Here is a 72,089-nt window from a genome sequence, read left to right on the forward strand (position 1 = left end):
TTCTAGAAATGGAAAACTGTTCTTCATGAAGGTATGCAAAACCTAATTGATTTACAGTATTTCTTAAATCTGATTGCAGTTTATCTTGAGCAGCAAAGCTATTAGTAGGTAAAACCAATTGCTTGAACAAACCAACCAACACTCACTAATAAATAAACATTAATAGCTCACTGATAAGCTATGTTATGATCTACCTTGGCACATGATGAAAGATATGAAAGGAACTTGATGCATTGTCCATTGAGCAGTCCAGACGTAAGTTCTTTTGGTCAGAAGTAAACAAGGACAAAAATATGCACTCAAGTATCTATGATATTTTAATTGTATTTTGTTTTGTTGGAAGATTACAATGATTTCAGTCAAGAATCTTTTCTTTGTATTTCTTGTCACGAAAAGAATAGGGGGAAACCAAGCTGTATTTCTTTCTGTGATCATTCAGGTCCAGATACTATTGAGATGAAGGAATGTTCATTTCCACCTGTGGCGGCAGTGTGAGCACTATTAAAACTGGAGCTTCCTGATTGTTTGAAAAAGTGATAAGTTACCACTGCTGGCCAAGAGAAAATTTGACCAAGAATGACAGCTTTTAGGGGACAAATTACTTTTATGACATTTTACATTTGAGAGACGTCCTAACTTCTTTGTTGATCATGAATCATGCAGCGATAAGTCAGACCGACTCAGCTCCCACATCCTTAACCAGACTGCTTTATATTAAAACCTGGCTGTTTTCTATTGTTTATTAATTCTTAATGTTACATTTGTTCTGTTCCTGTTTCCATAACTTACCCAAGTTATAATGGTCTTATATATATAAGACGGTAAGCACCTGTCAGAGCAATTTCTTTCATATACTGCCCAGCATTAAAGCACACTGACTACATCATCTGTGTATTGTACTCCCTATCATGAAGAACATTTGTGTTGTAGCTGAATTTATGATACGTCTTTAGTGTTTTACTCATAGCATCCTGGCAACATTCTCAGAATCGTATTTCTTTATCTCTGCCTCAGAAAACTACTGTGTGCTTTTTTAATTACTTCTATGGTAATCCTCATGGTAAAAGGAAACTATTTTTCAACTGTATATAGTTTCCTTATTTATGCAGAATTTTGCTAAGAAGATTCAAGATACAATAGCATACTAAACTCACTCCAAGTATGTATGCTTTCCTTGTTCCTTGCAATGCATTTGGTGATACAGTGACACTTTTGTTTTTTTCTTGGGATTTCTATAGGACATAACTTTTTTTTTTTTTTTTTTTTAGAATAATGCAGATGAATGCAGGGAAAGTTCACGTTTCATTTCAGACATTAATTTGGAAGATTCTTTTATTGTTATTTTCTTATTTATCATTTTTCCACACCTGTCTCACCTGCAACTGTAATGGCAGGGTGCAGCTTGAGATCTGAGTATGCAAATGACATCATCAGGACCAGCACACCACAAAGTATTGGTTTATGACATACTGCTTTTTTTTAAACAGGTTGAATCAAAGTATTTGTTTACCAGCCAAAATTTACTGGAGAAAAAATATTTTCCCTGGTGAAAAGCTTTGGCCATTTGGTATTTCTAACATGTTCGTAGGCAGCTAACCTACCCTGTGGTTTGTGTTACAAAAAAAAAGCTGTTCTTTAGATGTACTTAACCCATAGGAGGAAATGCTACATTACAGATTTTCCATTAGGACTTCCTCTTGTACTATACCAAAAACCAAGATGGTGTAGTACGTAGAGATAAGACTTTGGGGACTGGAATGAGTGATTTATTTTCCTGGCCATGCCTTCAAGTTTTCACTCCTCCCTGCCTCAGCTTCACCATCCGGCAAAACGGTACAAACATCTTCTGTAAAACAAGCAAGCAAACAAAGCATCTCTTTGAGTTCTCCTGGTGAGAACACAGCTACACAGAGGGAGTTTTGTTATTATCAGCATTATCAGGTGGGCTCCACAGTTGTACAAATCCTGCAGTAATCACTTCCTTCCTTGTTTTCATTTCAGAAGAGAAGTCGAGGCTGTTTAAAATGCCAATGATATGCAGAGGACATGCCTGCATTCTTGTTTGTCTAGAAGGCCATGTTTCTCACATTAAAATTTATGAAACAAAATTCCAAATAATCATGTCGTCAGAGTGGATTTTATGGGGCACCAGAATGGAATGCACAGTTCTCCATTATCCAGCCCTTGGATTTGCAATACTCTGCCATGCCCAGCTTCAAAGAAGATGCTTCCTTTTGTTTTGCTCTTTGCAGAAATTATGACAGATAAATCCACTTAGAAAACAACTGCCTCTTGGGCTCCCAAAGGATTTTAAGGTTATTTCAAAACTTAATTTAAATATATTTATTTACTTTTTGGTTGGTATTATTGGCTACACTATTTTTCTTACAAGTAAAACTCCTTCTATTCTCTGGACAAAATATATATGAAATTGATAGGGAACAGCTGCTATTCAGTCTGTTGGAGTTTTATAACATGTTATCAAAGCCTTTGAACACAGCTGGTAAACAGACAGTCATCAGAGCATGCATGCCAGCAGCTTTTTTTGTTGAAAAGGTAAGATAATAATTTGGGGGAAATTCTGTTAAAGCAGTACAGATACTGCATCAGAAGACTTATATGCAGGGTTGGTATGTTCTGTACATATGAGGTTCAAACAGAGGTTGATATTCACATTTCAAAAGGGAGATCTGAAGTAGAAGTAAAGTCAACTTCCGTACAAGGATTTACCTGGAATTACTGAACTTTAGCAATAAATCCTTGAAGATTCTTCAGTGAACTCTCTTTTTAAGATGCATTTGGAAAAAGCCATGGTGTACTGCCAGAATATTACTCTGTAAACATAAAGGTATTATGTGATGACCCTGAAACCCTGAGTACTCAGTGGAGGTGATCAGTTGAGGAAGGTGTTAATCTTGGTTTATATGGTTGCCTATCTCCTGCACTACATACAAGTATGCCTGCAAAGTGGGTAACACTGACATCCCAAGCTGGCTTCTGGAAATACGGGAGCTATTTTCTAAGTGGAGCAGGGATGTGTTAAATACACTGCTGAAACGGGGTGGAAGCTTTCCTCTGCCTAAGGGCTCCCCTGCTTACAGACTGCTGAGAAATTGCAGTTTCGCTGGCAGCTACTGAAAGTGTTTCCAACAGAAACAGTGTGGCTGTCCTTTGTGGCCAAAAAGTAGAAACAGCCTCCTGGCAAGCTCCTGAAGCCAACTGTGCTTTCTCATAGGCACCCCCAAAAAGCTTGAGACTCACAGTGTTGTGAGCGTTGACAAGTCTCTTAACCTGAATCTGTGCAGGTGCTTTAGCTGGGAAGTAAGTATGCTCAAGAGGTCTACTGCATTGTCAGATGAATTTAACACCTGAGGAAAAAAACCCCAGCTGCAGCTGCAAATGTTATGTGACAAGGCTGCTGAATGACTTAAGCAATGATGTTACCCCTCTACCACATTTTCCAAGGTGGTAAACCAGAGAGGAAAGTTTGCATCATTTAAGATGCACTTTTGGGACGTCTGGTTTTCATATAGATAAAAATAGTTGCTATCAGAGGACTATTCAGTAGGCTACATGACTTTATTTTGTTCTCAGTTGATTATCAGCCATATCAAAATGTCTACAGCCATGCTCACATCAGCCTCTCATCTTCAAAAGCAAGAGCTGGAGTGAAAGTCCTGGCATATGGAACCCAGGCAAACTGCCAATAGGACGTACCTTTTGTATATCAGCCTGTTCAGGCTACTGTTCAATGTATTTGGGTGCAGAATTCCAATTGATCAGCCAAGTTCACATTGCATGATGGCAGATGTAATCCATTGTTCTCAGCCCTTGGGAGACAGTGAACCACAACTGCTATAAAGCAGACTGTAAGTTTATTTTTTTAATGATACATAACTACATGTTTTGGGCTACTTTGTATGTGGGTTGATGTGGACTCAATCAAGAGATTTTACTTATTTTCCCAGTAGGAGATTCAAATTCTCTACACAGTTAGCAGATTTCCTGATTTTTTTTTTATTTTTTATTTTTTTTACTTTTCAGAAACTGCAAAGAACTTTTCCAGTTAACTGTTGGAAAAGCTTACTGCTAAGAAGTCTGCAGCATGCAAGCAAAATATAGGGGAAGCTGCAAAATACTTGCAGAAAATCAGTCTTTTGGGTCGTATTTAAGTCATATTGACTTGAGTCAGACTCACTCATGATCCAGATCTAAAATCCAGTTGCTGCTATGCATTTTCAAAGGAAAAGTTATAGAACTTAATAGGAAGTAATGGCCCTGCATATTAAAATACTGGAAAAAGCATTAATGATAGTAAATAGAAATTTTTCAGCTTGTCCCACTACATCAGTCTAATCTTCTAGGAAACAAAAAACAAAGAGGGAAACTTGTTTTGAGTAAGTTCAGAAAAGCAATTACTTACTACTGTAAATTATGGACAAAGAAATCAAAAATCACCAAATGAAATGGTAAAACAGTAGTAAACTGTAACCCCAATAGTAGGCAAGTAGAAGGAAAATTATGAAGCACTTAGCAAATTAAAGAAACCAAATACCATTTAGATACAATATATCGCACTGATTGTGTAACATCTTCCTTTGTCCAGCTGACATTATACCAAATGCAAGGCAAGGAAAGCCTTTCTTTTATCTAAATATGAATTGCTCATTGTTCTTATAAATGAACAATAGCTATGACCAGATTGAGGAGGACTATCGATACAGTGTCAGATCAAAATCACATTTACTGAAGGATGAATAAGAATTGCCTCCACCCCCTCAGAAGACTTATATACGTTTAGTAACAATGACAACACTATAACAGAATAAATCGCTTACAGAAATCTACAAAGCCCATAAGGGCTATTTTTTTGTCAGTTTGTATGTCAGAACAACCAGTTAGGATCTGCAGTCAGGTAGGGATATTTTTCTTTGGTTTAAAAAGCAACTAAAAGAAAACAACTCATTACATTTGCATATGGAGAAGGCTTAGATATGTTACAGGGTTCTTGTAAGGCTGAAATATGTCTTGTCAAATTAATTCAACTATAAGCATACTGCAAGTAATATGCAAACATTTTCTTCCTTATTCACTGAGTTACTTAGTCTGTTTTTTTTTCCTTAAAACTTATACTTGATCTGATTTTCTGCACTTCTTTCACCAACAGAGAAAGACAATTATTTGTTTGCCATCTAAAGCTTTTCAGCTAGCAAAACAATTACTTAAACTCTACTTTCTTCTGACATAGCTGTTGACGCAATATGTAGAAAGATACAGCTGCTGTCAAGAGTCACAGGGTTCACAGAAAGTGCATTTTTAGAGAATATGCTTATCAGAATGAGTGGGAGGCAAAACCAGTAGAATATGTAGATACTGAAAAACATCTTGTCTATTAAAGGGGAAGAAAATCCCATGTTTCAATGAGAAGCTAAAAGTTCTACCTTCCACAAAGGCTTGAGAAGCATTTTGCAAAATACTTAGCAGTGGATAATCATAATTTCCAGTGAAGTCAGCGATAAGCCTCTCTGGATCATCTCTGTGACAGCACAGATGTAAGGCAAAGGAAAAGTGAGGGAAGATTGAGATGTACAAATGAAGTTGAACAGTAGCGGACAACTCACCCATGTTGGTAAGGGAGGGTGCTGAGACAGAATTTCAGATCGATGGCTGGCATCTGGAGTAACTTCACTGAGGCTCCCCAGAAAAGGGAACACTTGGATTTCCTCTGTCTTTGACCAAATCCCTTATCTCCTCACGTCAAAGCTCGTACAGGCCCTTTTACTACCTCTTTTTTGCATTGGTTTGCTTGGGTATCTTTAAGCCATCTTGGCAAAAACACTCTGCCAGGAAAACATACACAACTTAAAAGTATATAAAAAAATATTTATTGGCTAACACACAAAAAAGAAAAAAAAAGCGTAACTGAGATTTACTGAGCAATTAGGCTAAGCAATAGTGTTCTCATGTTCCTTGATAAAGCAGCTTTCATTAAGTAAGTGTTAACTACACCCCTAATTGTTATCTTATCAGCACTGAAGTAAAGCATGTTATATCCTGATGACTTGTTTGGTCATGACCCTCTTTTGACAATGACTGAATGCATAAATCACTCCTAGAAGGCTGGGAGATCAGATCTAAAATGCTTATGAAAATGCCTAGGCATTTGAACTGAATAGGCTTTGTTCACGCATACACTTTGAACTGAAACTGTCGTTTACTCTGTACATGCCTTTTCCTATCCTTGCAGCATATTGCTATATTTCTTACTGTAAAAAACAAGCTTCAAGACGGTGTTCATCTAGGTGATGTTACCATTTTAGTGGTCTGCTTGGTAATTTCTGTCCTTTCTTAACTACATTTGATTCTGAGGGGAAACAATAACTATTGTGACTTCATTAATTTCATATGCTTTTCTAGGTATATATCTTCTTAATTACTTAGAATCATTGAATTCTTTAAGTTTGAAAAGACTTTTAAGATCTCTGAGTCCAAACATTAACCTAACACTGCCAACTCCACCATTAAGCCATGTCCCTAAAAGCAACATCTGCATGTCTTTTAAATACCGCCAGGGATGGTGACTCTACCACTACGCTCGGCAACCTGTTCCGATGTTTAACAACCCTTCCAGTGAAGATCATTTTTGACTGAGGCAAAGAAGGCATTAAATACCTCAGCCTTTTCCTTATCCTTTGTCATTATGTTCTCCCCCACATCCAATAAAGGTCAGAGATTCTACTTAGACAATCTTTTGTTGCTAATATATTTATAGAAACATTTTTTATTGTATTTTATGTCAGTAGATAGATTAAGTTCTAACTGGGCTTTGGCCCTTCTAATTTTCATCCTGCATAACCACACAACATCTTTGTACTTCTCTTGAGTTGCCTGTCCCTTCTTCCAAGGGTCATGAACTCTTTTTTTTCCTGAGTTCCAGCCAAAGCTCTCTTTTCAGCCAGGCTGGTCTTCCCTTCCCACTAATCTTTCAGTACATGGAGACAGCCTGCTCCTGCACATTTAAGATGTCCTTCTTGAAGAATGTCCAACCTTTCCAGACTCCTTTGCCCTTCAGGACTGCCTCCCAGGGGACTCTGTCAACCAGGCTCCTAAACAGGCCAAAGTCTACCCCCCTGAAGTCCAAGGTAGCAGTTCTACTGACCCCCCTCCTTACTTCTCTGAGATTCTAAAACTCTTTCATTTCATGATTGCTGTGCCCTAGACCGACTCCAACCACCACATTACCCACAAGTCCTTCTCTGTTCACCCAGGTCCAGTGGAGCACCTTCCCTAGTTGGTCACTCACCAGCTGTGTTAGGAACTTATCTTCCACACACTCCAGGAACCTCCTGGGCTGTTTTCTCTCTGCTGTATTGTATTTCCCGCTGACATCTGGTAAGTTGAAGCCCCTTATGAGAACAAGGGCTAGCAATTTTGATACTTCTCCCGTACGTAGCCTATGTTTCGTCAGGACTTGGAAATCTTTGAAAAATGCAGTTCTCCAGTAACATCCATAGAGGAAAAATCCTTTCCTGATTTGTCCTGCACAAGAACAGACTTTGTGTACTGTCAGAATTAGAAAGCTCCATGTTGCTGAATGCAGAGTTCAAACTGCAGCAACACTGTGATTTGGAAAACACTTTGTAAGGTGCATCAGGAAACCTGTGGTTTTATATGTTGTATTTTGTGCGTGTGTGAGAAGCACCCACTAGGAAGTCATTGCTTGCCTTTCTTTTATCTCTCAGTGTTGGTTGACAGGTCTGTAGTCTTAGTACCTTTGACAAACTGCAGAGAATTCTAATTTTCTTGATGACATTTGGAGGGGAGATAGATAGGCTGGAGTTATCAGTTTGGTATGTCATTCAGTATATCAAAATCGTTAAGTAATCTGCCTGTGGAACCCATGCTTATAAAAGGGTGAATTATTTAAATATTTACCGTGTTGCTGTGCTCTGCAATCAGAACTGGCATAATTAAGAATGGTGGATGTCTAATGGGAAAAGCAGATTTTAATCAGATTGTTTATTGCCAGGGCATCTGGAGAGTTTTCACTTGCCTGGTTTTTAGTTTCAAGGAGAATAAATACAAAGACATGTTTGCCAGGAAACTGTTTTCATGAACATATTATGACTTTGAGAATTTTAGCTTATGCAGAGGGGGTAATGAAGGAAACAGGTTTTAAAATCAGTTGTCCATCATGGAGATGAGTTTTTTAGTTTGTGGGCCCATTAAATGCAGGTATTTGCCAAAGACTTTTGAAATAATTCTGGGAGGCATCTCACCAAGGACTGCTTCAAATAGAGGAAAAGCAGAGACCTGGCACAGTACTGTAATTTGAAACACCCTACTGGCTAGTGGAAAAAGGAAAGGGTTCTCAATGTTTTTTCATCAAAATCTGCAATGCTTAGGCTCTATGGGCAACATGAAGAAGCAGTAATTTTTAACTAAACACTTGGAGTTCAAAATACTCAGACAAGTAAGGGACATCTGCACTACCTAGTTCAGGCTGCAATACAGCCCGTCAAAGGGAGAGCATCTCAGATTAATGAGCCGCTAAAATTGTGAATGTTTGTTTGCATCTTTTCCTCTGAGACATTTAATAAGCAAATAACATCTGCACTCCAGTTCTTTAGTCCTGCCCAATTATCAGATCTGTCATCAGCTTGCTAGAGAACACAGGTTAGGGGACTGTTCTTATGGCCGATAAAGCTCTTTGTCAGAGAAAGGAGACAATACAGGGTTAGGCTGGGCATGTTTTTATTGCTAATCGTGTTTTAATTGCTCTGATGGTTCCCTGGTTGCTGTGTATAGAGTACTTGTGTGAACTGTGTTGCTTTACAGGTCAGTGAAAAGAGGACAGCCCCTGTTTTCAGGTCACTTGTAAATTTTGATGCAGGCTAGGGTATTAGTCCTTAAAACCATATTGTTTAGAGGGTGTACCAACATGCCCAATGTCCACCTTTTACTTGGCAGCAGCCTGGAACACGATTGATAGCATCCATCTCCTGCCTGAAACTGAGGATAAATAGCACAATGAAGGTAAGCCTAAGCAAGTAGTCAGAATGATTCACCAACGGGATTAGCTAATCAGAAAAATCCATGAGGCCTTTTGTGACCTACCACAGGCTTTTGTTTTCCAAGCAGCTGAGCGTGCATTATTTCCAACAGACAGCAATGCAAACTAGCATCATGGAATGAGGGGCCGTCTGAGGCATAGCCCCACTGTTGCCCACAGTCAGTAGTGACCATCCCTGAGTCACATCCCACTTTCAATGTTTTCTTCAGCTTTGAGGTTGAAGGGAGGATTTAGCTACTATAGGAAGGAGGAGATTGAATTGTGTTCTGGCTGCAAATGAAACACCCCTGTCAGCGATAAGAGTTTTAATTTCTAGCTTGATTTGAATGTGCATGTGTGGTTTTCTTCCCTGTGAATTTTACGTCCCTGGGCTGAGTTCAACCAAGTCTGGAAAGAAGAATAGCAGTCTTGACAGTAACTAGGTTTCATGAAGACAGTTGTGAAGTGAAGGGAAACACTTTAAATTCCTTCGCTAATCAAAATGCTGTAGCATGAGCCAAACATCTCTGGGCATTACCAGCAGAAAATCCAGTAAATGGATCCCGGTTCATAAAAAAAGTGGCTGGAGTTGCTCTTCACACTTTGCATTGCCCCTTGCATTCAGTTGCTGAATGGTGGTCAGACAAGTGAGACCCACAGCAGAGAAGAGGGCATGGAGAGGAAGTAGAAGAAAAAGGGAAAGGCAATACACAGAAACTGGCCAGCTGGAAAGCTGGATTACAAGACAAACCTTGCAGGCAGGGAAACAATGGGAACAAGAACTGTATCTGTATTTAGAGCTCACAGATCTTAGCAGAGTTACAGATTAAAAAAGAAAAAGATTATTTCCACTGTTTCATGAGGTAGATGATAGGTGAGAAGTGAATGAAGCATGATTGCCAGAAATAATATCAAAGGTCTTGGAACAGCTGATAAGGTAATTTTGTGTAAACTGTGACCCAAGACAAACTAAAACTTGAAACGAGACTGTTTTTCTTTACCTGTGGCCAAGAATCAGAGAGGAAACCAAAGTACATTTCAGAGAAAAGGTCTCTGATACTCACATGTACTTTAGAAGGATTTTTACATTCCCTAGCAGAAGGACAGGATCATTTGTTGTGATTTCAGCATTCAAGAATTATTCTTGAAAAAAATAGACTTCAGAAATTTGAAAAGTGGGGACAGATGAACTATCTGGGGAAAGGATTAAATTCATGCAAACACCTGAGCAGTTCACTAGCACTACAAGAAATCTAGGCATTAGGCTGGAGGCAGTCTTACTCTTCCCCTGCAGGAAACACTGCTCAGAGCAAACTGCAGAGAAAAAGAACACTTATGGTACGAGGAGCCCAGAAGTGAGAGGCATCTGAAGTGCTTTCTTCTGACAACAAGCAAAGAATAAAAAATCAGAAGACAACAAATGCAGGATGCAGAGATATCTGACTAATGTAAAGGTGCAAGAAGTGCAACTTGAAGTGGACTGGAGACACTCTCTGTGCCTCCCCTGGAGCAGGTGACTCAGTTTTAAAGGTGGTGGGTGTCATCCAGTATCCTCTCTCCCTTTTCTTTTGCCGTTTACTGTGGCTCTTTTGTTACTGAAGCAACAAAGAAGGGAAGATGTGGTTTTTAACCCAATACTCTCAATGTACAAAAGTATTTTCCTCTTTTAAGCCACTTATCCTAAACTGTAATGGTCTGTGCATCTTCCTTTTTTTTGAGGTATTGCTGCATACCTTGTTAAAATTAATAGACAGATCTTGGCCACAGTATATTTTGGGTTAACGTGGCATGTCCACAGTGCCAAGCAAGTACAGGTGTGAACTCATTCTCAAATTCATAGTCATATCTAGTGCATACGGAAGACAGACACAAAAATACTCACTGAAGCATGTATACATCTCTGGACATAGGGTTTAGATTTTTCCCAATGACTTCAACATTGCCAGAGCTGAGGCCTCAGAATGGTGATGTAATTGTTTGTAAGTTTAATTTTTGCATTGTCTTCAGTATAGATTTTCTGTAGGTAGCATTCTCAAAGTTTCCAGCTTTCTCAGACTGTTCCCTAAATACAGTATTGATGTTGCCACCCTGTTGGTAAGAAGATCTGTGTAACCTATGCATGGTTTATACAGTATATTGCTGGATTATACCAGCTGGCCTCCGGAGCAGACAATAAGGCTTGCCACAGCTTGGCTTCCTAGTGGAGATATAGCCAGACTGACCAATCACAGTGGCATTTCATGTTAGCATCTGACCCTGCAGATCAGCCTCAGATGAACTGGCTCACTAAACCTCTTTCCAGCTGGAGATACTCCCACATCAGCTACTTCTGTACACTGTGTGGAAGAGCAGCAGTCAGGTGCACAAGCTCCTGAATGGACTGGGCATGCATAGAGTCATGGTGGTCAGCTCTTCACAGTGTGAAACTGTATGGATAAAAAAGAGAATTAATAACCATACTATACGTATTAAAAAGTACACTGAGCTTGACTGTAAAAAGAAAAAAAGAAAGTTTTTGTCTCTCCACTTTTTCTCAAAGAATGATCGCTGCCACTGAATTTGCCTGAGTGTGGTGGTGATGCATGGGCTGGGAAGCCCCAGGCAGTATTTGTGCTGCTCAGGGGCCTTGGTGCAAGCTATGGCTCAGTCAAAGGGTGATATTTCACTAATGGAAACCAAACCATGTGTCTGAAACAAGATGTTTCTTCTGAGTACTGGAGAGGAGAGTAGGCATTTGTGAACTTAGAAAACACAGCAACTGGTCATGAAACCTATGAAAAATGATCTTTGCTTTCTTGAAAACAGTCTCTTGACTCCTGTCTGTTAGATGAAATGCATTTGCCAATGTTTTGAAGTTAACTTCTGGTTTGTTTTCAAAGATAAAATGTGTTTTAAAATTACTATAAACAGAGTGCTAAAGCTATTTTTTAAAAATTGAGTTATCTTGAAATTGCTTATAAACCTGCTCCAAACCATCACAGAACTGAAATAAGGATAAAAATGAGCTCAGTGGATTTCGGATTACTAAGCCCAGCTCACCCAAGACTGCAGTGCTCTGCAGAGCTTCTTTCTCTTCACTTTACTCCCTTAGTGATCCTCTTGCCAAAAATGGTTCCAACGTTTTCCAGATAGGAATGTTATGCATTTTGAAAGAATTATTTGTACTGTTTGCTCAGTTTATTCCAATGTTTATTAAATCTTTAGAATCACAGAATGAAGATTTGTAAGCAATAGCTGTTCCCACAATAAAACCTATTAAATGTACACCTGGCTGCTGTTTCCATGGGCTTTAGAAGCTGCTGTTTGCAAAGGGCATGCTTTTTGGTGCTGGGAAAGTTTGATGCAATTTGCCACATATGAGAAAGCCTTTTAAATTCATTGTCTTCAGTGATAAGTGCAATTGTAAAGAAAGGTGCTTTAGTATGGAAATTTATCCAGTTAGTGTTTGCAAAGACTCTTTATTCATGTACTTTTATATCTCTGCTGAATATGCTCTGAGTCAAAGGAGTCTTTGAAAAATTGAGGTGGTACCTTAGAAGCAGATTTTCAAACTACAAAAGCACAAAGCCTTTTGGTGAATGATGATATTTGATTGATCCTTCTATCTGTAGGGTTTATGCTACCGATAAAGACAATATGAGTTAGTTTCTCCAAGTCCATACTTCAGAGCATGAGCAGAGTTCCTGAGAAAACTCATAACATCATTCTCATGCTATTTTAACAGCTATCTTCCATTCCTCATATTGGAAGTAGTCTTATATATGGGAAGAAGCAACAATACTTTCACAAAAGGAACCAAGGCATCTTAGTTCTGAGTTTATTTGCCTCTTCCATCAGAAATTAAATAACATCCTTCCACCTCTGCTGTGCTTCCTATAAATGTGGACTGAGGACTCCAGCCCAGAACCACAATGCAAAATATCATAATTGTCAACATTTGTGTGGTGTTATAACCATGGAGGACTTCATTCTTCCATATCCTTCCATTGAAAGGTCTTGAGTTTACCCTGCAGCCTGGAATATTTTGTCTTGTATATGGGCAATGGAACTGGAGCTAGAACTTTACTGGTTACTCAGGTAAGTGTCAGCTTGGAGGTTTAAAAACTTAAGCCTATTTGGACTTCAAGGCTACACCATACTGCAGCACTATCATAACAAAATCAATTGGAGTAAATTGATATGAAGTTGGGTAACATCCTAAAACTTTCAGCATTGTTTTCAGTTTCTGGAGAAACTGGAATGAACGATGGGAATAAAAGCAGTTAGAAGAAAAAAAAAAAAAAAAAGTCTTTTAGTAGTTTGTTCTATTATTTATTCAGTATACAATGGAAAGTGTTGGGAAATTATAATTATAACTTTTGTAAATAGTGATATTATAATAGTGACAATATGCTATTAGATAATCCCCCTATAATAGCTTTTTCTATAGAGACATGCTAATGACTTCTTCATTTTCAGTTCTAGAAATAAGGCATAGTTTGTTTCACTGAAAAGGCTCTTTTAATGAAAAAATCCATTTCTTACATCTCAATTACCAGGTAAACACACATATTATTTCAGCTGACAGCTGAAAAACTACGGTGCACTGTAATGAAGCTTAGCGTGTTCAATAAAGTTCCTAAATTCCTGGCAGATAACCAAACTGTTCAGGATTTTCAGGAAGCATTTATGGAGATCTGGTAGTGCTCTTTCAAAATTTTATTTTCTTTTAATGTCATTATAAAACTATTTCATAGACTGCAGAAGTGTTTCTTATTGTTTTACTTTGTTGTCAGTGTTTAAGTAATAGTCCCACTTTTAACAAACACTATACATTTGAGCATCTGTGTGCCAGCATGCTCCTTCATTTTTCTCATGAAAAAATGTATTTCATATGAAGTAGGTCAAGGAAATATTCAGCTGTTAATATTGAGTGGCTGCTCATAGACGATAAGAAAAGGAAATCCTGTATTAACTGTCATCTTACTTTTAACTTTTCACTTACATTCACAAAAACCTGACAAAGAGCTATAGAAGGGAAAACCCACTTAAGTGCAGAAGAGAAAACCACTTAAACTCAACACCTCTCCTCCCCACCCCATCCCCCTTATTTTTATTTTACCTTAAAAAAAATAAAAAGGAGTTGCAGGTAGATGCAACACACAACAGCAGGTTTAAAAGGAGGAAATCATAATGAAGTTTTAGGTTTTTTTGTTTCTGTTTAAGAGACCTCCTTGTCTAGTTTAGGTGTCTCTCAGGCTTTGGTCACTGGCCACTGCTTCCTCATGTCTGACATCTTCCTTGGGCAGATGAATTCATCTGGACTATCACTCTCACAATCAGATGTGGCAGGATTCAATATTATCCTTCTTTTTTACTTGGCATTTAAATCCAAATGAAGCTACAATCCAGTATGGAATTGTATTGGTTTGAATCAGCAGTATTAAATGTTGGATTGATAAAGGAGGAAGGGCTCTGCTCAGCAGACAGTAGTTCTGGTTTGGGCATTGCAGGGCCAAAACAGCATGAAAGACAGCTCCAGGGTACAATCCTTGCTCTGAGATATTTAATTCCCTTTGTCTTCATTATGGTCATGTGTTTACTCTCTTCTTCATCTTGCAGATTTAAGGAAGGAATTCCAGAAAAATACTGGATTTGTTTTTTCTCAAAAATAATTCTAAACATACTTCTAGAAAACACTTCTACAAAAGTTTGGTGAATGAGTCAGGCTGTGAAATAAAGACTACTGTGATTTTTATTGTGTAGATAAATTTCTGAGTAATTCAAATCTTCACAGAAAAAACCAGCATAATTGAGTGTATAATTGAAACCTTGTCAGAAGTTTAAGAAAAGTGAAATAAGTTAACCTGAAATTAAAAGTTACTGAACCTTGTAAGAAGCACAGATATGTGCAATAAGGTTATTTTTTCTTTTGAGTCAAAATACAGATTTGATAATCTGAAGTTGCAGGGTTTGATTTATCCATAGCATTTAATACCTGTGCAACTCTATCCCCATTGAAATAGAAGGTAAACACTGCAGAACAGACTTAGGTTAACACTGAGCACTTCGAGTGTTTTTTACTTTGGCTCTGCAGTTTGTTCATTGATTTTCTACAGTGTCCTTTTGATTTCTCTAGGAAAAGAAAAAGAAAAAAGATAAATATTCCTACCCAAGAACCATGAAAAATACCTTTTTTACTTGCCTTCTTAACAGATTACTTTTTGCAGAAGCTAAGTTTTAACTTTAGCATCTAAGTGATTGTGTAAGATTAAGATGAAATTGTGTTAACATAAGTATAAAGCTACATTATGGTTTCATCAGGAAGCTTTCTACCTAAATGTTTATTATTTTGCAGATTTCTTCCAATAAATATTCATTCTTTGATATTTTTTCCTCAGTTAGCTCTTTCATATTTAATTTTGTGTATGTGATTATTTGATAAGTCATTTTGATGGAACACAAAGGCCAAAAAGACAATCAGTAAGAGAATACTGCCAAAGACATGATATTCTTTTTTGTTCATGTCACTGTAGGCAGATACCTTGGTTCAGCCTTTCTTGCCATAGAAGAAGTTACTCAAGTGTGAGAATCTCAGAATTGCTTATGGCAAGGCCTTTTAGTTGTGCATTTATTATCACTCTCCTTAAACAGCTTAATGAGTAAAGGCAGCCAGGAAAAAGAATAGCAAGGGGTGCTACTGCTATTGCTGGCATTTAAAGTGAGCAAAACCACATTCTTTGCTCACAGTGGAGAAATATTTTATGGTCATGAGGAAAAGATGCATCCCAAAGGACAGACTTTGTCACAGCAATTTAAAGCTTGCTGCCCTGCTCAGGCACTATGTAAGAAATAGTTTTGCCGTCTCTGACCTACAGTTGCTCAATGTCCTTCTGCTTTTCTGTTATTGGAAAACTGGCTGCCAGACTTTTCTCCCCAAAGTATCAATTAGCTTGGAATTGATTTTTACACTTCAGCAATAGGTGTAACAACATGGACAAAAATGAAGATGGCATTCTAACTTGTTTTAATGAAGAGGGATTTAGCAAAATTCATGTAATCACAGAGCCTGTTATTTTAGTTGCCTCACCTAATTGTCCGGCATTCTTAATACTGTATCATTCTCAATCTGTACCCTTTTGTTTTGTAAATTGACAGTTCATTCAACTTGTAAATGCAGGTTGAATTCAGGCTGAATCTAAATTGCTGCTTCTAACTAGTTTTTAATCTCACCAGTTTAATGAGAGGCCCACTGTGATAAGAGGCTGTCTTGACAGATTTATTTCAGTTTGAGACTTACTAGTATGAAGCCAGTATCTGACAATTTGTCATTGTTTATCTTCAAATCTCACTCTTCATGTACTTGCTATTAGCACTATTTTTTTGTATCATGCTTAGTAGCAGCAGTGGTTCTAGACCTTTAAATATGGAATATGTGAGCACTTTGATCAGCAAAACATTACTAAAATATTTTTCCTCTCCATATTTCCCATTGGTGAGTTGGTCTTTTTCTTGACAGTCATTGTTAACAGTGTAAGAAGTATACTATTTGAGAAAAGGTGTAGATTTTGTCTCTGAAGGAGAAAGATCAATTCAATTTATGCTGCATGAGGCCCAAGGGAGCTATTTGCAAAGCTGAGCTGGCATTATTAGTACAGCTGTAATTCTTACCATATATGAGATCTCTCTGCTGATTTTGTTTGAAGTCCACATGCTTAGTACCACATGAGTGAAATTGTCACAACAACATAGGGTGTGTGCTACCAGTGCTATGTACTAGCTTCTAGCACATCTTTGTCTCTCAAAAGGTAAAAGATTTTATGTGGACCCCACATAAAACTGGTGAGACAATCTGCATTTATAAACCTGTTGTTTCAGTTTAAGATGGCTGTGGAAAACATCTGAGAACATCCCAAAATAAGCTGTGGCAGCTTGAGCAAAGAAAAAGCAAAAGTAAACCAGTCTGAGCAATTAGCAAGCCATGTCTATTCAGCTGTTTTGTATTTTGACATACGCAAGATGATAATGTGAGACATAAATGTGTGACATAAACACAATGATAATGTGAGAGCAGTAGATGTATAGAGTAAATATCATGATAGACATGCAGGAAGCTTTCATCTCAGAATTTCGCACAACACTGTATAAATTGCACTGAATGCAACAGCTCACACAAACAGAGCAGTATTTGTTCTTTTGGTTTTTACAAGCTTTTTCTTCATCTTTGTAATGTATAATCTTTTTTTGGGTGGAATCCCAAGCTTAATTCTCCCTTACTCTTACAGGACCAGCACTTTGATAAATATTGAAACCAGCATGGAACATTGCACCTACAACTAAATCACTGAATGTAAAACCCAGACACTTCCACACAAACCAGGGATATTTTTATATTCTGAAATATGTTTTTTCTCTTCCCACATTACTAATCCTCTGAGGAATGTTACATGTCCCAGACTGCTGAAGTTTCTCTTTTCATTTATTGGTTGTTTGCGGCTCATAACTCTATTCATTATTTTGTTTTGATGTAGTAGTTCTTCTGCAATAAGCTGCTTCAATTTTCAGGCAGTGATAATAGAAATCCAATGAGCATCATGGTCAGGATGTTTTATTTCTAAGTGTACTTTTTAATCGCGGAATATTTCTGTGCCTTTTACTGAATACATTCAGCATGGGCACACCCTCTTGCTGGGTTACTACCAATTCCATCATCTCTAGAAAAGAAAGCAGCATTTGTTTGCCTGTCGGAGCAGACTGAGCTGAGCATGACCATAACTAAAAAGAAAGATGTTTCAAAGGGTGGTTCCCACTAGAAAATAAAAAGAAGAAAAAGATACTGGAGAAGACAGGATCCCTCCTGCTTATAACCATGGCTAAAAATAATATCCAGAACAATAAACAAATTACTTCTCAGCTTCCCTACAGAAGAATGAAAGCTGTTCAGGTTTTAAGACTTCAGAGAATGTTATTTCCTGCATAATGTGATTTTTCTCAAGTTATGGAAAATTCCATAATTGTAAACTAAATTGAATATTTATCTACCGAATATATAATATGTTTGCACCATTTCCAGTATGTATATTAACTGTGTCTAGAGTGGAAGGCTGAATAGGCTCAGTTCCTCTCTTGCTGTAGTCCAAACTGTTGACACAGTTTTGGCCTATGTCAATGACCACGCTTTCAAGTAATACCTTGGCCTGATTTTGTGGGATAAAACAGGACAGTGACTCCTCCTTTTGGAGGTTTGAATAAGGCTACTGGGAGGATAAAAAAATTATCTACATGAGCAGAAGGCAGACTGTGCTGCTCTCAGAGCTACAGAACAGGACTAGGCCATATCTACTAAAGTAGACTTACTCTAGACTTGAGCCATGCTGTGTGAATAGGGAACACACCAGTATCTTCTGGAAGATGGAAGTAAAGCTGGGCAGGCTTACTGATAGAAAATGTTGAAGAGGCCCTCTAACCTCAGTTAGTCTCTCTTCTGTGATTTCTGCGTGTAGACTACTACTCTTTTTCATGGGTCAGTGACACCCAAAGGAAAATTCATCCCAATATACAAGCCAAAAGCTCAATGAAGCGCAGAAGTCTGGATGCTATATCAGATTGCAGAAATCTTTTAAAATGTTTTTATGAATTTAAGAGCGAAGAAGGTAACATTATAAGCAGACTTAAAGTAAACCACTGAGAGGAAGCTTCACAAATCTGGGCCTAGAGTTGTAAAGTTTGACAAGCTAAAGCAGCAGTAAATAATGAGTTTACCCTTTTAAGTCTGTGTACATGTATGAAAATTCTCAAAGGTTCAAAATAACACTCTCGCTTATGTTTGATACATGACATTGAGTGCTTGGAAGCTTACTTGCCTACTGTCTAGATAGGAATCAAATCTTTTGAAAATTTGGCAACTTGAAGGTACAATCCAGTGAGTTATGGCATGGAATCACTAAATGGTCATGGAAGAGAAAAACTAAACAGAAGATCTGTGTGGAGACCTCATAGCAGCCTTCCAGTATCTGAAGGGGGCCTACAAGGATGCTGGGGATGGACTCTTCATTAGGGACTGTAGTGACAGGACAAGGGGTAATGGGTTAAAACTTAAACAGAGGAAGTTTAGATTGGATATAAGGAAGAAATTCTTTACTGTTAGGGTGGTGAGGCACTGGAATGGGTTGCCCACGGAGGTTGTGAATGCTTCATCCTTGGCGGTGTTCAAGGCCAGGTTGGATGAGGCCTCGGGTGGCATGGTTTAGCGTGAGGTGTCCCTGCCCATGGCAGGGGGTTTGGAACTAGATGATCTCAAGGTCCTTTCCAACCCTAACTATTCTATGATTCTATGATCAGCATAATCATTTTCCAAGAAAACAGGTTGGTTAGTCTATGCAGGAGAGTCCAGTATTTGTTTCATTTAGTTCATGAATTGTGTAAATTGTGATGTTGCGCTGGTTTTTTTTTTTTTTTTTCAGTTTGTTTTATTTTCTGGTAGTGGTGTGAAGGAGATCTGATCATCCATCGGTTTTCACTGTGCTATACAGATGGAGGTATCAGGTGGTATTGTTGACACTGGGGATGTTCATAGACTTACTGGCCTTAAAGTCACAGATGATTACTGGCCTAAAATGGCAACATTATCTGTTAAATATGTCATTTGCTTTCTGGTGAATTCTTTAATTTACAATGAAACATAAAAATGTTTGGCACTGACTGCTGAGACTCGAGTCAGTGGTTGGCCATTATTCCTGGCAAAGAGGTAATTCCCCATTTTCAACAAGCTAGGTTGCCAAAAATTTGTTCAAGAGGAAATGTAGAAAGTGTAGATGTTACAGGATCTTGCCAAGATTTTGTAAGCTTTGGGGTACCTTTCAAGGGTTATACCTTGCAAGTGAAATCATCAAATGTTTCTGTAAATAGACTTATCTGTAAATAGACTTCTGAAATCAGCACCCTTACTGACAAATCCTTTGGTTGGAAAGCAGCAAATACACTTTGCTCAGCTTTCACTTTTGTACCTGCACTGAGTTATAGTCTTAACATGTTTCCCCTATTGTTAAGTGTCTTTGTTATGAATCACTTCCATGTATGCCTGAGAAATGTCACTTGAAAGGGCTGCAAGATACTGGTTTTCTCCCTTGCATCTGTTAGATTACACAGTGAGCAATGAGGTGCTTCACAAACACCACCCCATCCCACAAAATATTTAAGATGGATAATTATTTCAATTGATAAAGGAAAAGCAAATTAAAATTTACAGCATTCTGGTCTTCTCTGAAAATACATATACATTTTGTAAAGGTGTAAACAACTTCTTCGGATATAAGCCAATAAAGAATCAGGAAGGAGAACATTATCTGCTGCACTCCTCTTGTTCTACAGACCTCTTCAGTGAAAGTTTGGGGAAAAAAATTAAGATCCTGTCAATGTCATTTGTTATTTCAAACAACAACATATGGAAATCTGAGGGAGCAGCAAATTCTGTTTTATATAAAAAAAAAAAAAAAGATAAAAATGCTTGAATTATTTAAATTCTGTATGTTAGGTAAACAGAAGGGAGCAGTATGATGGTTGGGAATGAGCACCTGTTGGGAATGAAGTGTTGTCCACAAACAACTCATTGTACAAGCTATAGCTATGCGCTGACACTTGCATGTAGGATCCACATCAGCATTTGCTGCTTCTACATGAAAACATGTAAACAAACTAGAAACAAAGACTCCAATTGGACCAAGCAGGAGCTCTTCCTTTAGATACAGGATTCATGTAAATCTAAGAAAATATATTGTCATCTCCTTCCCCATCCCAGACTCTCCTTATGGCTAGCTGGCACTCTGTGTAACTACTTGTTTAGAAATGTCAGACTGTTGACAGTTTTTCCTCATTTGTGGCTGGAATGTGAAGTGCTCTTCTAATTGCTTTCTCTTATGGAAGGTATGCAAAAAGGCTTTTGTCTGCTGCCCTGAGTGGAAAAATATGAAATTTAGCTCTTTGAAACATGTTTATACTTGTTTTCATGTTGGTAAAGAAGATTGCCAGAAGACTTAAACAATAAATCTTAAGCTTTATTTTGGGCTCTTCTTCTCTTAACAGATTGAATCCCATTAAAATAATGTTAATTACAATAAATGGTGAATTAATGATCTGAGAATTTTCTACACTGAATATATAACATAGAAGATCTGGTGAAAGGCTTTGGATGTACCTACTGGACGGTATAGAGTGCTATTGATCTCAGATAAAGAAATACCTTCACTGAAGGGAAAAGTATACATTTTGAGGACGAAATGAGAAACAGAAGGGTTTCTGGTTTGTTGATCACAAATTCTACCATATCAAGTCTGTTTTTCATAACTCAGAAAATTTGTAAAGTTGACTATCATGGGAAGAATACTGGGTTTAATATGCTGTCTTTAAAATGGTATTTGGGAAAGAGAAATGTTCTTCCTGCTTGAATTAAAACACTGGATGGTTTTTTTTCTTTGATTAAACAAGTGAAGAAGCAAACCAGATTCACAGTAGCTTCCTCTGAAGATGCTTCTTTTTATATCCTCTGTACTTGCAGTCTATCTTTAGCATACTGCTTTTTCTTTTGCTTTCAACCCATATTTTGCTTAGTGAAAAGTAAGGACATCTTTCCCTGTATGAGTGACTATGCAGAGCTGTGCCACATGAAAGTTATATTTCACATACAGTCTTATCTGGAGAATGACAGTGTAGAGCCAAGAGTAGGATTAGAGCAGAGAATTAGGAGGTGGCCAGCAAGGACCGACAGCTGTTTCAAATGGCAGGGTACATTAGATCACATTCTTTCATACACACTGATCTTTCTTCCTCTATTTTATAATGCTAACCAGAGATTTCAGCGTCAATTTGCATAAGATCCAGTCTAATAGACAGAAGAGATACTGTTCATATCTGGTCATATTGGAGCAAAAAAAAAAAAAAAAAATAGAATGCTAAGGAAATGGTTCAGCAGAAAACTTTTATGCTAATAAATGGATCTGTTTCCTGAAATGAGAATTCTTGGGTGGTTGGCAGCATGCTAAGAATTCAAAACACACCACCTTTAAAAATACAACACACAGGCATGCCATTGTTTATCACACAAAAAATAAACTCTGTAAACTCCAAAAGTGATAGCTAGAACAGCAAACTGTTATGCATACAGGTAATATAATGAGCATTGTGTAACAGGTTATGTGAACTGGAAATGTGCTAGGCAGCAAATGAATGAATGCCAGCCTTTATGAGTTTGTCAGTTCAGTTTATAAATGGGATACATTTTATTTAGTAGTGGTGTTATTGCACAGACTGCAATATCAAGTACTTTGTTCTTTTCTTGTATTCTCGTGAGCAAGATTTCTTACTGCATACTTATCTTCCCTTCTCATGCAACATTACCTGTTGCCACAAGCATAGCAATTCTTCTGACTGCACAATAATGTTTTAACTGGAAAATCATCGGTCCTTTTAACACAAATCTTTTCTCCTTTTCCAATGCACTCATCACTGCTGCTTTTACTGCTGCTACCATGAGTGAGGTGGCCAAAGAGCTTGTTTTGCTCCTACCACAACCTCCTCATCTGGAGCACTGTGGTACTGGGACTTCTGAGCTGGCGAGGTGCAACAGGTGAGGGGAGGCAGGTATCAGTGTGGCAGATCTGGTTAGTCTGGTTGTAACACTGCCTTGTCATAGGACTATACTTCATATTGCTGTATTGATAAGGCCTTAAAACCCTGATGTGTCTTTTTGGGCTTTCTATAGAGTGTTGACAAAAAGAACAGAATAATTTACTTTGGAAATATCAGACAAATATCACATAACTTGAGTTTATTTTGATACTTAAGTCTTCTTCATGAATCTGAAATAAACAGATTTCAAAAAAAAAAAAAATAGTGGAGGTGGGAGGGAGAAGGGTGAAAGGAGGATTTGAGATTGGAGTACTAACATGTTCTGAAATTACCAATGCGCTACCTCCAGTGAATTAGCCATCTGTGAGCACTGTTACTCTACTGTACAGTAACAGTATTTAGTGTTATTTTTCACTTTCCTCAACAGCTTACTTAAGGAAATATTACTTTTGAAAACTACTAATGCAACCAAATAGCAACAAGACTTGTTTGAAAGTACAACATTTATGAAGTGCCTCATCGTTTTATTAGAAAGCTGGCCTGTATTCATACATCCCTTTAGGATTATATGAGGGTTATGTGCATGCATTTGTGACAGAAATGGCCCTACTAAAAATTTTTAAATGACCATTTCAATGACAAGCTTCTATACTGCTATCAATTAAATCAGCTTTACTTTCTACAGACTGACCTCTGCCTGGGAACACAATCAGAGCTTTAATGAGAGCTGACAAACTGTTTGACAAAATCTGTAAAGAAACTCAGAATAGCAAACCAACCCTTCCATGCAAGTGTAAGGTACAAAATATAGAATGGCAGAGACAGAATAATCACAAGGACAAAAAGGGAAAGAACAAATTTGATCTGTTGAAGAAATGAGAAAAAAACTGCCAGTCTGAACTTAGAGACAAACACAAGCCAAAATCAGAGGAAACTGGCAACATATGAATAATTCAGATACAGAAAATCTCCCCAGTAAACTTTAATATTTAAACAGCCTATATAATTTGATCTTCCATTAAAAAGAAAATATAAAATCATTATTTTTTTTGTCTTTCTCTGTGTTTCTGAAGCACTAAGCTTTTTGAAGTGTTACTTAGAACTTTCTTTGTCTACAAGTGGGATTGCATTACTCCTACCCCATTGAAAATGCAATATTTAGTTCTACCAAAACACAGAAGCAATCATCTAAGTCCTAACTGATCTATCTATCTGCATGAGAACTGGAATATGGATCTGTTTCTTCACCATCTCTTGGCAGTGACTAATTTCTCCCAGTATGCAATGCCATCCAGTATAAGTGTTCTCCCAGCTTTATGTTCCTGTTTCAAAGAATATTTGCCCACTATTACACAGATTTATTCTGTAAAGCTGGTTCTACTGATTAGAAATGTGTAACAGATGATGTACCTTGATTTCACTGTTTTTCTGAAAGCTGAAAAAGTTATTGGTCATGTGTCTGACATTTGGAAGGATACTAGCATACTTTTTTGGGGTCAGTTTTCATTTTTGCATTATTTTCATACATCACTTTTATATATTTATTATTGGCAATGCACTTTGAATTAGCTTGTTAAAATGTGTGTTACACTTGGGAGGTCTTGGGATCTAGTCTGGAAAAAAGTATGATCCTCAGAGTCTGATGTAGAGTTGACTCAAACCAGTGGATGTCTTTCAGAGGACTGGTTCAGTTAAGAAGTCAGGTATTTTTTCCATATGTCATCACTTACCAGATTAAAAGCTATAACAGCATCCAAAATCGAAAACAATTTTTTGTCTTCAGGAAAAATAAATAATGTTAAAACTTAAGAGGCTGACTGTGTGAATAGCAAGAATAAACTGAGTTTCAAACCAATATAAATTGAATTATGTTGGAGATAAAGGCCAGCACAAGTTTAAAATCTAAAATGTGATTTCAACCATAGTAGTTTTGTTAAATGCATCCTGCTGAAATTGGAAACCCACAGAGAAAAGTAATTCCAACAGACCTTTATTCTTCAAAATCTAGAAGCGAGGGTGTTCTGCATCTCAGTTCTCAAGCAAGACAAATTCCCTTTCTTAAAATTTGGCTGAAATTAAAATTGACATATAAAATCCATGATTTACATTAAATAAATTAGGCCTTATAAACATCTGATAGTTGTTTTCATTTAGACATAGAAAAACAGGTAAACAAGAGTTATTACTCAGCATAGTGTATGCTCTAAGTATAATTAACTTGGTATTTGTTTTGCTCAAGATTTCTACTTTCTATCATTTGTATACAGACTAATGGGAAAAATGTGGGTCATATGAACTGGAATTCTCTGGTTTTGTTTCTGGAGCTTATTGAATTTTTCTGTTTACTGTGTTTGATTTGTATTCTTCTCTGTCATGGAGTAAAGCTTCAATCTTAAAACTTCCTTCCAAAATGAAGCCTAAAAATTTCTGGATTGAACCCAGAAATATTTTGAGCTACTGTGATATTTTCATAACGGCCCTAAAAGCCAGATGATTAAGAATCTACTCAGGACTCATGTGCCTTAGTTGCATATATAAAAGTATATAGTCAGAAGGCATATCAAAGTCTCATGCAGCATGTTACAGAGATTGGTTGAGATTGTCCAACAATTAATGCAAAGTTGGTTTTTTTTGCAAGGTTTTTTTGTTATAAGAGCCCTAACCTCTGGAAATATAGGGGTTGTATAGCTTTAGTAAGGATTTGACTATTTCTAAAGAAAAGAAATAATTTATGTGCTTATATAAACCCTTTGAGCACTTATATACACATATATATTGAACACATATAATGGAATTAAAGAATATATAATGAAAAGTATATATTCAATTACATCTGATTGATAGAATATGCAGAATTCACATGTATTCAATACGGAAAGATTGACTGGCATGAAAAGAAACTCCTTCCTAACTCATAGATACATGGAAGGAAAAGAACCAAGTTGTAACTAAAGAGACAATTTGGAAAAAAAACCCCAAAACAATAGAAATAAACTGGAAAGATTCTTGATATGTGTCAATGTCCCAGCTTATGTTTATTGGATCAGAATCTGTAAGAAATCTGAATCTCCTGGGGTTCAATGTAATTTGTTTAAGGGGAAAAAAATAGGAAGGTAACCTTCTTCAGAAACTTAAAACAAGCCAGCAATAGCTCTGTTATTTTCTTGGTCCCTATCGGGCTTCCAGTTGTTAGAAGTTGTTAGAAGTTTAGCAGTGAAGAAATTATGTAAGAAAATACAATGTAGTGCAGGACCTGCTGTACATGAACTTCAAAGACAGAGTGAACTGAGATAATCAGCTACATCAAGGTCTGCTACCTGGGAGGCATTCATATTTTTTCCAAGTTTAAGTTCTTTTCTTGTAGGCTCATGCTTCTCAAAAATCCCAAAAAAGAAGTAGGGTCTTTCACACTAAAAGACACTTTTTTTTTTTTCTATTTTGTTGTATATCAAGTTTTTTAATTTTTTTTTTTCTTTTTTTTTTAAACTTTCAAACTTTCAACAAATTCGTGTTGTTCAAAGACTCAAGCTAATGATCAGGCTTTTTTTGTATGAATTTCCATCAGTATCCCTAATGCAACTCTCATGGCCAAAAACTTGTAAGTTAGAAAGAAATAAAAATTGGTCTTTCAAGCTTTTATCAGCTTATTTTAGCAATAGCATTTACACTGTAAACATCTGGGGAACACTAATATACCTAGCAATTTTTTTTTTCTTTTTGTTTTCAATTCTTGATCTTACTGACTTATAATTCATAGAATCATAGAATCATAGAATAGTTAAGGTTGGAAAGGACGTTAAGATCATCTAGTTCCAAACCCCCCCCCTGCCATGGGCAGGGACACCTCACACTAAACCATGTCACCCAAGGCCTCATCCAACCTGGCCTTGAACACCGCCAAGGATGGAGCATTCACAACCTCCGTGGGCAACCCATTCCAGTGCCTCACCACCTTCACAGTAAAGAATTTCTTCCTTATATCCAATCTAAACTTCCCCTGTTTAAGTTTGAACCCGTTACCCCTTGTTCTGTCACTACAGTCCCTAATGAAGAGTCCATCCCCAGCATCCTTATAGGCCCCCTTCAGATACTGGAAGGCTACACCAACACTGATATTTTTCAATCCATGACACTATATATCATCTGCATAATTTGTCTGTTAGGATCATTAGGGTTTCACTTTTTCTTAGGTAATAATTTCTAAGTACTGTTTTAGTAATTAATTAAGTGTGATGTTAAAAGAAATGAATCCTAGGGATGTTGACTATCCATATGTGACTCATATTGTGTTTATGCACTGTTGATTTTAAAATATCATTTATATTAACATGTAATCAGGATGATGTTATGATGCTTTTTATACTTAAGTAGTTCATTTGATTTATTTATCTAAAACTATCTAAAATTTTATAGTTCTTTCCGGTGTTTATATATAATTTGCATGATCACTATTCAGACTTTAGCAGAATTAGAAATCTAGTGGCAACAATGCAAAAGGAAGTTTAATGGAGCTTAGATATCCGCAAAACCAACAATAATATAAAAGCCTATTTATTCCAGTTTTACAGACTCATGAAGCTACAGTTCCTCACTGAATTTTATGTAATGTTCAATCTAAAATACTGCATATACCATTACCATGATGTGGTCTATAGGTGTCTGTGTCTTCAGCCTCATAAAACTGTGGGCAAGACTTCAGGGGAAGAAGGAGTTTCTATTTCTATGCAGATATTCAGTATCCAGATAAATACCAAAAACAGAAGTATCATGTTCTGAAAAATACAGTGTTTTTACTATTAAATTTTCACATGCTAACGAACTGTGTATCAGCAAGGATATCTTTTCAAACATTTGGGCAATCAGCTATCTGTTTGTGACATTGTTGCTAGCATTAAACTAGGAAAAATCTCTGTTTTTCACTAAAAACTCTCAGCAACTGAAACTCACAATAAGCTGTGCTATATGCTACATGTATTGCAAGAGACAACATGTAACTTTATTAGAACTAAAGGCATTTACTTCTTACTTCAAATTCAATGTCTTTTAGTTCCGACCCTTATAGGCTGTTGTAGAGAATGTTAACTGCAGCAAGGATAAAATCCTGTGTACTGAGAGGTTCTGCAGGTATCACAAAATTAACTTTTGTAAAAAAAAAAGTTTGCAAGAATTTCAAGCATTCACCTGATTTCTTTACTGACCTTTCTAATAGGCTGATGAGGTTTATGAATGTAGAATAAGGCAAATACCAAAGGCCTTCAGAAGGGAAAATAATTACTGACATCAGTTTTGCCTGGAGGATGCCTTCACCTTATCAGTAAGAAATATTCAGGAACCAACAAGCCTCACTGCTTGCATTAGCCATCAAACTGGGCTTAAAACTGCCAGACCAAATCCTTAGAATGATGCCCAAAGAAAGGAACAGATCTGCCATCATTTAATTGGTTTAGACAAGAAGCTAGAAAACAGTCTTTACTGTCCCTTCCTCCTTTTGCAAAGTGGATTTTAACTCAGGAGGTCTGACTACCAGAAGGTTTTCCTTGGAGAGCCCTCAATGCAAGAAAGACTTGGAGTGCTGGCAAAATCTCCCTGAGCCAAGCAGATTGTGTGGGTTACAGGAGTCTGCAACACTGTGGCTTTCCAATGGGTAAGGAGTGGAATTAGCAAATATTGGGAAACAGGGATTGCTAGTCTCCATTTTGTCAGAACTGGAGGACAAAGGAAGAGAAAGAAACCAGTAAAAGAGGAACAATATTTCTTCTTAAAGAAAGCAAGGGCATGTATATGGTCATTGTTGCTCAGAGATATAATATTCTGTGGTTAGATACATTTCCAGTATTTTATAAATACCAGTACATCCTTGGAGTTATAGCAAGCAACAAAATAACAATAAAGAATAAATCTATTCACTAAAAATGTCCTATAGAAGTGGCCTGTTGTCGTGAGTTGACCATGAATGGATGCCAAGTGCCCACGAAAGCCACTCTATCACTCCCTTCCTCAGCTGGACAGGGGAGAGAAAATATAACAAAAGGCTCATGGGTCGAGATAAGAACAGGGAGAGATCATTCACCAATTACTGTCATGGAAAAGCAGACTCGACTCAGAGAAATTAATTTAATTTATTAGTAATCAAATCAGAGTAGAATAATGAGAACTAAAACCAAATCTTTAAAATATCTCCCCAATTGCCCTCTGCCTTCTTCCCAGGCTCAATTTCATAATTTCATTAATTCATACTGTGTTTCTCTGTGATAACTGCTACATTACTCGTACTACATGAATTAAAGGTGAGTTAGGACCCACATAACATGAGTTAGCAATGTTTGTTAGGCCACTAATCTGGGTCCATTTTCAGCGTGGATTTCAGCATTTCGTTTTTTCCAGATAAAGCTATGTCACATTTCCAGTGTAGGATGTGATAATTGTACCCCAAAGGAATCATGTATGTCCAGAAAATGTACACCTGAATCACAGGTTGGAGGATTTGTGGTGTATGCATAACCTACATAATCTGGCCACTTGAGGCACATCTGGCAACTTCTAGTTCTCCATCTTTCTAATACAGAACTAAACAAATCAATTAATCTTCCTGTGTCTTGTCCTGTTTTAGATACCTTCAGCATCTAGCTTTTCATCAGTTCCTTAGCAGGCTGTTGGACAGTCTTGCTATCAAAATGACTTTCCTAACAAATATTTTAAGTTAAATTTTCTTGATGTCTTCTCATTTTATCTCATGATAAACTTTTATACCAATCTTTATAACTTCATATGTTCTTCCTTTCCCACATTTGGTGCATTCAAGAATACTTATACATCAAATCAGTCTTCCCTGTACTTTTTTGATGTTCTCTTACTCTTGAATTATGCAACCATTACCTTTTGTTTCTCTCTGGACTGATTGTGAACAACTCACTGAAAGATTTGAGGTACAAACCCTGAGGAATTCAAAATTAAGATCTTTTGTTTATTAGTATGATATGCGTCAGATAATATTAACTTGTACTCCTTGAATTATTAAAACCAGAACAATTCTGATGCAAGCACTTGTGTGAATAAAATTAGAATGAACGCCTATGCATCCTTTAAATTCATACTCAGTCAATATCAAATGAGTCAACCTAGTAGAAAATAAATATGAAAGGCATTTAAGCACAATAGTTGTAGCATTTCTCTTTATGTTTTTTAGAAACTATTTGTGGAAACTGATACTCTATATTTCCTTTGAATATTTCTTATATTTGACTGTGTTTCAGGCATTGCTTAACAGAGTTATAACCATATTCAGTCCTTTCATTAATCCATAAAATGATATGGTATCTAACAATCTTCTATTCATATCCTTTAGTCTACCTTAGCTGTGATCTTTATTCTGGAATGACTATAGGGAAGCTGTGTAGTTAAGTAGATCTGCTTTCACACTTGTTTAAGATTTTCTTAGAGGAGCTTTCTAGAGTCTCAACAAGCCTGTCTTAACTAATTGTATTATTTAAATGGCTAGATAAACTGGATTAAACTTCTGTATGGATGTTTTCCCAATTAGTTCGATTTTGTTTACTCCAGGTTGGAAAGTAATTATGGGAAACTTAACAGTGGTAAGATTTTCTAATTCTGAAAATTATTTTATACAAGGAATTAATGGAGTTTTATTTTTAATTTTAATTTTAATTTCCCTCTCTAATTTGCAATAACTTTCCTGAGAATCTTTGAAGTAGAAATCCCAGTCTTTGACTTCATTAGTTGTGGAATAGAAACTCAGTTACAAAATCATGAAGAAAGTTGTAGCTGTCATCCTAAATAACTGAACCCTTGCTTCCACCCAACAACACCATGGCTGCCCTGACCTGACATATATGATCAGACAAGAGTACTGTGTGCTGTAACTTTCATTTCTAGCCCACCAGCAAGTTCAAATTGTGTTCCTGTGCTACTGATGTTAAGATAAAACTGCTGGAGTGAGCTCAGGGGCAGTACTGCTCTTTAGTAATTCCCCTAGATGACTCTTCCTGGGAGTCCACTTTACAGTTCAGACACAGCTATTAGAAATCTTTTGAAAACAGAAAAATAGTCCAAAGATATGTGAGGTAGAAATGCCATTACAAAAAATGAAACATCAATTTGTGTAAATACCTAATACTTTCTTTTATCAACAGTTGCCACTAGTGGTGCCAAAAGAGCATCAAAATAAGATCATAACTTTGACAAATTAATTGTGAAAGGATTCTTTGTCCATGGGTCCATCATCTAGAGAGTCAAGTTTATAGCTTAAGTCATAAACAAGTAGTTCTAAATTCCACACAGTGGGACTCTTTTTAAGAAAAATAGTAGGGCTTTTGGCTAAAAAAGCAAAACAAACAAAAAACCCCCAAAGAAACAAAATCCTGAAGACAGTAAATATTATTAATTATTCTCTACAAAATATTCCACACCATTTGGCTATGCCACTCAGGTCTAGTTTTGACCATCAGAGCAGAGAAATGGTGTGAATGGGATTCACAGAATCAGAGCTGGGATCCCAAGAAGCCCTGAGTGGGTGGGCAGTGCTGTTAACTTTCTAGGACACCCAGGAAGCTGAGCTATTTTGATTGCACATTATTTGATCATCTAGCTTTCAATCTGGTGCTCCGCTCCTTCAAACAGGGCCAGCTGGTGATGATGAACCATTTCAGTGGCATAAGATCTGCAACAAATGTGGAAGCATTGTCCACAAATCAAATATGGAATGAGGAAAATGATGTCAAAATGGCACAGGCTGGGGGAGTTGGCTACTGAATGGCCTCAGGAAAAAAAGGCACAGCAGGAAGTACGTGACTTCATGATACCAATATGTAGAAAATTAACACAAGTAGAATGATTGCAGAATAGGAAAAAGAAAGGGGCAATTTAAAATTTTGGATTGGTCTTCTGAGGGTGAAAAGGCTTTTGTTCCTGTGTGTTGACAGCACTCATTAGCTTTCATTTAATTAGGGAGATCTTAGGACTGTCCTGACTCTGCAGGACACTAAAAGACTTTCAATCATTTTAAACCTGGAAAAAGGGACCATGGGGTCTAGATCACCTAGTGTTTGATGACATTCCAGGCTAAGGTGATGATTCTCTGTAGCAGAACACAATAGTCTGTGATATCTCACTCTAAGAAGATGATTTAAACATAACATCAGTGAAAGTGGAGGAAAATTCCTTAAAATTGTTGTTACTAAAGAGGATGCTGACATTGGCACATTGTAGGTTTCTGCAATCTGAACTAAACAGTTAGACAGCTTTGGTATATAATACAGTCAGCTGAATCCCATCCATGGATTTCAGATTAATTTTTCTGCTCCACTATTGTTAGGGGTGACAATATAATGACTCCGGACTGTCATTTCCTGTTTTCAAAAGCCATCCGTAGGTGTAACAAGAGATAGGAAAACCCGAAAATAAACTTCACTGTGAAAGACACAGAGTACAAAAGGGAACATTGCTGTTCTCACTATAGTAAAACACATGCTATTCACAGTAACTACAATTTTCAGAACGCTGCTGGGCTCTTTGACAACTAAATGACATATGAAAGAGGTGCATTCACTCACACCTACACCCACATAGACACAGGAGAAAACCATTTGTGACAGTAACTACAATGAATGAAGATAAATTTGGGGGAAAGGGAGGAACCCACAAATTAATTCTTCAAATCATAAGTCTGAGTGGGATAGATAGCAACATGCTGCATTTACTAGTGTTATGTCACAGACAGAAAAGTTTCCAAAACCTCTTGGACAGACTGATTGCAACAATGCAATCACTTATGTGAAAAAAGGCTAAGTAGAAGTGGCTGCATCCTTCAAATGATTTAAGGGCTCTCACAGCGGATTTGCTTATGACATTTGGCTACTGGTAGTACTATATTTCAGATTTTAAAATGACACTGCTGGTGGTATCAAGCCTTGTCTGAATGTGTAGAGATAGAAAAACAAGCACATAGCTAGTATTGAGATGGAAGCCCTTACGGTCAACATGTTTATTTCTGCATTACAGTGTACTGTTTCACTTCTTCATTCAAGGGTTTGACTAAACATCAAAGGTGGAAGATGGTTGTTTGGCCAGAATATGTTTGAAAGGTGTCTGTGCCAGTCCTGTGGATGCTCTCAGGAGGAGGAGATGCCCAGTCACAAGTGAAGGCTGGAGGATTCTAGCAAGGACCAAAGCACCTTCTTCAGAAATAACAGTGCATGTGGTGTTTGCAGTCTGGGAAAGCATAGAAAACGCTGAGATAGATAGGCAATAATTGTGGAAGAAGATGTCCTCAGTGCAAGAAGACAGCAGAAAGGAGTGAGGAAGATTCATTTTTAAACCTTGTATTGCCACCTGTCTTAGCTAGAAGAGTAGGTCTATTTTCTATTCAACATCTTACTTGTCGTTTTTATTTTTTCCCCAAGTTCAGTATTTTATATTCCACTAAAACCTAAGTTTGGAGATTAAGTGACTTCTGATAAGCTCCTTAAACAAATCTGTGGTATACCCACCGAAGGACACTGACTTCCATAGAATCTTGTGCCAGCATCCTTTATATGTTGACTAAATATGTCACCAGAATTTGGCACTTCTTCCTGTTGACACTGCTATGGCTTTCATTTCTGCACATCGCTTAATGCTTTGCATTGTTGCTCAGACAGAGCCCCAACTGGAATTGCAAAACTTGTTTTCTGTGGGTAACTCACAGCTTCTTATGTCAGTTTTGCTTTGCTGGAAATCTTGCTGCAGCATGTCTTTCTCCCATACAGCACTCCCATCTCCAGGTTACTGTGTAACTCTTATAACCTCAGTAGTCCACGTCTTCCATTTCAGATGCATAACTGACTCAGCACAGCTTTTGTGTTATTATCTTGGCATCAGTTCCTGGATGACAGTCCCAGCTCAGTATCTTATCATGCAGATTTTTATCCTGCCATTTAATGTGCGCTCTGCTATGTGAATATCACAAACAGCTTTTGCCCGGAATCTCAATTGTAATCCGTGGCTTGCAGGAAAATTTTGCCTCACATCACTGTTTAGAAAAAAAAAAAAAAAAAAATCACTTGTTTGGAATTTGATATTTCTTTTCTTTCCAGTTCTGATAAATTATAAAAATGCAGTTTGCCCATTTCTTTCCTAAAAGAGAAATTGATGTGTGAATTCACTATTAAGACAATAGTTATATATAGCTAATTCTAATTTTTTGGCCTATATTTATCCTATGTGCTGCAGACTAGGTCTAAATTATATTTTCTTATTTCATTTTTTATCATAAGCCAATATGAGCTAGCCCAGTAAGCCATCTCATAAGGATTGAATGTCTTTCTGTGTTTGAATGTGTACACTGCTGTGTACAGTTGTCTCACAGTTTCTAGGAGCTGCCTAAAATTAAATAGCTGTCAAAGATCAAAACTCTGTTGAGGTTAGTACTGATATCACTTGTGTTAGTTAGCACTGTTGTGTATAAAAAAATACTCTCTAGGCAACCCTGCTATTCATCCTCTGGCATGACAAAAAGGGCAAAAGGTATTGATCATACTAAGCATTTTATCACGGAATAGTATCATGACTTCAGAAAGTTTCCTTTGCCCATCAGTCTTGATAGTGTTTTGTATACTTTATTTGCAACTAATGAGATGCAAATGTCTGATCAGCTGCATCCCATTTAAGTCTGAAGCTTCACTGCAGGTAACTGAACCCAGGACAGTAGCTCACAGTCTGAGGTTTTCTTTAATGGATACTGTCACATACTATGCTAGTTATGAGTTTGTCAAAGCCCAGGAGCGGTATTATGCCACTGTAATTAAGACTGCTTGGATTCTTTTATTTTCACTTAAGGATAGCAATGATAGTGGCATTACTTCAGTTTTCCAACTACTCAGGAAAAGTCTGTCCACTTGGATCTGCCAGTTTGTGTTTAATTTTAAAATACTTGGGAAATGTTTGCTTCTTCATTACTTTAATTCATTTTTGATTTTGCTAAGGGATAGGACTCTACCACCACTGCAAACTCACTATTTTTCTACTGTGTTCTTCACAACTTTTCAATATTTGATGTTAGGATTAGAAGATCAAAATTCCCTGTGAAGAATCTCCCCTTTTGTAAGTAGTCAGTGTGAAGCCATCTGTACTTTTCAGAGGCATTAAACTAAAGAGTTTATAATGACATTCCAGAAAAGCATAGAATTCTTTGATCATATGGTCAATATTACTCTGCAGTTGTTTTTCCAGTCTCCTTATTCAGAGGTGATAAAAAAAGTGATAAGGACAAGCTGATGCTCAGTGTCCCGAGTCCAGCCCTCCACCATTTGCTTTTCTGGCATTGTAGTGACTGATCAGTGACACCAGGTTGCCAAGCTGTAGGATTTCTGCTGTCTTGTTCTGCTGTCTGCTGTTCGGTATTGATAAAGTGATGCTTCATTCAAGATAACGCTAGCATTGGCCTAGAGAATTTAGACAACTAAAGATGCTGAGATCCCTTGCACCCACAACCTCTTTATGTGGTTCTTTTGCAATAAAGGACCATTAAAGTATAAAGAACTGATGATAGTCTGAAGATGACAGCTACTTTTAGCTTCAAATTCTATTTTATTTTATTGTAAATACTATCATCTTAGATACTCCAGAGTGTGTTCTTGTTTGAGAAGGTTTCATACTTCATGCACACATGATTAAGTCCTTCCACTTCCTGGGGCTTTTGTCTGCACAGGAAAAGATATGCCTTATGTGATGCTTCTAAATGAGAGTTTCCTGACAAAGAGGCTGTGCCGGGGATCTGACTGTTCCTTTCAGAAGTATGCAGGAGCATAAGTACACATGCTCCATCTGTATGAATGGGAGAGAAGAAAAATACATTCAGCATCTGTTGCAGACAGTTATAAATACTACAGTAGACTAATTTTACTAGGAATTATGCCTAAAGCAGGGCCTGTGGCTCAGAAATTAAAAAGGAGAAAACTAGCCTACTACAATTCCTCTAGTTCTCTCATTTCCTATGATCTTACTTTTAGTTTTTACCACATGTTCCTTGAGAAAATCAAGGTCAAGTTTCTTCATCATGACTTGTGATTTTACATTGTCATATTTGTATGTCCGGATGATTCCCCACACCATTTTTGAAATGAATCTGTGTGAATAATTGTCTTGGTTGGCACAGGCAAGAAACTGTGGGATAAAAAGGTATTTCTTACTTTGACTTTTCAGTGAAATTAAAAAAAGAATCAAAATACATATATGAATGAAATGCATAGTTTTCTGTAGGATTTTATTATTATTATTCAGGTTATATCTTTGTTTGCAATACCTAGGGGATAAAAATCCTGAAGATGATTTCCTGAGCCCAGTTTCACATCACATAGGGCAAATTTCGTACATGCTGGAGTATGTTAGCATGTTCTTTGAAGCATTGTTCAAGAGCTATTTCTGTTTACTTTCCTAAGAGCATAAAGGTGCAAAGTACTCTTTAAAATTCCTAATAGTGCAATGGTGAAGTATTTCTAAATGGAAATAAATCAAAATATATAAACTTTGATCATGAGATGGTTGAATTTGATCATGAGGTGATTGAATTTGAGATCCTCAGGACAGTGAGAAGAGCGTGCAGCAAGCTCACTGCCCTGGACTTCAAGAGAGCAGACTTTGGCCTCTTCAGGAAACTGCTTAGTAAGGTTCCATGGGATATAGCCCTAGACCGCAGGGGGGCCCAAGACTGCTGGTTGATATTCAAGGATCACCTACGGCAAGCTCAGGAGTGTTGCATCCCAACTGAAAGGAAGTGCAGCAGGAGGGCCAGGAGACCTCCTTGGATGGATAAGGAGCTGCTCAGGAAAATTAAAAGGAAAAACGAGAATTACAAAATGTGGAAGCAAGGACAGGAGGCCTGGGAAGAATACAAGGATGTTGGCCGGGAAGCTAGGAACCAGGCTAGGAAAACTAAGGCCCAGTTAGAATTGAACTTGGCTAGGGATGTTAAGGATAGCAGGAAGGGATTCTATAGGTACGTAGCAACTAAAGACAGACTAGGGACAACGTAGGCCCCCTCCGGAAGCTATCAAGAGAACTGGCTACCCAGGATTTGGAGAAGGCTGAGGTTTTTAATCACTTCTTTGCATCAGTCTTCACTGGCAAAGGCTCTGACCACGCCACCTAAGTCTTGGAAAGTAAATGCAGGGACTGTGAGAATGAAGACCCTAGGCCCACTGCAGGAGAGGATCTGGTTCAAGACCATCTTAAGAACCTGAAAATGCATAAGTCCATGAGACCTGATGAAATTCATCCGTGCTTCGCTAAGCCACGGCCCATCATATTTGAAAAATCATGGCAGTCAGGTGAAGTTCCCAATGATGGAAAAAAGGGAAATATAACCCCCATTTTCAAGAAGGGGAAAATGGATGACCCGGGGAATTACAGAGCAGTCAGTCTCACCTCTGTGCCTGGCAAAATCTTGGAGCAGATTCAGCTGGAAAGCATGCTAAGGCACATGGAAAACAAGGAGGTGGTTGGTGACAGCCAGCATGGCTTCACTAAGGGGAAATCCTGCCTGACCAATTTGGTGGCCTTCTAGGATGGGGCTACAAAACTGATGGACAGGGGCAGAGCAGTTGACGTCATCTACCTGGACTTGTGCAAAACGTTTGACACTGTCTCACACGACATCCTTGTCTCTAAATTGGAGAGACATCAATTTGATGGGTGGACCACTCGGTGGATAAAGAACTGGCTGGATGGCCGCATGCAAAGAGTTGTGGTCAATGGCTCGATGTCCGGCTGGAGACCAGAAACAAGTGGTGTCCCTCAGGGATCGGTGTTGGGACCGGTCTTGCTCAACATCTTTGTCGGTGACATGGACAGTGGGATTGAGTGTGCCCTCAGCAAGTTTGTTGATGACACCAAGCTGTGTGGTTCGGTTGATACGCCGGAGGGAAGGGATGCCATCCAGAGGGACCTCGACACGCTTGTGAGGTGGGCTGATGCCAACCTTATGAAGTTTAACCATGCCAAGTGCAAGGTCCTACACCTGGGTTGGAGCAATCCCAGGCACGGCTACAGGTTGGGCAGAGAAGAGATTCAGAGCAGCCCTGCAGAGAAGGACTTGGGGGTGTTGGTCGATGCGAAAATGAACATGAGCCGGCTTCACTGTGCACTCTCAGCCCAGAAAGCCAACCGTATCCTGGGCTGCATCAAGAGAAGCGTGACCAGCAGGTCGAAGGAGGTGATCCTGCCCCTCTACTCTGCTCTAGTGAGACCTCACTTGGAGTATTGTGTGCAGTTCTGGTGTCCTCAACATAAAAAGGACATGGAACTGTTGGAACAAGTCCAGAGGAGGGCCACGAGGATGATCAGGGGACTGGAGCACCTCCCGTATGAAGAGAGGCTGAGAAAGTTGGGGCTGTTCAGCCTGGAGAAGAGAAGGCTGCGTGGAGACCTCATAGAAGGGAGCCTATAGGGATGCTGGGGAAGGACTCTTCATTAGGGACTGTAGAGATAGGACAAGGGGTAACAGGTTAAAACTTCAACAGGGGAAGTTTAGATTGGATATAAGGAAGAAGTTCTTTACTGTGAGGGTGGTGAGGCACTGGAATGGGCTGCCCAGGGAGGTTGTGAATGCTCCATCCTTGGCGGTGTTCAAGGCCAGGTTGGATGAGGCCTTGAGTGACAGGTCTAGGTTGAGGTGTTACTGCCCATGGCAGTGGGGTTGGAACTAGATGATCTTAAAGTCCTTTCCAACCCTAACTATTCTATGATTCTATAAAACTCATTTCTTTTCTTTCATAGATCTTCAAGACAAAAAAGGTAATAATAGTAATGGTAAAATATTTTTGAAAGTTCACTCAATTTTACATTTTTTCAAGGACATTTGATTAGATCTGACATCCAAAAAGCACCAGTTTGTATTCATTTATAGCAAAAGTGTCAATATTAATGTATGAATTCCCTCACTTTACTGACTCCAAATAAAAAATAAACCTCAGAATCTTACTGTAGTGTGAGGCAGAACAATATCTGTTCTGAAAATCACTGTATTAAGGCAAAGATAAATTAAAAATTGTCCTCTTAAGACAATAGAGAACTCACCTTTTTAGAATTTCAATTCAGATAGAAATATATGTAAAAAATGATATGCAGTAAGTTATTACCTGTTTGAAACATGTGTTTATGTTAATAATAGAACAGCACTCTAATTTTTTAAATTATGTTTTCAGCATTAATTATATGGTTTCCATCACACCACACATTTATGAGAAAGAAAAATGCAGGGAAATTAAAAGATGAAAGAGAAATGTTGACAAATATTATTCTACAACAGTTTTACTTCCACATATATTGTGAGCTATTGAGTATGCCAGCAGTGGTATTTCAATGATTGGTATGTAATTATCCAGGGAGGAAGGATTTTGAGAATTCATAACAACTCCTTAGCATGTCTTACTGGATTCATGCCAGCATGAAGGATTTAGTAATGAACTGCTAATCCAACTTTGCTCACTACCTGCCCAAGGTTTAAAATATAGCTCTGTCCAAATGTCAGCTGCAATTAAGTGTTAGGGTCAAAAGCTCAGAAAATTAAAAAGTAGCAGGATACATTTTGTTGTCTATTATTGGTATTTATGGGTCTTATGTTTAATCACATGCAGCCACTGCACACTAAATACTTCCTTGCAAATGTAGCTGGAAATTGGGTTTAATAAGAGAAATGGGATGAAATGAAGACAGAGAGTTCAGACTGGTAAAACATCCTGATAATGAGATTTGTTAGACAGTAGAAGACTCTCCTAAGGACAAAGGGGGAATCTCCTTTAACTTATTCTAAGATAAGAACAACTGTAAAAACATATCTACAACAAAATATTCCTCATAATATGTATTCACACTAGCAGCCATGATGCTCTTTTCTGATTATCATTGAGGGAAGAGGAGCTTTCTTGGAGTCACTCCCAATTTTATCAGGCAAAACCAGTGATATTTCAAAGAAGTGGAATTCTGCTAATGTAATCCCAATATTCTAAGAGTATGAAAGGAATGACTCAGTAATGAGGAGCAACGATTTTCTTAGTCCCAAGATAAAAGGTAGCCATTAAGGAGTGATCCGTCAGATTAGATCAAAGATGACTCCACTGAATCTTAAAAGTGAATCACTTCTACTTAATTTTGTACCCAGGATGAGATACAATTGGGACTGTTACTCATTTAGGCTGGACTGATTTTTCTTTATCCTGATTCTGACTCTATATGCAAACTTAAAATTGGAAAGTACACCATAGAAACTATTGTCCTATACACATATATGCAAACATACACATATTCATAAAAATACATATAAATTTTCAGATATAGTAAAAAAATAAGAGTAAGAAATAAAAATTCCAATAACTTTATTAAATATTATTTATATTTTTCTAATCCAAAATATAAAAATTAGAAAAAAAACATTTGCCTCTCATTTTGAATTAAAATCATCAGTTTCCCAAAATTTCACAAAAATATTGCCATTATTTTAAATTTTTTTCTTTATAATGGAGTTGGATATTTTACCTTAAAGATTTGTTCTTCTTCACTTCTTTCATCACTGAAAGCGTAGTATGTGTAAGGAAGGGCAAACCCAAAACCTAAAAATGACAGTAATATGCAGTATTTCAAAGCAGTTTTTCTTAATTCCGTTATTTTTATAGTGGGAAATCACAGAGAAACAATTCTTGTTTCTTCCATGGCATCTTACTTTCTTTCTTCCTCTGATGAAAAAACCAAGTAAGAAGAGTGTTTTTCTCCATTAATAATGAAAATACTACTTTATAACAATTTTTGATGAACAAAATAACCTTCATATATTAAGAAATAAAAATTCATCTTTTTTTTTTTTTTAAGTCATTGGAAATTACATTTTGAATAGTTTCACTATCTCACCACCTTTCTTATAATATTCTGAAATAAAATTTGCAAAGCCAAGCCATCTAACAAGCAGTTCTCAGAGTATTTGCATGATTTGCAATAGTAAACATACTATTAATGAAATTTTCCGAAGATTTAATCTTTGCAGTGCTTCCAAAGAAGCAGGCAGCACTTTTCTGCTTCCCCTCTAATTCCTGCCAGTGCTGACTCTGTGCTTGTAGAGCTTAGGAGTGAACCTGATTCAGAATTCTTCTCAATTTCAAAAACCAGTGAGTGATCCACTGACAGCATTCAAAGCACCCTTGGTTCTTCATGAGCATTTTATCAGACCCTGAGAGCAGCTTTTCCAGCTGACAGATTTCTTTCATGAGGCTTAACTAGGTCGGCATTCACATTGTAATGCATGTCTGGATTTGAACTCTGTGGCCCTGCCCTATCTCTGCTTGCTGTAAAGATTCACAATTTCAGAAATACCTTCCCTCTGAAAAATCTGCTGTCCTGGGTTCAGCAGTAGCAGTCATTTTTCCTTCTTCTTAGTAGCTGTTGCAGCACTGTGTTTTTGACTTTCAGCCTGTGAACAAAGCTCATAACACCGATGTTTAGACTGACCAAGGACTTTGTGAGTCTCATGCTCTGCCAGGGAGGAGGAGAAGCCGGGAGAAACCAGGGACAGGACACCTGACCCAAACTAGCCAAAGAGGTATTCCATACCACAGCACGTCATGCCTAGGATTTAGAACTGAGAGTTCCCGGAAGGGCTGGATCACTGCGGGGTGGGGGTGAGGTACCGGTCGGTGAGGTGTTGTATTCTCTTCCCTTGTTATTTCCTTTATCATTATTACTATTAGTCTTAGCAGTAGTGATTTGTGTTATACCTTAGTTATTAAACTGTTCTTATCTCAACCCGTGGGAGTTGCATTCTTTTGATTCTCCTCCCCGTCCCTCCAGGAGAGGAGGGAAGAAAGGTGGGGGGGGAAGTGGACTTCGTGTTTCTGATTTACGGCCTGGGCTTAAACCACGACATCTGCCCAGCATGAAGTACAATCTGAAGTCACATTGCATTGAGTAATTAACACTATCTTTTCAGTTTACTGCATTAGCTGGTTGGAAGGGAAAGAAGTTGATGCGTTCAAGCAAGAACAACTACCAGAAATGTATCTGTATCATTCTTTAACTATTTTTCTTTCTGGGGGGGTGGGGTGGGGTGGTGGTGGTGGTGGAGTGGTTTTTGTTTGGGTCTTGTTGGATTTTTTTGTTTTGGTTGGTTGGTTGTTTTTTTCTTCAACAGTGAGGGAAAGAAAAACTAAACAAAACCCAACACCCTCAAAAAAAACCCTCAAAACCACTCACAAATACAAGGAAAAAAGCAAAAAACCAAAACCAAAAACCAACAAACAACCCAGAGATGTTAAGAATAAGTCATTTTATTCATAAAATTCAATTAAGTCTTTTTTTCAGTTCAGGCTGGTATTCCCAATTATAAAGCCAGGACAAAAGACCAGCCCCCCTGCACACTGGTGTAGAAATAACAATAAGACTCTTTTCTAAAAACTGAGAAAACTCAGGGAAAACTAGACTTTAAATTTGTTAAAAGACAATTTAGCCACAAGCCAGGAAAACTAGGAAAGGCAATGTAAAGATGAGAAAGCCCACGTGAAGTACTTTTTCAGTGTCTCCACATTCTGTATATACGCCTTGCATATAGAATGGCATACTGGAGTAGTGACTTGTATTTTACAAGTTAGGTAGCTTTCACGTCTCTGTTAAAGTTACCCGTGGCTCAGATAGCCAAATATAAATGAAAAAAAGTCCCTTAAAAAAAAAAAACCAAAGCAAACAGGCAAACAAACAAAACAAAACAAAAAACAACCCACAAGTGAAAGATTTAAACCAAAAAAGTAAGTTCCATGAGTGGTAGATTATTAATTACTGAATATGTCTTATTAACCAAGATTTTAAATTATAATGACAGTTTTTTTAAGATCACTTTTCTGCTCAAGAATGCAGCACCTTACCCTACCAAACTATACCCTACCAGAACCTCATACCTGAGGTAAGGCAAGAGGGGAAATGAAAGGCAAATGACTTTGCTTGTATCATTCAGACAGCTGGAGACAAACATAAAATGAGGAGACACCTTTAATTAATGTTGATAGTTTTCATGAAGACCACTGGTCTTTCTTTTTGCATAAGCTTTAGCAGATTTACTCTCTGCTAAAAGAGGCCATCAGACAATTCATTCGTACTTGTTTAACATTTGCATACTTCGTGAAAACTACAGACCCAGGAAATTGGAAAATATGTTTCAAAGCTTAAAATAATCTCTTCCCTTAGCAACTGCTTGGGAACATGAGACCTTTGACTTTGATTCAGATATTGTTTATGCTCCTAATGGTAATTACATCAGCATTTGATGAAGGCTCCTCATTATGTAAAGGGTAACTGAAAAACATGTGAAGTTTAAGAACAAGCACAGAAAAGCCACAGGAGGTTCAATTCACAAACGAGATTTACAATGGTTGGGGCACATTCTGTGATTACATCTAGATTGAAGGTAAACCAGAACTGTATTTTGATACTATGGTGATATGTCACCTGCAAACAGCCTCAACAGCATACACCCAACTACAGACTGAATTCAGCCCATAGGAACAATCACCTACCTCATACACCTCTCATACTTGCCTTTTTCACAAGACATCCTCACACATGCACAAGTCTGATCCCTGATATTGTTTCATAAAGGCCTAGTGTGCCCCTTTCTCATGTATAGTACAAAATTTTGTGTACTCATTGAGGATGCATTCTGTACAATTCTTCTAAATCCCATCTTCTTTTCCTGTCTTGCAATCATTGTCAGTTAGTAAAGCTATTCTACTTAATGTAACCTGACTTTGCATAAAGATATAGTCATTACGACTAAGAAGGTAGCTTAGCATCAAAGAATAATGTAGATTGAAATGGACCTCTGAAGGTTATCTGGCTCAATCCCTTCTTCAAAGCAGGAACAACTTCAAAATTGTACTAGTGTCCAGTTGAATTCTGACTGCCTTAAAGACATCCCTGCAGGGACGGAGATGCCTCACATCCCTTTAGTCAACCTGTTAGAGTGTTTGACCAGCTTCATGGTCAACATTTTTTTTCCTTTATATAAAAGTCAACATTTGGTTGCTTATACTTGGATCAGCTGTGCCTTTTTCCTCTTGCTTTGCACCCCCAAAAGCAGCCTGTCTCTGACTTCTCCCGTTCAGGCTGTGGAAGACTGCAATGAAATCTCCCCTGATTCTTCTCATGAACCCTTTTTTCCAGGCTGAACAAACCAACTTTCTTCAGTGTCTTCTCAGGCATCATGTGCTCCAGTGTCCAAACTTCTGGATGGCCCTCCACTGAACTATCTCCAGTATTCCCACCTGTCTCTTGTGCTGGGGAGCCCAGACCTCGACCCAGCACTGCAGATGCATATAATCAGTCCTGATCAGAGGCAAAGCATCCCCTACCTCAACTGGCAGGCATTGGTCTCCCCCATGCAGCCTGATATGCAGTTGACTTTCAGCCACATTGCTGGCTTATGGTCAACTGGTTGTCCACCAGGATTCACAGGTCCTTTTCTGACAAGCTGTTTGGCCTGAGCCTGTACTGGTGCTTATGGTTATTCCTCCTCAGGGGCAGGATTTTGCATTTCCCTTTGTTGATCTCTATGAGGTTTCTGTCAACCCATTTATCCAGCTTGAAGGATAAAGATTCCTATGAGTTGCAGCTCTGCCATCTATTTACCTACAGTTCCATTCATCTGGATTTTGTTTGTGAATTAACTTACTGAGGCTGCACTTAAACATTTAATGATCCCAGATCACTTCCTGAGGAGCACCACGAGTACTCACCTACCTACCACTGGGGCTTTGTGCCAGCGACATCTACCTTTTGAGCTCAGTGGTTCATCTTGTCTGTTTCCAAGTGTCATCACTGTAACCACTGTAACTTTTCCTATCTCTTGATGTTATTTTTTATTAAAAAAAAAAAAAAAAAGCAGACTAAAGAAGAAATACAAGCATTCCATTCATTTCTTAGGTCTGAAAATCCCAACTCCCCATGCCATTCCTTCTCACACATGCCCTCATCCAAAGAGAGGACAGATACCTTTTCTTTTAAAGTTAGTTCTTAAAAATGGATCTTCCAAAAGGTTGTCTGAGTTCATGACACCTGGATGGAAACTGCAGAAATTTTCTGAGCATTTCTACTTTCTTTTTTTTAAGGAAATTGGCAAATCAAAAATGCTTAGAGCTGTTCTTCCTTTCTTCACGGGCTACTACTGAAAAAGCCCTCTTGAACTAATATGTAAATGTGTATTGCTGCATAATTAAGGATAAGAAAAATGAGGCCAAAGTTGTCCAGTTTACTTTTTCCAGCCAGCCTTGTATAAATGAGGTGGCAATCTAGAAGAAGTTAGTCTTTTCATTTAAACTGGGACTGTTCCAGAAGACCACGTACGAACAGAAATATTTATTGAAGGTGAAACGTTCCAGACTTAAACAGTGGGTAGGAACAGCAAATTCCTGAATAGAAATTAGTATTTAATTTTATAATATTTGAGGCTTTTTCATACTACTTTCCTTAAATCATAAATATTATTTTTCTATTTCAAAAAACAGAAGCTATGTTTCTTTGGTATTTCTGGAAAATTTATTTTAGACATTTATTAATCATCAATTAGATGGCTTAGAATATTTTTTTCTAATTTATTTTTCTACCATTCTGCATTAAAAATTTGCACATCTCTTTTTCTGTGAATAGTTTGGTGCATGGGTGCATGTAGAGTGACATTCAGAACTGACCTAAATATTGAATGTATGTCCTTGTTTGGCTTCCAGTGACTATCAGAGTTCATCTTAACCCCAGTCTGAAAGCTAATAGCAGACTTTCCTTAACACAGGTCTGCCTTATGTCAAAATTTGACACTAAAACCTGTAACGAGGAATAGTAGTGGTAAGGACAAGATGTGCAAAGAGGCTTAGAGACATATGCAAAAAAACATGGCTTCCCTAGGGCCCTTTTCACAACTCACCCAAGGGCACACTCAGGCTAAACCATACCAGGCAGTGCAGAGTGTTGATCCCAAGGAATGGACTTGTCCCAGGACACTTTCCATGACAACCAAGAGAACAGGATTTATGGACCCTGAAATACAATACTTTCATTGCCATAAAAAGCAAACCCCAACTTTGTCTTTCTGTAGGACACTGTATTACAGTTCTGCTATAATGATACCCTCAGCTCACTTTTCCAGCCAAGGTGGCTACCTGAAACGCATGGTAGCAAATCCTCACACAGGGATTCCTGCACTCCCGTTGCTCAGGGACCACCACAGATGTCTGTAAATGCACTCCCTAGTGGTGGCAGTCTCTGGCTTTGGGCTGGGCTGTTTTTACATGCAGGGAATCGAGTGAATTTATCCTTTCTGCCTTCACACACCTCCTCCTCAGGAAAAGATCCCAAACCTAACCTCCATCACCTTTCCCCTGTTCTTGTACACTAGCACCTCCCTTGCTGTCTGTACTGTAACCTAAAACAGCTTTCTTCCTCTTTGAGAAGTGGAGATTTTAGATGAAATATAGATTGTGCCTGGGGATCCACTACACAATCACATATTATTAATTTATGGCATTGCTTTGTACTGCTAGCCAGCTACATGTTCCACCCCAAACTATAGTCAAATTCTATTAGATTCTTTTCCTGAGATAGCTGTTAATTCTGGAATATATTTACAAGGTTTGAAACTCCCCTTGCAATTTCACAAGGCAAAACAGTACAAAACGCACACCAAATATCTCCCCTGGCAGCAGACATGAACACTAGTCTTTGGAATTTCTATGAATTCCAGTTTAAAGACATAATGAATTCAAATGTACAGACCCACAGACATTAACAGGATTTACTAGATATAGAGCAATTATAGTGATGTGCATAAACAGTATTTTATGGTTTTATAAACTAAAAATTGGCAGACTCTGCTAGCTAGCCCTAAGTAATTGTGATCCTGACTTATGCGTAGAGCTTCTCATTATGCTTAGCAAACCACACACTTGCCTTTTAATTAGCCCTGTGAAAGCTGCTTGGATTGTGGGTCACCATGGGAAGGGTACTTAAGGAGTGATAACAAATTAAGAAAGAAAAAAAATTCTCTGAAATTTGTGACTGTGAAATTAATAGTAATAGAGAGGGGAATGGGAAAAAGCCTTCTCCATGTTTAGTATTGTCTTGAAGCTGCAGAAAAAAAAAGTCCATCAACTTATGTACTGCAGTAATTAGGAATTTCCAGTTTCCACACAGTGATTATCTTCAGACTCAGGCTTAGAGCTCCCCTGTTCCTGCATGTGAAAGCACAAGCTCTTGCCAAGTCTGCAGACAGTTCTCTCACTGTAAAAGTGGAGGAACTCCAGATTTTCTACAGTACAACTGGCAGCTTTTTCTGAATCACTTTATAATTTCCATAGCTGAGTGTATCAGGTTGACCTTATACTTCTAAAACTCACTATGCGTACTCCTTTTCTTCTCCAGCATGTCATACAGTGGCATATCTGTGTTCAGTCAGTGATGTGTGTAGCAGGGGGGGTTTCTCCAAGTTATGGCTAACTGGATGTGTGCTGTCATTCTCTTTTTTCAGATGAAAAGCAGATTCAAATGCTTTGAATCTCTGTACTGACAAGGGATGCACAAAAGAATGAAGTCAAATAAACGGGTGGAGGAGCATACGTCCTTTCCAACCTAGGTCAGCTTAACCTTGCAAGTAGTTTCAAAACAAACTGTGCAAACCCCATTTATTTCTTACATAACAGCTTACTAGCATTACTAGATACTTTATGGATATATAATTAATTGCTGCAGGCAAAGATCCAACTCCACTCTGCTTAAATTTAAAACCGGAGTATCTTTGTACCTCTCTCAGTTGCCAAACAACTGTTCAGTATTTTGAAGTTAGGAGAGCTCCTCTTCTGTTTATGATGGTTTTGAAAGTAAAAGTACAGTAAGGCTACTTTTTGAATAGGAGAAAATGTAACTTTTTTTCTGTATAGGATTAACAGGGCTACCCAGTGAGTAACCAGTAATGTGCTATTGTCTGCCAGTTGCTTTTCATCCCTGCTGAAGAGTTTTGCTGTTATTTTTGTATTTGCCCTTAGTTTTGATAGATAAGCTACTAATACACATTCTTGCATTTTTCTTGCAGTCTCTGAGTGGCTTGCATGGCAGCTTCTCCCTTCAGGGACCACTCCTTATCAATTTCTTGTTAGATACAGTTTCAATAAGTTTCAGCTTCTAGGCTTTGACCAAGGGTAGCTCTTGGGCAATAAGCACGTCCTTCACAAGAAGCTTTTTCTCACTGTTTTACTTTATTTTATCTGAAGCCTGCTATAGTTATCATAAGACCTCAGTCTTAGCTTAGATGAAATAAAGATTTTCTGAGGAAGAGCAGGAACTGGGTGAATAAACCAAAAATTACTACTTTCCTGGTTTGAATTCTTAAAAATCAGGAGTCTTGTCATGCTGTAGCATAGGTAGATGAAGACAGTGGAGCAGAGACAAGAAAAGAGGTGGAAGAATCTGCTCCAAGAAGTTTATCCATCAAAGCCCCAGGAACACATGCACCAGGCCAACACTTCGTCTGTTTCTGCCCCCTCCTTTCAGCCCCCCTCCCAGTCTGGTGATTTAGGGAAAATGAGAGTCATGGGTACCAGCAGCAAGGCAAAGAGAAAGCAGCAGATTTCATGTTGTTCCAGCACTGAGAAAGTTGCTCAGGTTGCTGACATATGCTATGGAGAGAGATTTCCACAGCATGCAGACTGAAATGCATAATCTGAGCAAGGTCATGAGCCAAACATCTACAGTATTTATTGAAAACATCCTTGATGTTTAAAATTCTGTGGTCTTCTGAAACCCAGAAATCCAGCCCTGCAGCTATTTCTTCTGTTCACAGAGAAGGAGACACATACACGCTTTAGGAACACGTGGGTCACTTTTTTCCCCTCCCTCCTAGCAGGAGAGACAGTTTAGCCTGCTTTTCCTGGTTCACATCCTCAGATGAATCATTACAGACAAACAGCTCCAGCAGAGACCCAGCTCAGAGGCCTGTACAGGAGAAGAGGAGCTGTCTGTCATTCTGGGCAGGGATCACCACGCAGATGCAGGGAAAAGGGAGGAGAGTGATTTATATGGGTCCCTTTATGAGAGTGTCTGGCTTTCAGATGCTGTGTGGGATTTTTCTTTGAAAAACAAACAAACACTGGTTATATTTCTCTGTCTGGAAAAACTCACTCCTTCAGCCAGTCACTCTCCTCTTTGCTCATTCTTTTAACTCTCACTCATGCTAAGCTGCTTTAGAGGTATTTTTGGAGATATTCAGGCTTGGAACACTGTTTCTCCTAGCTGTTTTCAAAATTTCTTGCATGATGTTCCTTTCCACAGCACTGATCTTTAGGCCAGCCAGAAATAAGGATATTGCTGAGCACAAAAAAAGCCTTGTGAATCTTCCCCAATAACTGCTTTAAAGGCTGTAACATATCTGAAGAGGGATTTTAGCATATTTTAAAATGCCAAAGGACATTAAAGACAGCGTCTGGTAGCATTATGCATGACACCTTTTCCCTGCAAAGGTGGGAAGTGAGAAGAAATAAAGACTAGACAGGATTATTTGTTCAAATGTTCCCAGACGCGGCTCTGTGTAAAGAGGTACTGTAACCTCTTAGCTCTTGTAAAACTGACCCTTGCGCCTGTGAGTGTATGCATAGGAGAAGAAGAGGGAGCAAGTGAGAATATTCTTGTGGCAGCATGCAGAGCTGTTCCCACCCATGAGGTGCTGGTTTTCTGTAATTAATATCTTGAGAAGTCCTGCAAATATAAGAGAGAAAGGCTTTTGCATAGGAGGAGAGAACTGCTACAGTTCACATCTCCAGAAAGAACTTGCCTGAGACTGTTTCATGTATTGCAGGCTAGATAAGAACTAGAACATATTTCATCCTTGTGTGAATAAAACATATGAGATATCATTTAAGGCAGGGTTTTTTTAGAACATCACAGCAAATGTAGGCTGGATTCCTGCCATGTGCACCAAAAGGACATGTTAGCACTTCTTCCAAAATTATTCTGCAGTTCATGTTCTGACAAGCACATTTTCTAGCTGCTGCCCTGGATGTTGCCATGAGTGATGGGTGTCACTGCTGCTGGTGGTAACACTTGGAGAGAGAAAAGTCTGGGGTCTCCTGGACTAAAGCATATTGTTACTTTCTCAAGTAAAATTTTATTATGATTTCTCTTTTCACTGTTGCCAGGTACCATACTGGTAAAATACTGGTAAAATATCTATCATACTGGTACCATACTGGTAATAACGGTAAAATATCTATCAACACACTTCATTTATGTGAAACACATCAGATTTTTTTATTGTAGAGATTGGAGAACTTAGACTTTGAGACACTTGCACTTGCACATCATTATTTTTGGTGCACATATAATATGTGGAATATCTATTACACATATACACACAGATAAATGTACAAAATCTCATCATCATTTATTTTATTGACAGATGCTTGATTATATTGAGAGCAACGATATGCACTAGACTTCATGTGATTTCAACTCAGTTTAAAATTGAGTGCTGCAAGCAATTGTTCTATAGTTAAAATATATTTGACCCATACTGTTCCTGGAGTCTTCTGTGCTTTAAATGCCCACACAGATTTCACATTTAGCAACCAGTGAGGAGAGCACAGGTTTTTCTATTTAAACAGAGTATATGTATTATCATGAAGATCAAACAATTTGGTGGCAATTCTCAAATTTTGCTTGTATCGATCGTGCTATTATTGCACTGGGTGAGGCCTGTCTTCAGAGAACTTAGCCTCCTGACTCAGATGAAACTGCACGTGAACAGTAGCAGCCGCCTTGGAAATGCCTTTATTATTCATCAGAGACCGTTTGAACATATGCCAGTTTCTCTGATGGGGCCTCATTCAGAAGCTATCAGGATAAATAGAAAAAATTCAGTTAATAAGGCCTTGATGCCAGTTCAGATCTTATTTCAATGTTCTTCCAAGAAGGATCTGCTTATGTTAATGCAGAGTATGTTACTTGATAATTTTTGTGCACGGGAACATTTTTCATGTGAAAGAAAGTGTATTTGCTCCCATTCCACTACAGAAAAGCTTGCATGTGTCCTTGGGTTTTTTGGCAGATGTTGAAAACAGACCAGGAGCAGATGATAGGAGAGCAACAATATGTCCCTAAGCAACAACAAAGCAGCAGGTGCAAGAGGAGCATATGCCAGATTCCCATCAGGAGAAGCAGTCGCATGGAGGGTTCTCTGGGACTGCATGTGAGTTGCATGCTCCACTTTACTTCTATCCCTGGGGAATATTAATAAGTCTGAATCAGGCCAAGCAAATAATTTACAAACTTAACTTCCATTTATGCAATAATTCATAAAGTAAACACACAGATCCTGTAGTGCAAGAGAATTTCTCAGGCAAAACAACCTAGGTCTTTAAAAAGTATCATATTTTACTCTTAAAAATTGACTGTCGGGAAACACTAATGAAGAAAGAAAATCTTAGCTCTGACCCTGTCCCAACACCTTTCCCACACATCCAGGAACATGACAAGTTTCCACTCCTTTGTTTTTTAATGAAAGACACTAGTTTAAAAAAATATGGTATAAAGTTAATATAAAATGTTTTGATTATACCACTTCTAAGACATTCTTAAAAAAAAAAAAAAAGGAAAAAAGAAAGAAAAGAAAAGAAAAAAAGAAAAACAACACTTCACTGACTGAAAGTTTTTTGTCTACTGTTCAGCCCTGGCATGCTACCTGTTTTGAATGGACTAAATAAAATTATAACCATTATGATCAAGACTGAAGAATTCTGGATAAAAGTTGACCATTTTTCTCCAGTGTCACTTATGGCTTTCTGAGTGCAGCTGGACTAAAGTCTGGTTTATAAAATATGTATGCATTTGTACACATTTTAGCTCAAGACAAAGCCAAGACTTTTCTGAATCAAAAAGTAACACACCCTTCACATAAGAGCCATCAAAAAGCAGCCAGTGAACCAGACTATAAATTTTCTTGCACTGTGCTGTATCAGTTTCTAAACTCCTGCCGTGCCATGCTTTTCCATGCTAGTGACTTAAAACTCAGTTTGGGGAGTAGGGGTCCTTTCTTTCAGTTTAGGTGGAAACTTTCCTATTAAAACCTATAGGAAGATTGAGTTTTAATGTTTTTCTCTTAAGTTTCCTCAGAAATCTTCAGTTCTTCTCTTGACCCATACGATTACATTTAATGAACCAATTAGAAATGTAAATAAATTGATTTTTTTAAAGAATCCTACTTCATGCTTGTTCAGGTAGTATTGAAAGGCCACAAGGCAATATCTAAAAGGGAGAAACAAAGCATCCCCACTGGCCTAAGTTTTTATCACTTAATCATCTCTAAAGTACTCATAGCAGGACAATGATTTTATGAATTATGAGGTTTAGGATAATTTGAATTGTCATTAATGACATCTAATGCAAAATGCCTGGAGCATGCATTAAAAGACTAGGAATTCACTTTGAGATGACCAGGAAAATAATTCAGTTCTAAGTAATTCACAGCACTATACTGATAGATTTCCCATTTACAGCTGATGCTAAGAATCAAGTAATAGCTAACCTTGAATTTTAATCAGAAATTATTGAAAAGGTTGGAATGGGAATTCATGGACTGTCTGACACCCTTAGTTATATCGACCCATTTCATAAATGACCGTGTAGATTGCACAAATATTTGAAGTGGTGATTTAAATTAATCTACCTGATTTTGCACTGAATTTTTAAACCGCTCATGTGAGGTCCCCAAAAAAAACATCTGTCTATGCCCTGTGCTCCTAAATACCACAGAGGTACAAAGCTATAAGCCTAATACTCATGCAGGTATTAGGAGACTGAGCCTTGTACAACTGGCAGCGCTGCCACTGACATTTCTTTTTGATCTTGGTAGAAAGCACAGCAAGAACACTGCAGTTACCTTTAAGAGAATTGCCTGTGCAGTAAGAAATGAACAAATCAGTCATTCCAGACAAACTACAGGAATTTCCTGGAGCCAAAGGGGAATTAGAAGGCTTATGAGGAGCTGAAATATCTCAGTATTTGTTAGGAAATTCTAGAATGCCTGTCCAGAAATGTGTGCTGGTTACATACCCATGAAAGACACATATGGCAGCCTCTCTTCTGACAGATAAATAAGACAAACTTCAGTTTGGAAATCTGAATTTCTTCAAGGAACTTTTTAAACTCTTCTGCTTTATATTGGCAGTGTTCCTTCTAGAGCATTAGCAGGAAGGACAGTATAGGACATAATGAATAAATGGCTGGAAAATCTTCAGAAAGATAAAATGTTGTAGGTTTGAAAGAGTAGATTATGAACCCATGTTCTAAAAAATGTTCTTCATGTTCTCTTCTTTTTCCGTGTTTGAATCCAGAAGGTGCACAGGTTGATGTAATTCTGTAATCGTGTCTATAATTCAGAAATTATTCACAATTATAGTAATTAATTTTACGTGTATGTTCACTGAGTTCTCCTAAATAAATTTTGCTTTTCCAAAATGAATACATATTTATTTGTCCAAATTAAAGTGAAACATACTTAAAGTTAACTTTGTGACAGCTGGCAGTGGGTCCAGATGCCAGCTGGGTGTAGGCAGAAAGCATTGTTTTCCAGCCACTCTTCAACCTCCTGGTTATACTCCTGCATCAGAGACTGCGCAAACAGAAATAAAAGCCAGTTATGCTAATCTTAATCACACAATATACCTCCAGGGAAAATCCTCATAGAGGATTTGCAAGAAGTTATTGCTTCCACTTATAGAGAGTAGAACAGAGCAATGAATCTGTCTCGAAATTCTGGGCTTTGTTCCTTTGGGAAAGGGGAGATGAGGATAAAAAGCTTGACATGAGTGAAATAAAGTATTTTGGGGCTTTTGCACATATCAGTTGAAGACAAGCATCTTGGCTGATGTTTAAGTCGCCGATACAGCTAGCTTTGTTGAAAGACTTCTGCCTGCAGAATCTCAGCCTCTGGCCAATTTGAATCCTCTCAGTCTCAGGAAAGAGCTTTTTGTAGCTTCCTCTGGTTTGTGGAATAGCTACTCTGCTCAGCTAGTGTCATAGGTGAGCGAAATGCACCTCACTCAAAAGAAAGAAGCAGCAATATGTTTTATTGAGGTAAAATAATTTGAGAGAGTTCAATAAATTTGATGGAATTTAAAAGGTTTAACAGTAGTTTATCAAGGTTCAATAAGTCTAATGGCAGGGTTTGCCTTACTAATTACTGCATGGAAGAAACATACAAAAGAAAGTTGAATTAGAATTGAGTTAAAATGATTCACACAGAGAACAAGGCTGCAAAAGATAAGGTTAAGGAAGACTCTTCCATTAAGTCACTAGGTTCATAGCGGACCACTTTGCTTTCTAAAGTGCTTATGGAGCCTAGGTGTGGTTAGGTCCAATCTTAGTCTCAGACTTGGACAATGAATGGTTTATTCCTAATGGAAGTATCTATACAGTGCTTATAATGCTAATATTGAATAGGTACATGGATTAGTAATGTTTCATTAGTATCAATTCAGCATGCTATTAGTCACTTACTGAGGATCTCTTGTGAGTAAGAGATCTCCACCTTGGCTAAAGAATCATGTTTTAGTCTCAGTTAACCTTGAGAGGCACCCCTGCTCAAGGAAGAGTAACCTGGTGTTCCTTTCAGCTGCAGTTCAGGGAGAGCTCAAATTGAGCCCATCCTGAAGGTGATACAGAGTGAAGTAGTTGTCTGCCAGTCAGTAGTATAGATGAGGTAGATATCTTCATTTTAGCTTCAGTATCTTGTTCTGTTCTTTGGTTATCTTACATTATTGAACAACATTTCTAAGTATTTTTCTGAGGCATCTTCAATCCCCTATACATGAGCCAGGACCTTTACAGCTTGCAGGCTAACCACAGGGCATGAGACTGGTTGCTCCTTAGATAGACTTAGGTAGAGCATTGCTACAGTCCAGTGTACCAATTATAGCTAGTCTTCTGGCTAACTGAAATAATTTTGTAGATTCCGAGATACTGAGAGATTTTCCACAACACAGATGTGGGCGAAGCACCTTGCTGTCAGCTCTGCCATTGAAAATGTCCCTGCAGATGTACGAAATGATTCTACTGTCCTGCCCTCATCACCTGCCTTTCAGCTGGAGTGCTGCTAAAGCCTATAAAACGGATAAAGACATTAAAAGAATACAAAATCGTTTAGAAATTTTTATTAATTTCTTGTTCTTTTCAGTTTGGTTTTGTCTTCTTTTTTCTCTCTCTTTTTTTTTTTTTTTTTTTTCCTTTCTTTTCTCTTTTTTTTTCTTTTTCTTTTTTTCTCTTCCTGGTCTGATTACAGTATGCAGTTGCTTTCTGTCAGCAGGATACATATGTAAAAAGGTTTGGGAGTTTATATTCTAAAGCTCTGTAGTCTCTTGGAATCCCAGCAAGGGCTGATTTTTAATCCTTTAAATATCAGGATTTCATTAAATTTTTTCCGCCTTCTAATTCTCAGTATGAATCACAACTGAGCTGAGCATTAGGCTATTTAAACAGTAAAGAATTTACACAGAGGAACTCCAGCTGTAGTGTAAATACTATTTAACAAGATTTTTTTAAAAGACATAGTCCTGGAAAAGTCATTATAGTTATTTGTTTGCCAGAAACTATAGGAATAAGAAAAAAAGTCCTTTGTGTGTCATTTATTATTGTCACTTTATAGGTCAGGGAATTATAAACAGCTTTAAGTATTTTGCAATAGCAACTTTTTACTGTAAGCTCTTCTTTTAAAAATGCAATGTCTGGTTTTTAGCTGCTAACATTCTTCAATGCACACTTTCAGTCATTTCAGTTGAGTCACCTACATTTTTTTACAATTATGGATGCCAAGAAGACTCTATAGCTGCATGTTAATGCTACCAGTTTTGCTATTGTATGTATAAATCTTGTACCAGCATTGCCACTGTCAGTTAGAAAATGTCTTTTACAAGTATGGCTGCTAGATGTTTTACTTAATCTAATAGCTTCCAATTCACATAAAGTTAAGAGTTCCTGCCATAACCTTTTGTAGCAAACTTGCATAAAACTCACATAAATCACATAAATAGACATTAGTTCTCATCAACTTTAATTCCTTCTCTGGACATACCACTCATAGTAAATTTAATATAACCTATTGATAGGCTTCATATGAGTCTAAAGGTTTTTTTTCATAGGATTCAATACCCCAAAACTCCCTAAACACACACAGAAAAAAGCTTTGATTGTCCATCTGTTTTAAAGCTGACATCGTCCTGTAGCCTTTCCTTTTCTATGCATATAACAAGGGAATTAAACGACTAACTAACATCCTTGAAATGCAACATGAGTTGCTTACTATACTTCTGAAATATTGCATCCACTGAGTCTTGACAAAACTAAGGAACAATTTTATATTCTTGTTTACCCAAAAAACTTGGTGAAAGACCAGAGTTTAAATGTATATTAAAACCTCAGTGGGATTACTTAGGTGGTGAGAGACACTCTTACTGGGTTTGCAGGTTCATCCTTGATCCTTACGTTTTGAAAAGGATACCTTTGCATTTACAAACCACATGAAAACGGAACCAAGAGGCAAATACTCTGTATTCAAAATATGCTAAAATGCCAATAATGTAGCCGTCTTAATACAACTGAAAATTATATGTAAAAGCACTTTCATTCAAGAAGTACAATCCTTTTGGCAAGCAAAAAATAATAATCCAAGAAATATATGAAATCACTATTAATTTTAATTTTCTTCACTGTACTCTTAGAAGATAGGAATTACCTTTATCAAGGAAGGCCAAAGCAGATAAAGAAGTAACTAAGCATAAAAGCCTAAGAAAAACAGCCTTTGTGAAGTAATCCTGATTATCATAAAGGCTTTATCATATTTTTCTAGTATTTCACAGCTTAGGCCAAAAATAAAATATGATATGTGAATAAAAACCCACAGTGGGAGTTCACACAATGTAGGAAATCAGAGGGCACTTAGGAAAAGAGGAAGGTTGATGACAGTTTAAAAAACACCCAGAACTCTCCAGAATACATTCAGAGTTTTCCAAGCATGATATCTTTACAGATTTATGTAAGGATAGCATGCTAATCCAAAGTTAAAATCAGAACAAAGTCTTCTGTGCTTGTGTCATACGTGCTTCCCTTTCAGAATGTTTAATTACTTGGGGCAGTAGCTCAGTATGTGAGCCAGACTGACCAGGGAGATTAGATCCATATTCCCCCCAGCTATTAATGTTTGGCTGTAGCTCAGCATCAGAAAAGGCATTCTTTGTGTATCTACAAACGGACAGCTGCAAGCTCTTTTCCAAAGTAAGGATACTTTCGGCCTAAACATCAGTTCTGTAAGTGTTCTTATCAAAGAAGTCCATATAGTGGACCTCACTTTGTCATAAAAAATAGGAAAAAAAACAGGATTTACAGGAACATCTTGTTTGGGGTTATCTTCCTACTCTAATTTTCTCCCTGCTTCTCTCATGTACTTTAGTCCTTCCCTTATTCTTTTTCACTCTAATTGCTTGCCCCTACACCTCAGAAAAAGGATCAGCTCCTGAGCAGTTAGTAAGCTCACTCATATAGATAACAAGCTCAATTCATTAAATAAGGAATTTGAATTTTTATGGGGCTAAACTGAACCTCAAACCCAAACCAGGAGACATAATCAATCCAAACTCACATCTTTCTCAGGGAACATGGTGAAATAATCCCAGCTTGTGAAATATTCTCTGTGCTTGAAGAAGAGGAGATAAAGGACTACAGCTTCCCTGCCAGTTGAGTCTTCCCTCCTAATTCCAGTTCTAAAGGTCTACATGCCTCTCTCCACTTCATCAAAACACAGTTAATAGGACATAAACACAAAGCACTTCTGAAAACCTTCCAGACTATCTACTTGTCGTCCTCAATCCTTGCCAATAAGGGCTGAAGGAAGATGTAAAATTAATCTGCATAAAATACATATACATTTGATACGTTGTTTTAAAGAGAGATAGGGGGGCCAGTAGACCAAATAAGAAGATAAATAATTAAAAATACATCAGGATAAATCCTATTTAGAAAGATTTTTCTGTTTCTACTTACTTTTTTTTTTGCTGGTGTTCAGAAGTCTGCAGAAACCGAAAGCTACATCAAGTCAGTTTTGATCATCCAGCATGCTTAATTTGATTACTCTTACATGTCTCTGACATTATGCACAGATTAGAGAAATTTATTTTCAGTACAGCAGAACATTATTAATCCCATTAGCTACATGAAATTAATGAATGAAACAGAAAATAATCCAGTTATAGAATTTCTGGGGTTTTGGCCTGGTGATATAGCAGCACAACTTCTGTATCTCAAAAGAAACACCATACTGAGTACAAAAATCACTAAATGATGCATATCATGGACTGCCGCATCAAGTGAGATTTCAGAAAAGCTTGCCCTGCCTGTCAAACCAAAGGAGCTGTAGTGTGTGCCAAAGAGAGTGAAAGTATATTCATAAGATGGCAAGAATATTTTCCAGAGCCATTACTCCCAGTTGCAAGAGTAAGAATAAAGCATTTGTGATTACAAGCCTTTTCTCAGGTTCCCTCTGGCTTGTTGCTCAGATATTGATCCATGAGGTACAAAGGCATATTGACTGGTGCTAAGTGAGGAATCCATCAAGCATAAATAAAGCCTCTAAGTCCAAGCTAAATAGTCCCTTAATGCGATAGACATCTCTGGATATCAAATCAGATCAATTTATCCTAAAATAATTACCTAATATATGCCAGAATGAATGTCCTTGGAGGGTGCCTGTTGATATTATAAAGGGAATGACTATCTTATACTTTAGTGTTAAACTTTAAGACATCTAAAATTAGGTGACATAAATTCCACCCTAAATGCTTCCCTTTTTCATTGTATCTTTAGAGTTATCAGAATATTAAAAAAAAAAAACCCCTCAGGTTTTTTGCAGTATCAAAATACAGAGCTTTTCACTTCCAGTTGCCAAACTGAATTTGGCCTGAGCTCAAACAATATTATTCTGCAGTAGGCTGTAATGTAGGGTCACATATATGTCATTCTTCCAGGCATAAAGACTAACAGGTAGAAAAGAGCAGAAGTACTGGTTTTTGCTAACCTTAGGGTGATTCATAAAAGAGTCATTAGCAGTCTCTTAAAGGAAGAATAAATCCTATTTTACACCAGACATGCCTCGAGTAAGACCCCTCAAGCATGATATGACAGACAGGCTTAAGAAAGCCAAATGAATTTCACAGTTCTTAAGTACATTCCTTCTTCTTACGCTTTAAAGGAAAGTTAGGTTTTGCGGTTGTCTGCGGCACCAGAAACAAAGTAGGTGAGCACTTAAAAATGAACAGAACTGAAATGTGAACAATTTTACCACAGGATTTTTTTGCTGAATTACTTCTATCAACTCTCTGTTCAGCCCAAAGTTTAATTTGGCAGCACTCAAGGGTTCTAGTGAAGTTAGCACAGCTGATTACTTTCACGTCCAGTCATACACAAGTATCTCAACATGTTGAAAGTCACGGAAATTTGCTAAAAACATGAACCCCATGGCATTCATAGCTTCCAAGACAGCTGTAACAAAATGTAAGCAGGGGCCCTGACCCTCAAATGCTCAGTTCATTAGATTTATCCAGGAGAATAAGTAGTTGAAGTATCAACCCTTTGGCTAAACACTCAATACACTAGCAGCTGGTGTGCTATGACAAACATTCATTAAAAGACTGTTCATCACAATTTTGCTCTTTCTCCTTCTATTTTCTTTATCTTCAACTGCTATTCTTCCCACATCTTTAGATGGGAACTCTTTAAGACTTGAATTGCCTTATTTCATTTATGTTACCTGAACACAACTATAAAGTGCTTGCTGACATGGGTCTTTAAACAACGTGGCAATACGAACTGTAAATAATTGTACATCATGATGAGTGTGGCAGTCATCATAATCTAGACTGTGATAGGGATCGTAATGGTCACATAAAACATGATATTGCAGCAGAAGCTTGTTTCTCTTATCATCAACATTTAAGTCGGAGCAGTATCTTTAAAAAGTAAATTAAAGAGAAGTGTTAAAATCAGGTACACTCTTTACTGGTTTATGTTACATTCATGCAGCAGGTAATTCCATCCTGAACAGGGGCACTGGGCTACTCTATAAAATGGAAGTTATATGAGGTCCAATAATTTTTAACTACTGGAGTCTGTATATCCAATTCCAGGAGAATAGGTTAAACCTCTTAACAATCCTGTCTAAAATATGAGGTGGAGGAGAGAAATTTTCTGATTTTGCAAGTTTACTGGCACATCTGAAACTAATAAGAATGGTCGCTGGTGTGGTTATGCCTGGCAATCAAGCATCTCCCAAACTACTCCTAGGCGTGACTCAGGAGCAAGCATATGCTGAAGACCATTTTTAATAGGCAGCCTGAACGTGACCACCCTGTTCTGGAAGGTAGGACAATTTAATAGCACAAATTACATCAAGCTGTGCTGCTGGCCTCAGAATCCTTTAAATGTTTAGCTTACCATTATAGCCTGTATGCCTAATGATGCAAAGGAGTCCAAATGTATTAGAATTATATGTCCATGTATAAGTATATATTATATTAAAATTACATTGTATTATTATTGCAATATTTTATATACTTTATAAAATTAGACTTTATATAATTACACATTTTAGATTAACTTTATTATTATACTAAATTATAAAATTCAATAATCTAAGATAAATCATTAAAATATTGTAAAACTATTATAAATATGATTATATTACATTGTATTTGTTGTATTAAAATCACATGAGAATAAAGTGACATGATTAATGTTACAGTTTAGGGTAGAAGATCAGCTGTGTATATAAGCTCCATCTTTTATGGATTAATTTTTAGTCAGCTTCTGTTCAGCCAGATGACTTTTTGCTGGGAAATAAAATACCAGATGACTTTTTGCTGGGAAGTAAAATACCTCACCTCAGATGCAATGAGAATATGGAAATGCTTATCCTTAACAGGTGGTGATCTCTTAAGTTCACTTTGTTGCAGTGGACTGCTTCTGTACTGGATCTTGAGCACTGATGAGCAGTCTCCTCAGTGTTGATATTAAGATTGTGGATGACACCATGACAGAAGGAAGAACACACAAACACAGAAACTCCCCAAACCACACCTGCTTGTGTAATTACAACTATCTAATAACATTTCCATCCTTAGTCAAGTTCATACTGCTCTGTGACAATATTAAATATTCAGTCAACATTCACATTATACTATTCATGTTTTGATGACATCAGAGCCTGAAAGGGAGTAGAATTTCTCCATGCATTTTTTAATTGTTTTAATGTGTCACACAGCTCATTTTTCAGTCCATACCAGCACTGGATTTTAATTTTAAAACAGCAATTTTTTTCAGCCATTATTATGTAGTTAACATACTATGGAACAGGAACATAATAAAAGTCAACAGGAGGCCATGCTCATCTGAGTTCTACTTCCATTTTACCTTTAAAAAATGATGAAATTATTACATTATTGTACTGCTTAGAACATTCAGCACTGAATCCTAAATCACACAAAAGATATTTTTCAGAGTACTCAGTATTATATACCATTAGCATGTAAACTAAAGGGCACCAATAAATGGTATCAATGTTATCTACCTTTGTTATGACCTGCTTTTTCTTTTGCAAGTTTATTTTGCAACTAATAATTTTCCATCATAATTATTACTTTACTGGGGTTTATCTCTTTATTTTGCCTTAGTTACATTTTTACTAAAAGTTATAATTTCACAACAAGCCAATTCAAAGCACACTAATACCGAAATTTTGTGGTAATTAAGTGAATATATTTGCAAGATTTACTTTGAAGGCTATCAGGATTTCTAATGATGACCATCATTTTGCCTGCTTACTGTCATGCAGCCCTCCTGAAACCCAAAGAGAAACTCACCTTGACAGACCAAGGGCCAGATTTCACCTTCACAGCCAGTAGTCCTGTAAGCAAATCAAAATTTAATGAATGAGATGGCAAGATCCTGTGGTCAATCCCAAGGGCTGGAGGCAAAATTTCAAAGGTAAAATAGAATTCAGGTAATCATGGCCTCCTGTTGATTTTTATTATGTTCCTGTTCCATAAACTGTCTACACATCTGCAACACTTTCTATGGCATTAAAAATATCCCTGTGTTGTCATCTTTTCTTTCTAAACAGCTGAAGGGAAATAAAAAAATAGACCCCTTAGGAACCAATTGTTTTTTAAGAACATATTCTTGCTCACTTACAGACTATTACCTAGTTTTATCTTCATTTCAATTGTTACTTTGCTAATATCAAAGAGCCTTCTTATAAGTGAGAGACTGGTTATCAGGAAATGAAATGGAGAAGAGGGTGTGCAGGGATAATCTTGTCTAAAGGAATGGATAAACCCATAGGTGAAGCAGTGCCTGGGATCGCTCCTCGGCAATGGAAGAGGATTGTCTGCACTGTGAACCTATTGGGGCCATCCTGGGCACATTTCTGGCCCAAGCCTGAAACAAGTTTCCCAAAGCTTTCCCACACCCATTTTGGGTATTAAAACATTCATTAACACAAGAGACTATTTTCAGCTGGTAGCTCAGGTACAGCCCCCTCGTTTGGATGTTAAGAAAAGCAAGTACTATAAGTGTTGGCCACTCTGAGTCAGTTTGCCTTACTGCCTGGAAAAGTTGCAATTTAATTTATTTATTTTAATTAGTTACTATAGATTTAGCTGTTTGTCGTGGTTTAAGCCCAGGCCATAAATCAGAACCACACAGTCTATTTCCCCCTACTCCTTTCTTCCCCCCTCTCCTAGAGGGATGGGAAGGTGTCGTGGTTTAAACCCAGGCCATAAATTAGAACCACGCAGTCTACTTCCCCCCCCCCACCTTTCTTCCCTCCGCTCCGGGAGGGACGGGGAGAAGAATTGAAAGAGTGCAACTCCCACGGGTTGAGATAAGAACAGTTTAATAACTAAGGTATAACACAAACCACTACTGCTACCACTAATAGTAATAATAATGATAAAGTAAATAACAAAGGAAGAGAATATAACACCTCACTGACCGATACCTCGACCCCACGCCAGCAGAGTTCCAGCCCTTCTGGGCGACTCTCAGTTCTACATCCCAGGCATGACGTGCTGTGGTATGGAATACCTCTTTGGCTAGTTTGGGTCAGGTGTCCTGTCACTGCTTCCTCCCGGCTTCTCCTCCTCCCTGGCAGAGCATGAGACTCACAAAGTCCTTGGTCAGGGTAAACATTCTGACCAGCAACTGAAAACATTGGCTTTATCAGTATTATTCCCAGGCCGAAAGTCAAAACCACAGCACTGCACCAGCTACTAAGAAGGAGAAAAAGTGACTGCTGCTGCTGAACCCAGGACAGAAGGAGAATCGAAAGAACGCAACTCCCACGGCTTGAGATAAGAACAGTTTAGCAACTAAGGTATAACACAAATCACTACTGCTACCACCAATAATAATATTGATAAGGGAAATAACAAGGGAAGAGAATACAACCACTCACCACTATACCAAGCAATAACACCCAGCCTGACCAAGCAGCGAACTAGCTTTTCCAGGTAACTCTCAGTTACATCCTGGACATGGCGTGCTGTGGTATGGAATACCTCTTTGGCTAGTTTGGGTCAGGTGTCCTGTCTCTGCTTCCTCCCGGCTTCCCCTCCTCTCCGGCAAAGCATGAGACTCACAAAGTCCTTGGTCAGGGTAAACATTCTGACCAGCAACTGAAAACATCGGCTTTATCAGTATTATTCCCAGGCTGAAAGTCAAAACCACAGCCCTGCACCAGCTACTAAGAAGGAGAAAAAATGACTGCTGCTGCTGAACCCAGGACACTGGTGCATACTGGGCTTTATTGCTGAAAGGATGGTTTGTGACTTCCGCTTTTTTTTCCCCAAAGTAAGATGTCTTAGATTTTAAAGGTATCACCAGCCCCAGTGTTTTTCATATATTGTTGTAGCAAAGAATATTGACCATTTTTATTTTTTATACCCAGAATACTTTTTTCTTATTTTTATCTTTGATGGAAAATTAATTTTCTAGAGTGTTTAGTTTTATTATTTTGCCCAGATAATAAATACTTTTTTTATTAATCTCTAGAGAAGAGAAATTCTTAAGAAGCAAAATTTCCAAAGGTGTTAGAATTAAAAGTATCTTTAATAATATATTATACAACATATAACAGCTATTCAGATAAATCTGTCAACAGCTCATGAGCCAGGTAGTGTAGTTTAATGTAAGAAAATATGAAATTGTGCCATTTGGATATCTAAGCATTGCCAAGTACAACACTAAAATTAAAAAGCTTGTAGAGAGTCAAGAAAACAAAAAGGGGTTGAGTGAATGTCTTAGATCCTAAGATCCTAATTTCTTAGAGTTTTAAAAAGTCCAATTCCCTGAAGAAAAAAAAAATATAAGCATAATAAAATGGAAGAGAATATTTATGTATATAAAATGTAAAATAATAACTGTGAATATGGAAGTGTTAGAAACACTTGACAAAATAAATAACTTTTGCATAAATCTTCATTCTTATTTGAAGACTTATTTCGTTATAAAAGACCCTCAGCTGAGTAGGAAGGTAATAACATCAGTGATAAAATAAACAGTGAAATTCAGAGTAACTTACACAAACAAGGAGATAAAGAATTTACAGTTGGCAAAAAAAAAATTAATATATTTACGAAAAATCCCATGGCTACGAATGTTAAATACAGGATGAGGTTATTTTTTAGATTTAGCAGAAGGAAACATTCTTAGGAATAGGAAGGATACTTAAGGAAAGTAATCACACTTAGTGCATACAAGAAGAGAGATTTTGAAATGTTTTCTTCTGTATTAGGTATACCCATATCATTTAGTGGCAAAATTTTGTTTTGATACTGTTGATGTCTATGTCTGTGTGTACACACATAAAGTTAAACTTTTTTTAGTTAACTTTGATAACTGGCATTTTAGTGTTTTGAAAAAATAGGGGAATCATTTTTTTAATGAATATTCAGGGAGTCAAGAAATAATAGCTCAGTACTGATTTCAAGGAAATGTCATCAAGAAGGATGAATTTATAAACAATTAAAAGATGAAACCATAATGAATGCCAATGATCATAGTGAGATGGAAACAGGAACTATCACATAAACACATTCTTGTCTTTTGATAGGAATCTTAAGATTAAAGTACTTGTGTTAATATAAAATATCTTACTTTTACATTCTATTTTCATAAAACAAAACAAGACAAATCTGGAACTATAATTAATCAATAAAACCCCTCTAAAAAGTATATACACAACAGATAGAATCATAGAATAAACTAAGTTGGAAAAGACCTTGAAGACCATCAAATCCAACCGTTACCCGAGCACTGCCAAGACGACTAATAAAGCATATCACTGAGGGCCTCATCTACATGTTTTTTGAACACTTGCAAGGTCAGTGATTCCACCACTTCCCTGGGAAGCCTGTTCCAATATCTAATCATCCTCGCTGTGCAGAATTTTTTCCTAATATCCAATCTAAACCTCCCCTGGTGCAGCTTGAGGCTGTTATATCTTGTCCTACCACTCGTTACTTGGAAGAAGAGACCGACCCCTACCTCACTACAACCTCCTTTCAGGTAGTTGTAGAGAGCAATAAAGTCTCCCTGATTCTCTTCTCCAGACTAAACAACACCAGTTCCCTCAGTTGTTCCTCATCAGACTTGTGCTCCAGAACCTTCACCAGTTTCATTGCCCTTCTCTGGACCCACTCCAGCATCTCAATGTCTCTTGTAGTGAGAAGCCCAGGACTTAACACAGGATTTGAGGTGCAGCCTCACCAATGCCAACAACAGGGCACTGCCCTGGCCCTGCTGGATACGATATTTCTGATACAGGCCAGGATGCCATTGGCTTCTTGGCTGCCTGTGCACAAGTTGGCTCATGTTCAGCAACCGTCAGTCAGCACCCGCTGGTCCTTTTCCACCAAGCAGACTTCCAGCCACTCTTCCCCAGGCTGTAGCATTGCATGGGGTTGTGACCCAAATGCAGGACCCAGCACTTTGCCTTGTTGAACCTCATACCACTGGCCACAATTCGTTGATCTTGTCCAGATCCGTCTGCATAGCTTTGCTGTTGTCTGCAAATTTACTGAGGGTGCACTCAATCCCCTCATCCAGATCATCAATGAAGATGTTAAATAACATTGTCCTTAATGCCGAGCCCTGATGGACACACCACTAGTGACATCTAGATGTGACATCAGTGTTGAATACTTTACTAAAGTCCAAATAGACAGTGTCCACAGCTTTTCCATCATCAACCAGCTGGGTCACCTCTTCGTAGAAGGAGATAAGGTTGATCAAGCAGGACCTGCCCTTCATGAACCCATGCTGACTGGGCCTGATTCCCTTTTTTCCAACACGTGCTTTGTGATCTCACTTATGATTATCTGCTCCAAGACCTTTCCTGGTACTGAAGTCAGGCTGAAAGGCCAGTAGTTTTCAAGGTCTTCCTTCCTGCTCTTTTTATAGAGAGGCGTCATGCTGGTCAACCTCCAGTCTTCAGGGATCTGCCCATTAGACCGGGAGTGCTGATAAAAACGTGAATTGGAAACAGACCTGAATGGTGGAGAACATTTTAACATATTAAAAAAAAAAAAAAAAAAAAAAAAAAAAAATTAGAATAACCAGTGTCTGAATTGTAAAGCTAAATAGTTCTGTTAAAAGAGTTACTCATTATGATTTATTAGTACACTTAAGTTTTAAATGCTTGTAGTGGTCTTATATAATCTCATCTTGAAACCAAGAACTAAGATTTTCATATGTTCTGGAATCTGTTAAACTCCTTCCTAATCAGACAGCATTTGCACACATGAAATGGTATCTCTGGAACAGATCTGACTCCCATTGCATTCGTTGACCTGCAATCACATTTCCACAGACACATTTGCAAGTCTTTCAAAACAGAGAAGTTTTGCAGCCTAACAAAAAACATGGCCATAAAGATTATGTCCTAGAAGAGGACTGTTGCTCTGCTGAAGTTAAATCACACCCAGGCTTTACTTCAAACTTATCACAGAAAATCCTGTAAGTTTTGGTTCGAGACCATCTTAAAAACCTAAACGTACACAAGTCCATGGGACCTGACGAAATCCATCCATGGGTCCTGAAGGAGCTGGCGGATGAAGTTGCTAAGCCACTGGCCATCATATTTGAAAAATCATGGCAGTCAGGTGAAGTTCCCGACGACTGGAAAAAGGGAAATATAACCCCCATTTTCAAGAAGGGGAAAATGGATGACCCGGGGAATTACAGACCAGTCAGTGTCACCTCTGTGCCTGGCAAACTCTTGGAGCAGGTTCTCCTGGAAGGCATGCTAAGGCACATGAAACACAAGGAGGTGGTTGGTGACAGCCAGCATGGCTTCACTAAGGGGAAATCCTGCCTGACCAATTTGGTGGCCTTCTAGGATGGGGCTACGAAACTGATGGACAGGGGCAGAGCAGTTGACGTCATCTACCTGGACTTGTGCAAAGCCTTTGACACTGTCCCACATGACATCCTTGTCTGTAAATTGGAGAGACATCAATTTGATGGGTGGACCACTCGGTGGATAAAGAACTGGCTGGATGGCCGCACACAAAGAGTTGTGGTCAACGGCTCAATGTCCGGCTGGAGACCAGAAACAAGTGGTGTCCCTCAGGGATTGGTGTTGGGACCGGTCTTGCTCAACATCTTTGTCGGTGACATGGACAGTGGGATTGAGTGTGCCCTCAGCAAGTTTGCCGATGACACCAAGCTGCGTGGTTTGGTTGATACGCCGGAGGGAAGGAATGCCATCCAGAGAGACCTCGACATGCTTGTGAGGTGGGCTGATGCCAACTTTATGAAGTTTAACCATGCCAAGTGCAAGGTCCTACACCTGGGTCGGAGCAATCCCAGGCACAGCTACAGGTTGGGCAGAGAAGAGATTCAGAGCAGCCCTGCAGAGAAGGACTTGGGGGTGTTGGTTGATGAGAAAATGAACATGAGCCGGCTTCAGTGTGCACTCACAGCCCAGAAAGCCAACCGTATCCTGGGCTGCATCAAGAGGAGGGTGACCAGCAGGTCGAAGGAGGTGATCCTGCCCCTCTACTCTGCTCTAGTGAGACCTCACTTGGAGTATTGTGTGCAGTTCTGGTGTCCTCAACATAAAAAGGACATGGAACTGTTGGAACAAATCCAGAGGAGGGCCACGAGGATGATCAGGGGACTGGAGCACCTCCCGTATGAAGAGAGGCTGAGAAAGTTGGGGCTGTTCAGCCTGGAGAAGAGAAGGCTGCGTGGAGACCTCATAGCAGCCTTCCTGTATCTGAAGGGTGCCTACAAGGATGCTGGGGAGGGACTCTTCATCAGGGCCTGTAGTGACAGGACAAGGGGTAACGGGTTCAAACTTAAACAGGGGAAGTTTAGATTGGATATAAGGAAGAAATTCTTTACTGTGAGGGTGATGAGGCACTGGAATGGGTTGCCCAGGGAGGTTGTGAATGCTCCATCCTTGGCGGGGTTCAAGGCCAGGTTGGATAAGGCCTTGGGTGACATGGTTTAGTGTGGGGTGTCCCTGCCTATGGTAAGTGGGTTGGAACTAGATGATCTTAAGGTCCTTTCCAACCCTAACTATTCTATGATTCTATGATTCTAAGTAAGGGAATGTACAATAAAACCTAAAGACTTAAGCTAAGGTTTCGTGAGCTTTTTTGCTTTTTTCCATTTCCCTTTATTCTTTCACAGAATGAAGGTTAAATTATAATAGAATTTGCTTGTGACATAATTCAAGTCATAAATAGCATATGCTAATGTACTCAGCTGAAGAAGTAAAATATTTTTAATTAACTGTCATCAGTCTAATTGCTTGAGCATTAATTACATTTGCTTTCTAAAAATTTTGGAGAAACCTATTTCTTTGTCTGATAAGTAATACCCTTTGTTACTTTCAGATTTTTTAAGAGCTATTCATTGGCCTGAGTTTTCATTATCCCTTATTGCTTGCTAATTTAAGCAAATTGCTTAAGTACAAATCCTGTCAACTCATTTGGCACCCTCACTATATTTATCACTTATTCAGAGGGAAAAATTTACGAATTGGAACTGTTACTAAATTTAAGTTGATGAGTTTTAGATTTTAAATATTGCTAAATAGAAACATTGAAAATCGTGAGTAAATTGTGCATTTGAAAAAATTAAATAATAAAATTGGGTGAAAAAAATGTCTTTCTTTTGTCTTTCTTCTAGTTTTAGTGTGCAAGCATTATTTTCTTTTATCCATAGCTATAAAGATTTTATTTTTTCCTCACTTTTCCTTGCCTTTCCTTGCCTTGCCTTATCTTGTTTGCTCTTTGGCTTTCTTCCTTCTCCTTTTCCTGCAATCTCACCACTGTAGGTGCATTTCACAAGTACTGTTCAGAAGTCTCACAAGATATTGTGGAAGTTGGCTAGTTTGCTCCATTCCTACACAACTATTTTGGTGAGTGAAATCACCTGAAAGCAGCCCAAAATCTAGCACCACGACTGGTGTTTCTTACTCAGCCAAATGACAGCAAAGGTTTTGTTTTGGTTTTCCTAATGAGCCAAGTGACACATCGTATGTTCTATATTCAGCTCCAATGAACTGATGTCATGAGCAATTCAATAAGCCAGCTTCAACACTTATGTGAGTTTGACCTTATATAATAGAAGTAAAATGTGATTTGGTCAGTGTAAGTTTGTGAGCACCTAATTTGAAGGATGAAAGGACTTTTTTCCCAGCACTGGCTGAGCTCTTCCTCTCTGAGAACAAAGCCAGTTTAAGACCTTCCAGAGAAAGAGAACAGGAAAAAAAAAAAAAAAGGAAGACAAGGAGAGAAAGAGCAAAGAAAAAAAAAAAAAAAAAAGGAAAGTATTGAAAAAGAAAGAAAAATAATGAAGAAAGAAGAAGAAAAAAAAACCTCAAAATCTCTCTAGCCACTTTGCAAATTGTAGGCCATTGCCTGTAAATTACACCTCCTGAAACAGAAATGCAGGACTGCCCATCCAGCCTGTCAACTGCTACAGGCTTTCCAGAAGCACCACTCTCTAAAGTTGTCAACAGTGTATTTTACGAAGATATACAGTTAGAAAGGAAGCAGGTAACACAGAGATAGCCTTTATTCAGTGTGAGAGGCACGCACAGCCCTTCTCTAAATTGTTAGACACAGCTGTTCATCAGCAAACCAAATTGTTAGTAATGAAACCATGGAAGAACAGGGTGTTGCAAGTTTCCAGACCAAGCCTGCAAAAGACATTGTAAGACTGCAGCATGGAAAGTAAGGCCTTTGGAGACTTTTACTCATGCAAATGATCACTGGACTACACAAACTTTAGAAGTAAATTATTGGATTTGGAAGAATAAAAAAGACACTCCAATTTCAGGGCTTCCCTACCATAATTCTGGCATTAGAGGTCTAGTCTTTAACATCATCACCATATGTTAGGCTGTCTCACATCTTGCTTTTTAAAATATAACCTATTATTTTTATATTTGTTGAATAAACAGTAGCCAGGAAATTCTTTTAAACTTCTATTACTCACACAGTATTTCCTTCTTCTCAGATATTTAAAAGACTTGTTCTTAAACAAGCAGAGAATGGTTCTTCTGTTCATATTTTGTCTGTTCCGAATAGTGCAAGCTTTATTGATATCTCTTTCTGACATCTGGGACAGAGGAGTTGAATTCTGCATTGAGTAAATGATGAGTGCACTTCGGCCTGGAAGTGTTCAGTCTACTGATTCAGTGAATATATTCAGGCTATGGAGACCAGAGGGTCCCTAGCTCCAAATGCTCAGTTTTAAAAATAAAATAAATGAAAAAAAAAAAAATCATATTTTTACAAAACCTCTTTTCAGCAAAATTATTTTTATTGGATTTAAAGACTTCTTGTATTTTTAGAAAATAGACAAAAGTCTAAACCAGAAGCCTTCTTTAGAATTAGGTATATATTTATACACAATCAATGACACCACCATCCCTGTCTATCTGCTGATCATGTGCTATGTTAATCTAATATTTCAGTATTTTTACTCAATAAATAAATCATAGAGATTTTCAGCCTGGTACCAGTCTTAATTATTAATCAAACTTGCTTTCCTCATGGCAAAACAGCTGCCTACCTTTAAGAAGTTAACTAGGTTTTCCAAATCAATTAAACAACCCCTATTACTCAGAATATGTTTCGTGCTACAACTGCAATGTTAACTGGCACACAATAAAGAGGTACTAGTCGAGTATTTGCAGAAATGGGGCAGGTTTCTCTTATCACACAGAATATTTTTCTGCCTGCATTTTAAAGAAAATGGTTCACAAGGTCATATTGGCCACAAGCCCCTGTGGGGGCTGAATCAATAGAGATTCAGGGGCTTGTGTTTCCTCAAATATATTTTGTTTTCAAACTTGAAGCTCTGTTTCTCTGCACTTTTCAGTGTTGATATAAGCAGTGAAAGGTATTAACTTTTCTGGTTTTTATCTAGAGGATCTTTGCACCATGCAGTATTTTTCCACAAAAAAAAAATCCAAAACCAACCAACAAACAAAACCCACCAAGAGCCTGGTTAGCTGGTGTAGAACAGTATCATAAATATCCAAATTTACAAAATCATAGAATCATAGAATAGTTAGAGTTGGAAAGAACCTTAAGATCATCTAGTTCCAACCCCCCTGCCATGGGCAGGGACACCTCACACTAAACCATGCCACCCAAGGCCTCATCCAACCTGGACTTGAACACTGCCAGGGATGAAGGATGCAAACTTCCCTGGGCAACCCATTCCAGTGCCTCACCACCCTAACAGTAAAGAATTTCTTCCTTATATCCAATCTAAACTTCCCCTGTTTAAGTTTTAACCCATTACCCATCATCCTATCACTACAGTCCCTAATGAAGAGTCCCTCCCCAGCATTTTTATAAGCCCCCTTCAGATACTGGAAGGCTGCTATGAGGTCTCCACGCAGCCTTCTCTTCTCCAGGCTGAACAGCCCCAACTTTCTCAGCCTCTCTTCATACGGGAGGTGCTCCAGTCCCCTGATCATCCTCATGGCCCTCCTCTGGACTTGTTCCAACAGTTCCATGTCCTTTTTATGTTGAGGACACCATATTCTGTAGCAAGTAATTGTTCAGCCATTTTAAGTAATCTATAGAGAAATATGGCTTAAGATAGATCTCAGACAATAACCCTTAAGGTAAAAAAATTAAATAAAACATGAAAAAAAAAAAAAGCGCCCCTTAAAATGGTTCTGAAGTTCAATTCTGACCCCCAGTCAACATCATGTCTGTAATTTGCATGGAACCTTAGCTTTTCAGATATCTAGTGCTGCTTCCATCAATGCAACTCAAACAGGAAACGTGCATCTATGAAA

Source organism: Psittacula echo (genome assembly GCF_963264785.1).
Source record: "Psittacula echo genome assembly, chromosome: 4".
Classification (NCBI taxonomy): Eukaryota; Metazoa; Chordata; class Aves; order Psittaciformes; family Psittacidae; genus Psittacula; species Psittacula echo.